The 72,089-nt window shown below is 46.6% G+C and overlaps 2 protein-coding genes across 2 annotated transcripts; both read left to right on the plus strand.

The window, feature by feature from the left end:
- The first annotated feature begins 24,457 nt into the window (after positions 1–24,457).
- LOC108926230 (chromodomain Y-like protein 2) lies at positions 24,458–38,192 on the plus strand. The gene is made up of 7 exons (XM_029253820.1): positions 24,458–24,710; positions 30,423–30,900; positions 31,107–31,324; positions 33,448–33,620; positions 34,506–34,716; positions 35,834–35,977; positions 36,276–38,192. The coding sequence occupies exons 1-7, from the start codon at positions 24,687–24,689 to the stop codon at positions 36,432–36,434; spliced, it is 1,407 nt and encodes a 468-aa protein (XP_029109653.1). The 5' UTR covers positions 24,458–24,686; the 3' UTR covers positions 36,435–38,192.
- Positions 38,193–39,948: 1,756 nt separating this feature from the next.
- Positions 39,949–45,383, plus strand: LOC108926231 (ATM interactor-like). The gene is made up of 4 exons (XM_018738820.1): positions 39,949–40,188; positions 42,291–42,416; positions 42,804–43,003; positions 43,094–45,383. The coding sequence occupies exons 1-4, from the start codon at positions 39,949–39,951 to the stop codon at positions 44,691–44,693; spliced, it is 2,166 nt and encodes a 721-aa protein (XP_018594336.1). The 3' UTR covers positions 44,694–45,383.
- Positions 45,384–72,089: the final 26,706 nt, after the last annotated feature.

Here is a 72,089-nt window from a genome sequence, read left to right on the forward strand (position 1 = left end):
AGGGGTGCACAGACAAACACGTGTTCTACTCCGCAAACGTCCTTTCACTTTCCTTCGCAGACGCAATATCTGGAGTACAACAGCAAGATCACGTTATGCGACAGGGGTTTTACCAAATTTCACAATAAACAAGGTTATTGCTATTTGAAACAATATAAGACAGGCAAGCGGTGTTATTTGTTTTTTACGATTTCACAATTTCAAATGCGGGTCTCCTGTCCAATGCAGTCAGGCTGGTCCGCACTGGTAGTTAAATGTCAACTTGTTGAGGCCGCATGTGTTGCACACGTGACATTGTGTGGACAGTCTCCTGTTGTCCGCGTAACAACCTGCCCTTGGGCCAAAGCGGGGACGTTCATCTGTCGACATCCATCAGAGGAAAGACCCAGATACCAGACGCTGTCATCTTAGACGCTTACTAACATTGTGACAACATTTCAAGATCTATTCATCCCGTGGGGCTCAGCAAATGAGTGACAAATAAAAAAATGAAAACTGCAGAACTGTACATTGGGTCCCTATAGTGGATTCAGACTCTCCCGGGTTTCCACCCATACCATGGTCCTTTTTCATGTTCCCCTGAAATGGTCTCCACTGTGACAACTCCATCTGAGAACACAGTTCTGCTTTACACGCAGAGCATTCGTCTCCGTGTACAGTGGAGTTTGTTCATTCTGCCCTCACTCTGTATAGATTATGTATTTCATTATCCTGAGATGGACCGGCACTGTATCCACAGCGATGCCTTTGCTTCTGGGATAGACCACTGCAACGCTGATTTAGATAAGTGGTACATGTGAGTGAGTGTGTGTGTAAGAAGTGTGGGCAGAAATATTTAAGCAGTTTTTAACTTTTGCCATTCTGTGCTCAGTATGTAACGACAGACTGTAGCCGACGACGCTACATGTAGCAACGATATGGACGAAAAAGGGATTTTTCAAGAGCTCAGAAAAATTCCATTTAGCATCCGTTACATGTAACAGGCTATAGAGTCAAGCGATGCAACGAACACAGTTTCTAAAAGATCCCAATAAAAGCACATTTAATGCAAAATTAACCTTGTTTACATCAAAGTTCCCCAATGTCTGCTTTTTAAATGTGACAGCCAGAGGAAAGAACAGAAAGAGGGGCTAAGCATCGATCAAGGCAGCAAAGGTATGTCTCCCCTGTCAATAGGGGTTTATGTAAATGTCGGAACTCTGCTCTTTGCTGGGAGAGGGTATCTGAAGCTGTCGAACCCAGGCTCTAGCACACACCTTGAGCTGCTTTGGCTCATGGTGGAGAACTGAAGGCCAGGAGGCCATGTGAGAGCCTTGTCCATGGAGGCCTGGCACCGCTGAGGACAAACCCCCAGGACGGCGTTCTCGACTCCCATCCATAGGGCTTGCGGCCAGTTGGCGCATCACACCACTGAAATCAAAGCCGATTTGACTCGTGTGCTACGGCGCATAGCAATTCACAAATGATACACTTAATTAATCACGTGAGAAGTCTGTGAGCTGACTGGGAGCTGCCCGCTGTGGTGCCCTCCTGGACAGCTTGGAGCGACTGACAAAGGCAGCTGTTTGGTCACATTGATCAGGGTGTTACTGGATACTGCTGCTGGAAAAAAAAAAAAAAAGAAAAACTAGCAGTTATGAGCATCATCATAAAATTGCCAAATAACGGCTGTAAAATATGATTTAGTATGGCCTTCAATGTCAAGAAACACGCCAGTAGTTGATGGGTGGATTAAATTGCCCAGCTGTGCTACTTCTCCATCAGCGTGGACACAAACGGTGTAAGTGAGTTTGGGAGTCGGGGTCTTACGGAGCCATTAAAATAACTCCATTCGGCGCAACGAAAAATGCAGAAGAGAACATAAGTCACGGAAAAGAGGTGAGTTTACAGCCTCTTTCTGACACCTGCTTGAGACGCGAAGGCCTTTCAAGTGTCACAAATGGAGCCAGTAAATCAATAATGCTGCCTTGCTCAAGCTTAAGTGTCCCAACAGCCCAGTCCCTAGCTTTCTTAATTTCTGGATGTCCAGTGCTCTGAATCCTTCCCGTGCGTAAAAATTGCAGTCCCATATTGGTGCGAGTGCCCTGAAGCGGTCTTTAGTGTTCGGACGGGGCAGTGCCCATCGTTTTGGCGTCGGCTCATTTCGCCGGTCGCTGGAGAGAGAAAAAGATGACGCCACGGGTAGAAAAATACAAGACTCTTCCAGCGCTCTTTCGCCACTCAAAACAAATCAGGTGAAAGGCAAGAACGAGCAAGAGAGCCTCAAGCCGGTGATCGGAGCCCATAAAAGAAGCAAGAAAACTTTGGTGCCCCTCGTGCAGCCACATTGCGTTGTCTGTCTACTCTGACTTAACGTTATTATGTGAGACTGCCTGGCGATGCTCTTTTCATGGCTCTCTGGGGTACACTAATTGGCTCCAAAGCTCACCCTAACAACATAACAATCCTGTGCAGCCCCCGGTCACGCTCGCCATGGAAAACCCTAAATAGCACTTTGCAAACAACACCAACTTAGTAATAAGTGGCTGGGTGGGTAATTAATGTAGTTACAAGGTGCCTCCCTTGCATTGTTATGTAAAACATTGCCCTTTTGGTGAAAATAAAACACGGAAAGCCACTACGATGTTGTGTTAAGCAGAGAGGCAGGCGCTCCTCAAAGTAATTAAAGCCTTCAGGGACTCTGTAATACGTTCCCTCTGGGAGGGCGCCGAAAGACAAGAGGAATTTTAAAGCGAATCAAGGGAAAATGAAACATTCGCACAGCCATCACTTCGGCTGTAAACTGTCAGCTTAACCTGCCCTTATTATAGTAAAAACGTGCGTCTCTCTCGGGTAGCAAGCAGCACGCCGCTGTGCGAGCATCAAAGCAGCAGCAGAAGCCGCAGGATCGGCCCCAGTTGCCATCACCAGCCAGGAGCAAGGGGCGTACGCAGAGCCGTGAAGGGAGCCCTGTCCGTAGTCGTAGAGTGGTTTGTACAACTCAGATGCTTTACGGTAGGGTGCTGTTCCTAAACCTTAAATCTGGAAATGTTTAGCTTAACCCTGGGAAAAATGTGCTTTCGTGATCCTGCCTCTTCGGGTTTATTAATGGCTGCCTGTAGGCTGCAAGGGGAGTGTGAACATTACGCCGACACCTTGTTTTCATGTCCAGGGACTTAGAGGATTTTGAAACGTGAGAACATCACACTGCAGTGAAGTGACTCCTCAGATTCTCAGCGTAGTTGCTGGAGGTGCCGCTCCTCAGGCCACGGTAGTGGAGGTCAGTCCTGGAGAAGGCCTTGGACCACGGTATTGAAAAGGAAAGAAAGCAAGAGGTTCCATCCCCTTATCTGGGCTCCTTGGTTTCCTCCAAACCCTTGCACCGAATGTTCCTTCCACCTGCGCTTTACCGGCCCTCTCAAGGTACCCCCAGCAGAAAGGTGTGCCTTGGTCCTTGAAGAGCTACAAACAGCAGCAGATCTCTATTGCTTGCGTAGATTGTCTGCCATTGATTCCTCTCAGGGGGCTTACAGCAGCTTCAATAAGGTCCATAAAAGATACCAACAGAACCCTGTAAAGAAGATGAATGGTGTTCTTTATATTCAATATAGTTCTAGTTTCAAAACTTGTTTGATTGTGTCTCCTCCTATCATGATGCAAAGAAACTATTCCTGTAGTGGGTCTGCAGTGCCAAGCTCTGAATGGAGCAAGACCAATGTAGGGACAGCCAATAGTGTAGTGAGTAGAGCTGCTGCCTTTAAACCTAAAGGCTGTAGGTTTAAAACCCCCCTCCAGCTGTAATACCCTTGAGCAAGATACTTAGTTTGAAATTACTCAACTGTAAAAATGGGTATATAACTGTAGGTATCTTAAGATCAGAAGTCACATTGGAGAAAGGTGTCAGATAAATGAAGTTCAGCTCATGCAGACGGCGGGGTGGTGGAAGCCTGTCAGGACCCCGAGAATCCCCCCAACCCTCTGCTGTCATTACAAATCAAACTGAAGTTCATATGAGTCCAGATCCAGATGTGTTGCATAACCGTTGGGGAAATATCTTGCGTAATCAGAGAAAATGATCACCTGCTGCATGACGTGATTTACTGGATGAAGTTACAGTTCAGCGGATGGAAATGGCATCGTTTCTTTTCCAACCATGTTAAACGAAATAAGAGAGTTGTGAACTCTCCAGTCAAACTGGTAGACGTGTGGCCAATAACACACTCAGAAATATATACTTATATACAGATTTGCATACATGTACACTATACTTATCAGCACAGGAATACTTACTCTGAACATGAATCAAGCTTGTATGCTTTCCGGTATGAGGTAAGACACACACACACAGCAGACTGTTAACACCTAGTAATTACATGTTGCCGCTGTGAGGACTTGTGGGACTGCGCAATAATTACATAGCAGGGACAGACTTGGCGGCGACTTCCTGCAGGCCACAACGTGGCCTTTCAAACACACCGATACAGAACCAGACACACTGAAACCGCCCAGTACTCTTCGCTCACATATTTCACTTTGCGAGAGTAAATATATGCAATGGATACAGATGGAGTTCCATGCTACGTAGATAATATCAGAAGCGTATTGACTTTAAATGCTGCGCAAGGCAGGTGTTGGTTCTGGTGTCAGGCTCACGTATCAGTTCACAGTATGAACATTCCTTCCACTTGGCACCTTCTCTTATGTTTAAGGGAAATCTCTGGGGTATGCAGCTGGTAATAGTGTGCTTTCTGTCTGTTACTGTCTTCGTTTTCCCATATGTAGAGAGAAAAGAAAGAGAACATTATCTGACACAGGTCATTATACTGGATTCAATATTTTCACCTCTAGATAGCAAGAAGTTCAACTCATCGCTCGCCTTGACTGCTTCGTAAATAACGACCTTGTTTTTTTTATACCAAAATGTTCACCTTTTCAGTGTAAAATATTGTACATATATTTTAAATATGTATATTTGTTAATATTTATTTTTTCAATGTCCTAGTATTGTCCACAACAAAGATTCAATGATTTCAGGTCAGGAGAGTGTGTTTTTTTATTAAATCTGTTTTGGCATTTTGTCCATTTCCCACATGTCTCTCCTGGGATATTCAATTAAAATTCCTGTGTGTGTGTGTGTGTGTGGGTGTGTGTGTGCATGTGAAAATCTGTAAATACACACTCAAATGTGCTGCCAAGACAAGCTGTACCCCACAGCTCCAGCCAGAACCTGTGCTGCTCTGCTGCAGGCCTGTTCCAACACAAATATTTGGCCAAGAGTACAACTAGTGATCACAAGGCAAACGTATCATCTGTGACCCAATTATTGAGGCCTAGCCCAAAAATATCACTCATTAGGGAAGAAAGGGGGTTCCGTCTTTCCCATGGCCTGACAGCGGGAGGCGATTCTTAGCGTTGGGTGAAGACCAATGGTTCGAAGACATCACAAAGCCATGGGTGTAAACTTTCCATGCTACACTTCAGTATACTGCACTGTACTGTACTGTACTGCACACTGTACACAGTACAGGCCAAGAGCTGCAGTGACTGGAAGTATAAATATGCTCGGTGCTCTGTGGTATAAGCAACTATTCAAATGTGATTTAATGTCAGTTTAGTTGCTGTGTGTTCGTGATGCCGTTGTGTTGTTCCTGACGTAGGCTTTGAGCCACATTAATTTTGGTTGTAAGAAGATGAGAAATTATTTTCTGCTTAAGGATACCAGTGGAATTCCCTTCATCTGGAAGCGATAAGCATCCCCGAATCCTCACTGTGCAAGAAATTAAAATTTCTGGCATAACCCCCTTTCTCAGTCTGAAGTGAAATTCGCACTGTCTGGGGCTCAGTTTGAAATGTTTAAGAATCAAACCATTTTCCATCTTGCAAAGTTTATGTTACACGGATATAATTTTGAGGTTTCGCTGTGAAAACAAATTATATACTTATGAAACAGAAAATAACGTTTGATAGTAAAATTGTGTGTGTGGACACAAGCACCAATATTGTTTTTCTTAAAATACGGAACATTTAAAATCCCAATAATTACTAAACGAAAACGCTACTGCAGACTAATTTCAGACTAAATCCTATATTACGCGGTAATTTTCTGTAATTTATTCCTCCCAATTTCTACAGGTATTTTTTGTGATACGATGTACATTACAAGTTTAAGGTTGCCGCACTTCATATCCTTAAAGATTCTCACAAATCCACATCGTTTTGTAAAACCATCTTATGGGACATTCGAATCTATTCCTGTCCATCCGCGAAAGCATGTTAAACTTCATGTCATGCGTGGGTGTGTTATACAAAAATGTTCAGCTTCATTTTATTTTAAAAGTGGTAGGAGTGAAAAAAATACATTTTTAAAAGATGAGAATGTACTTTAAACCTTTGTTTGATTATTGTCCTAATGAACAGAGTAACTGCAGTAATTTGCTACAAAGTCACTCCTTGTAAACAATCTGATAAACATGCACTTGCATATTATCTCTTCAATACTTTTAAAAAACCCTGTATGCAGCTACTCGTGTAGCATATACTGCTTTATATGGTGGAATGTGACAAACTGACCGTAATGAAGCATCGCGTGTCTACATCCACGTGTCTCTTTCTGTTGATGTAATTCACTCTGTACGATGTTCTCCAAGCTGAACGTCGCCTCGGAGAAAAGCGTTTGCTAAATTAATAAATGTAAAGGTAAATGTAAATTTAAATGGATCCCGACCAAGCCGAAATCCAAGTTGAAAAAAAAAATCTAATTGTGAGCTAAGAATATGATTAATTCCAAATGATGCCATTTAATTAACAGTTTCTAGTTAAATTTCACTTAATTTAATAGTACACAACAACGGGGGGTGCTTCGAGTGTGTATTATTAGTTCGACATAGGGAAAACAGCCCGGACAGAGCCGCTGTTTTAAATAGGCTTTTAAGTCAATTAGGCACAGTATTGAAACAGTCATCCCTCTCTTTCTCACCATCGATACTTTATTTTCCTCTTGGCCGCTTTAGAGCCGTTTCTCTGCTTCGGCAGAGATTTATGTTAGATAATTTCTTCCTGATTAAAATAACTAAGGACTCCAGATTTCTCATTTCCTCCACCGAAGGCAAGAGCAAAGGAGGAAGAGGGAGTTGACACAGTGTTAACTCCTGCTCAATGTCCGCCTGCTGTTGTGCTCACACAAAACTATTTTTCATAATCTAAAGAGCATTTAAATTCATATTAGAATCTTCTGGATTATGTATTTGTGGTCTGTTGCAGGCCCCCTAGAAACACTTTTCCCTATTTTTTTTTTTTTTCTACTCTCTTTCCTGTTTTCCATTAGAGCGAAGGGGTGTCTCCCCCGTTTAAAAGTCAGTAAAACACATCCACGTGCCCCAGCGCAACAGGGACATTCCTGGCAAGCCTGCGTGCTTCTCGGTTACAAGCGCGCAACCGATCCCGCGCCTCGGGAAACCTTTCGTCTTCCGCGTGTTTACCCAACAGAGGAGCAGAGAGAACATTTCTTTGGCTCCACGGACAGGATGCGTGTGCGACGATAACCGCGGCCCCTGGGGTCCCGTCTCGGTCTGCAGGTGCCGCACGAGGTCAGCTGGGTCGCGCTCCCGGCGGCAGCTCATGTTTGATATGCAGGTAGAATCTGTTATGCTGCCGGTGCTGCCCGGCTCAGACACCTCCACTTATTGCTCTAAAGCTGTTGGAAACATGTCGGCCCATAAAACACATGCGCACCTTTCCAATTATTGACTACAGGACCAATTTCTCGGCAATTTCACACTTGCGAAGGATTAATGTAAATATTAACTTTTTCCTCATTCCGGATTAAAGAGCTCACATTTTACATCAGATCATACCTCATCAGCTTTTTAAACAAACCCTCTTTGCAGAAAGATCTGCTTAATTTATTTCTTGAAAGTTCTATATTGCACGAACGGATGCGTATAACTGCGCGTGAGGCCGTGCGTGCGCGTGCGTGTGTGTGTGTGCGTGTGTGTGTTTTAAACTTCATTCTGCATGTTTAACATAGTCTTGTAATCCAAATGCCTCCATGTCAGATCCTTAATTAGGCTGGGTAAAGTTACCCTCAAGACCTTGACAGGCGGCCCATACATTCTGTTAACATGTCTCGCACGTTCGTTTATTTGTTGAAACGGTGGATTGCCCCCATTTCGCTTAAAAGCCTTTAAATGACTATCATTACAAGCGAAATATGCTAAAACCTGGATTATACCTCCTTTAGGAGTATAAGGAAGAAATAAACAGCTGTCATGGTATCTGAAATTCATTATTCAAGCCAGAGTACCCGAGTCTATATAAAATTTCTTACAGCTAGCAGAAAATACGTTGAACATGCCAAGGCGGGCTGTAAGGTTGTCAGCGCCAGCATGCTTGAAAGAGATTTCTTTTAAAATACATTTCTGGGATTTAAAAAAACTCACAATTTGCTGCAATCTATAAGCATCCTGTAATTATTCAACAACTCCTCTCTCGGCCCCAGGTCCCTGGTAATTATAGCTCTCTAATAGTGTATTCTTTCTGCTTCAGCACCTGCATTCCATTTGTTTATTTTCTCAGAGCCATGAATCTCATCGGTTGCCAAAGTGTTGTTATATTAGCGGAATAATCAAGGTTAATTATGCCCCCCTCCGACCCACGGCAGCTCTCGTGGCGTAGCCACTCGCGTCTCTCCGCGGAGACGGTAATGAGTCTGGTCCCTGTGTCAAAAATCGGCGAGTTCCTTCACAACTTGAGCAACGCGGCGTTCCTGGCACGTCACATGTGCGGTTAGATGTCCCGCCGACTGGGGCAGGGCTGAAGGGCCTCCTCTTTTGGACAGAAGGCTGACATTTTTCATCCAAGTCAGGCAGCTCCCGCTGCAGAGCGCTAGGTAGTTAGTGGGGAAGGTTCTGGCCCCGATCTCATCACGGTCGGGAGAAACAAAGGGCGCGGTAAAATTGTTACGTATTTTGTGTTTTCTCCGAGACCCTGATGTTCGAGTTTCACCAGTTAAACACGTGGTGAAAAAACCGTGCATGTTTGAGAGATTGCTGAAATATTCATACAATGAGGAACCCAGCAGTTTTCATTTAAAAGAAATTATTCTCATCCTTTTTTACTATTGTGATGAAACTGATTGAGTTAATATGGTTTGAAACTCCTTCAGAAGTTTGTAGATAAAGCTGAGAAATGCACCGAGGGCAATTTTGGGAGGTGTTTCTGAAAATCAGTGCACTATTGATGATACGATGAACATTTACATTAATGTGTGACTTCACATCTCTCTTTTATACTAATTTCACTGTGTTCAACCAAAGTATGGGGTATAAAGTTCACTGAAAAGCTAGATAATGCCTGGAGTAGCATTACACACAAAAGTTGTGTGAAATTAATCTTATTCTTATGTTGCATGACAGCTCAAGCTCTGAAGTTAAAGCGAGAAACTAACAGCTGATTTTAATATTTTGCTTCACTCAAACGTCCCCGTAAAAGTTCAGTATCGTTAAAACGTTTAGTGTATTCCATTGAAGTATTTATGGGAGTTGCTCACTGACACTATGCTGACTTTACTGACACTAAAGTGTATTTATTCATATCTTTTTTTTTACTCCTCCTGGATGTTAAACCCATGCTGTAGTGTTTAGTGTCTGGAGACATTAGATATGCCTGACTGATATACTGAAATAAATCTCAGCAGGCAGAACTTCCTAATTTGTATCGCAGCATCAATAAATTTCATAGAAGTGAAATGTCCAGATTTAATATAATGTATTATTATTGTTGTTGTTGTTGTTGTTATGTGTTGTGAAGGAGACAGTAAACCAGATTATCTTTGATTTGAAACTGAACTGTAATTTAACCTACTTGTTGATGCAGGTGCAGTATAGATTTTATGGAACTTCAAGGCCTTGTTTTCTGTCTGATAAACTCACAGAAAATGTACATTAGAGCTCCATCCAGCAGTAAAGAGCAAAGAGTGCACTTACATTTCACCTTCTTTCTTGGATCTTCTTTTTTTGAGTGCCGAGCGACGGACCTCTTCCAGCTGAAATGAGGCTCAGAGTTCCACAGCACCTCATTCGGTTTCAGTCGCTGACTATGAACAGACATTAAGACATTACATTCATGAACAACAGTTTAACATGTCATGACCCAAACAACCTTCATTAGATGAGGACTCGGTGCGCTGAGAAAATAAACGTATTTGTTTTTGCCTTTGTAGTTAATAAGAACAGTATCCTTTATGAAACTCTTTTCTGCGAAGGTTATACATGTTTTCGTAAATGTTATTTTTATACATATATTTCTTACATGATCATAATAAAGGCAAACAAATTCAATACAACAAAGCACTGGGTATAAGCTCACACACATATTGGCTAAAGCTGCATGTGGCAAACCGGAGCCTAGTCCTGCAACAGAGGGCACAAGGCTGGAGGGGACACACCCAGGACGGGACACCAGTCCATCACAAGGCACCCCAAGCAGGACTCGAATCCCAGACCCACCAAAGCGCAGGACCCGGCCAAACCTGCTGCACCACCGCACCTCCTGCTTGATAGGAGCTCTTTTTCATTAATAAAAAAATAACAGGGGTCTGAAACTAATCAGCTCATATCATCCCAGTTTGGCCACCTCTGCTCTTTGTCTTTGTCTTTTTTTGGGGATGCTTCCCAAACGAGGTTTCTCTGAGGTCATGACATGCATTTCATACTGGGCCTGTATTGACTGTGCCATGAAATCAAGGAAGTGCAAACATATTATTCTGTTTAATTATTGCCCCCGCAAACCACTGCTGAGTGCATTAATGTCTTTGATTGTATTTGTAAACCATGGTAGTCACACATTAAATACCACAAAAATAAAGCAGATGCATGAAGGCACTAACAGTTATGAACGTATTTATTGCGGTGTGAAACTGTAACACAGATGCCTTTCAAAATGCAGTAAATACGGTCTGAGCTCTGCTGCACCACACGTACTGTATTTCACTCACACTGAGAGGACCCTTTACCGGCTGCAATAATATTTGTTCCGTTATTGCGCTGAGCACGTTATTATTTCCTTTGTTAAATAACAAAAATGTAATACATTTTAGAAGGGGGTGCGGTGGCGCAGTGGGTTGGACCGGGTCCTGCTCTCCAATGGGTCTGGGGTTCAAGTCCCAGTTGGGGTGCCTTGCGACGGACTGGCGTCCCGTCCTGGGTGTGTCCCCTCCCCCTCTAGCCTTACGCCCTGTGTTGCTGGATAAGCTCTGGTTCCCCGTATGGGACAAGCGGTTCAGGAAGTGCGTGCATGTAATATATTTTACCAGGGTTAGTGGTGACAGAAGCATGTCAGGACTGAGCTCAAAGAAATAACGTGCCAAAATTCACCTAGAAAGTAATACTGAAAGGAATTTTACTTAGAATGGAATATCAAGCAAAAGTTTATGTAGAGGGATAAGGTGTGTGAGCAATTGTCAACAGTCATATATGGTTATGGGGGCGCGGTGGCGCAGATGGGTTAGCTGAGTCTTGCTCTCTGGTGGGTCTGGGGTTCAAGTCCTGCTTGGGATGCCTTGTGATGGACTGGTGTCCCGTCCTGGGTGTGTCCCCTCCCCCTCCAGCCTTTTTCCCTGTGTTGCCGGGTTAGGCTGTGGTTCGCCACAAAACTGCATGGGACAAGTGGTTTCAGCCAGTGTGTGTGTGTATTGTTACATTAATTCTTAACATTACACTCATGTAAACTTTCACTATTGTTAATGCATGTGAGTAAAAGAAACACTGCAAAATAAGTTCTGTAACAAAAGTATGAATGCAAATGACAGGGAGGAGTGAGTGATCAGTGAGCGAGTGAGTATCTCAGTCCTGCAGCGCTGAAAGATCCAGTCATTTCGTTAACATCTTTCACATAATACACCTGCGGCCCAAAAACACCAAAGATACACGTTTTGGTAGGAATGTGTGCTTGATTTGACAGAAGGAAGGCGAGTGAATGTAGATGTTTTTTTTAAAGTATTTTTTCCAGTTTTGTGTGTTTTTCCAGCTCTCATAGCCAAGTGTGAAGGAAATAAAGAATGGTGGGTGTCGTCGCAGGCTGTCTTCACGCTCAGCGCATGAAAGGGGGCTCTTGACCTGTTTGAGTGGCTCCCGCTCTTCAGCGCACGTCCCGAACGCAGCACGGGCCTGTTGTTCTTGGACCCGAGCAGAGGAACCTGCGCCAAGCTAAACGAAGGGCTCCGGCCGAGGCTCCAACAGCCACCAAACAAACATTAATGCATTAACCACTCCAACACGTTTTTCTCTTTCTTAGAGTTGTTTATTTATTGCATAGCTCCCCCACGGAGAGTGCTGCTTCTAGTGATGGATATGAGACATTCCAGAAAAAACACAAACACATCCAGCTGTTGAAGCGCTCAGATTCAGAAAACTTGATTGTGCTGGAACTGGAATAAAGAAAACAGAAACCGATCGCACCGATAAGTGAATTATTTTCATTCGGGGTACATGCACTCTTTCACCTTCCGTGAGCTCAAGAACGGCCGCATTTTCACGGGTCATTTTGACACAAACTGCAATAATCAAAAGTGGTAAACGGGACAGCTCCCGGTACGAGTTGCTAGGGCTGTGAAAAGAGCAGCGTGAAGCATTTCTCGCTAAAGTTCCATTTAGCTATGAAAATTATTAATACGTTACTGTACCGTGGAGCTATTGTCACTGCATAACGTTTTTTGCCTTAATTGCTGTTTATGCCAGTAGAAGTGTTTGACTTTCCTAAAGCGGCACAAAAGCAGTGGTCATTGATAAGATGTGCTCAAATATATTCAGTTATTACATGAGGTGCAGATAAAAGTCTGGATGTGCAAAGGGAGCATTTGTGTCCCAAGACTGTATAAATCTCTGAAAGGCAAAATTCAAGAGAATACAAAGACACACACAGCCTGAAACAACAAAGCACTTGGTAGAGGCTCACACACACATTGGCTGAAGCCACTTGTGCCAAGTAGGATCATGGCGAACCACAGCTAACCTGGCAACACAGGGCGCAAGACTGGAGGGGGAGGGGATGCACCCAGGATGGGACGCACCCAGGATGGGACGCCAGTCCATCTCAAGGCACCCCAAGCAGGACTCGAACCCCAGACCTGCTAGCAAGTGGGATCTGGCCAAGTCCACTGCACCACTTCAACCCCTTCAGGTAAATAGTTTGAGACAAACTGAAACAAACATTTTCGTGTCCACAAAGTTAAAGTAGACAACATAGTAAAATAAGGGAAAAAAAAACACAAATTACTTGGAATTACATGGGAGCAGGTTGATCCTTATTTAAAACTGGAAAATCAGAGGCCTGCTTTGATTGGAGGAATTTTTAATACGATAATCTGGATTTTTCTCATCTTCGGGGTGGACTTGAAAATTGTCAAATATTAAGTTATACGGTCAACATTAAATGAATTCAGACTCAGATGTCACGGTATTATGATCTATAACCTCATAATCAAAATGAATGGGAGCTTCTGCCACCGAGCACAATGTTCTCCTCTCTGGAAGGAGGTAAAAAGTACAACATTGCAGATTTTCCATTCAACCATATATCTGGAGCCACAGCGATGAAATGGGAATATCTGCAGCAAGACGGCGCTCTCATTGCACCCATTAATAATACAGAGGCTCTGTGTGCACTGGGAAGGCGTTGTCACCCAAAAGTAAAATGTATTGTTTGTAATTACAAGCATCCAGTGAGAAGTGTTCCGCTTGAACTGGCCGGCCAGATTCGATTACTCCATCTCCTGCGCGGTCAGCCTCCCTCCGGCCTCCCTGCACTGCCCTCGCGGTCTATATCTTTGACCCTCTGCGACCACCCCCAGGTCCCGCTTCAATTTGTCACAGTGCCCCCCGAACACTCGGTCGCCGCGTCCCCACCATCACCTACCCATCCTCGACCCCGGGGATGGCTATTTTTATCAGGCGCACACCTCTCTATTAGAAAGCTACCATCAGCCCATAATTCCGAACGCTGAAAACTACAAACAAATCAAATATATCTACAGAAGCTGTTGATTAATAACCGCAGAATATATACCTGTATATTATTACATTGTTATGAATATTAATATAGAACATATAACGCATGGGTCGTGTGTCGTGGCCATAACTACACGTTCTCGATGTTATGTACTCTGGATATTAGCATATATACAGTATATAGGGAACAATAAAGGATGAGAAAGAGATGTTTAGCACATCTAACTAAAAATATTACAGGACATTTAAGGCATATCGCCAGTCATACATTGCACGTATTTCCCACTCAGACTCACCAAGTACTCACTGTGCACAGTAGCTATAATCATTATTGAACCTGAGGGCCTTAATGTAATTTCCTTGCATGTTACACCAGGTTTCGCATGCATTGTGAACTTCATCCAGGGCTAATAAAGTTCAATAATTTCTCTAACCAACCATGTGTGGTATTCATTACAGACCCAATAAACAGATTTATCAGAAAGGGCACAAAACACGCATAATAAAATCGTGAGTCTTTTTCCTCGTCGGCGTCACTGCAGTTCCTTCAGTGGAGGATGGTCTAAGAAGAGAGTACAGACATAGTGCACCCTACCGCAGAATACGTTTGTTTATTTATTTACATTACACCATATATTTCATGCTGAACACTTGCATCTATGTTTCCATTTGCTGAAATGGTAACGGATTTACTAAGAAATGTGATTTATGTCAGCGTCTTATAGTGCGTATCTGAGATTTCAGTCCATTTATTATCGTGGCTGTTTCGTGAATGCGACACGGCAAGAGTTGTGCAAAGCGTAAAAGTGCCTGATTTGGCCAGAAACATTTATCTGTAATTCTGTGTGGATCTCAAAAAAAAAAAAGAAAAAAAAAAGAATCATTGAGAAATTCTTAGAAACAGATACTTTTTCTGGTATTTACTTATTAACCACTTAGCCAAGCTATATATCAATGTGTTTCTGAAAGCTTGTAAATCCTTCCAAGTGCAGCCCGGTATCGTTTGTCTCACACGGAGCCAAGACAAAACGCAGAAATAATATCAAATTCAGATTGTGTGTTTTGTGTGTGGAACTCGTCCAGTTCTTGACCGCACCTGGCACTGGGGAGGCTGTTTCTACTGGAATTGCACTTAAAAATGGAATTAATCGGGAGTACGCTTAACCTAAACGTACACCCCCGTGTCATTCGAGGTCTGCAGGACCATGCGTTTGAAAGACACGGCAACAAGTAAATAACCTCCATCCAGGTCAGACTTTTATTGTTCCAGAATGGACTGAAAGTCACAGATCGTGCCCTTTAGCGGAAACTAATCTTAACACGAATGCAATAATATTGCTTTCCTGGAGACTATATCGGCGATATCAGTTTCGTTTTAAATAAAGAGAATGAAATCAAACGCATGTATTTTATTTTCTAGATACGTGTGTGGAGAGATTCAAACACAGATTGCCGGAGATCACTGACATTGATTATATTTGACTCTGCCTATGTTATATACGACTCAGTATGACTCTTCCATAAGGCTGGTTGACACTGTGTCATAAAGGCATGGGTAACTGTGTGTGCACACCTTACAGGACCAGAGTATATCATGCTCATGTCATGTTTGCTGAAAAGGTGCCACTGTAAATCATACCAGTACCTGGAGAGACCAAAATGAAAGTGATGAGAATATATTCCTGTCTGAGAGAGGAGTCTCTTGTTACATGTTCCAAATGTCACTGGTACATTTAAAAAAAAAAAAAAAGAACTCAAAGGACAGTCTGAATGGATAATACCTTAGTAATGAATGGATAAATAGCTTGGTAAATAATTAAGGATAACAGAAGGTCAGCTAAGAAGGTCAATGAAGACAAGTCAGAATTGAGCTTCTGCAGAATTTGTCACCCCGGGCTTCAAATATATTTCACCTTTCCTACCAAATGCGAATGACAAACAATACTGTGGCCTTCTTGCACTGTATCGACAAAATTGTTTTATTCAACAGCATATTCAATGGCTTCAAAGTGAGTACAAGAAAAGTAAAAACTCTCAGTGGTAGGCAGGCTTTAGTCATGGAAAGGGAGCGGTGAATGAGGACAGTCGGTGCTTTCATATTGTGAATTCTTGCACATGTTCATATTTAGCACTTTTACTTTTGTAGAGGAGGGGCGCAGTGGGTTGGACTGGGTCCTGCTCTCCGGTGGGTCTGGGGTTCGAGTCCCGCTTAGGGTGCCTTGCGATGGACTGGCGTCCCGTCCTGGGTGTGTCCCCTCCCCCTCCAGCCTTACACCCTGTGTTGCCGGGTTAGGCTCCGGTTCCCTACCACCCCGCATGGGACAAGCGGTTTCAGATGGTGCGTACGTGTACTTTTGTAGACTTCGTATGTCTATTTTTTCTGGGTCAGAATGGAGTCATGGTTAAGGGAACAACAACAATCAAGATCAACATGTCAATATATAGAAGGGAACAATCAGCACAATTAACAAGGTAATTGAAAACATATTTATGGGCTATAACGTATCCATACTGCAGCAAAACTAAACGGTCGGACTGCTGTTCAATTTAAAACAAAGACGAAATGTTTCAGCAGAGGTTCGCAGCATCAGGACCAATATCACGGACGGGAAATGTTCCTACGAACGCGTACGAAGAAACCCCTCAGACAGAAGCAAATCCCTCAGTAAGGTCACGCGTGCTTTTCCGAGTGTTTTGTGCCTTCGCGTACGCGTACGTAGCGCATATTTTCACGTTCGCATGTGCACGATGATGTCTGCGCATCTGCGTGTGACTAACGACAGCGCAAGATTCCGAGATCTGAAACGCGTCTTGTCGTGATGTTTACCTTCCTGCAAAAAGTCGTACTTTGGGTTACATTCATGTCACCGAGCTGACGTTTCAAAGCAGAACGATAAGCGATTGCAGACAATTATCGCTGAAATTTATCAGATTTTCTTCAGTGTCGTTATGCCCGTTTACTGAAATGCAATAAGCAGTAATGCGATTTCGCACGATGGCCTCGCACATCTAAGAATTTACACTTGTCGGTCACATAAAATATGTCGGTTACTAGTCCACCTTATTCTCAAAAAATATGTAATTGCTGCAGTTATCAAGGATATCAAATGCTGACAGCTGATGACCTTTCTCTAATTTCGGCTTCTGTAAGCTCGTCGTTAAGGAGCTTAGGCTGAGGTGTGCTCTTCCAAAGAGCAGCTTCGCAGGAACGTACCCGTAATCTCCATGGCATCTCCAGTGCAACATTACCACCCAGTGGGCATAAACCAGAAATTCACCTCTGATGTTCACCCTGTTCTGGGAGCACTTTGTCTGAATGGATGGAAACACTTTGGAACAGCAGCCAAAAGTGTGAGCACACCTGGGCAACAACACCTGTGTGGGACAAAGTGGACAAAGGAGTGAAAACAAAGCAGAGCTGGGAAGACCTGTTGGACCATCTCCTTCTCAGAACTGTTTACCTAATGTTGTGTGAACAAAGACTAGTTTCCGGCAAGTGGCCTCACGCTTTTCACTGGTCTCGTATATATAAAATTATACTTGCAGACTAAGAAAAGTCACTGCTTTGCCTCTTTTTCTCCCTTTTTTCTATAACACAATGCAATTGTCAGCCACTAAGAGGCTGAATTCTAATTTCCTAGGGAAAAAGATCACCCTGATCAGAAAATTAGAGGGTCATGATGGCACAGTGGGCTTGGTTAGGTCCCGCCCTCTGGTAGGCCTGAGGTTCGAGTCCCGCTTGGGGTGCCTTGTGATGGACTGGCATCCCGTCCTGGGTGTGTCCCCTCACCCTCCAGCCTTGTGCCCTGTGCTGCCGGGTTAGGCCCCAGTTCACCATGACCCTGCTTGGGACAAGCGGCTTCAGTCAATGTGTGTCTGTGTGATCGGAAAACCCATTTGATTTTAACTGGTGGCAATTTGATTGGATGAAGGAGAAATAAAAATTAAATGTACCCACCACTCCCTGGATACTTGTTGAACGTGACAAATATATTTACCTTAATGTGGCAGTGATTTGAATGCACTTGAACTTCTACACATGTTGTGGGAAAACCACTTTGGAAACATTGTGCAAAGCTATGTTTAAGTAGCAGATGCTTTTGTCCAAAGCAGCATATAGTGAACTCTATGTAGTGTTATGAGCCTATACACCTTATTCACCATAGTGACTTACACTGCTAGATACAGCATTTATAATGGGTCACTCATCCATACATCAGTGGAACACACTCCTTCTGTTACTCACACACTATGGGGGAACCTGAACAGCATGTCTTTGGACTGTGGGAAGAAACCAGAGCACCCACAGACTAAGTGGGAATTGAACCCACACTCTCTCACCTCACCCATGCACAGTGAGACAGCAGCACTACTCACTGTGCATCTGCATTATGCAAAATGTTACTTTGTGGAGCTCCGTGGGTTGAGTCAGACTAATACTGATATCCACTGTTGGTCTTTGTCCAACAAGTCTTTGCGAACAGTCTTCAAGGTCAGCTCCCACATTTTGATCTTCTGTAGCCTGGCCTCCAGCTGCAGCAATCTTCTACCCTGGTGACAATGATGAGTGTATTTTACCTTGCACAGACCATCTTAAGTAACAGTTTTTACAGAAAGAGTGGAAGTGGCTATGAAGTGAGCATGTACGCGACTCTGTGCTACAAATACGGTATACTACAGTACTGACACAACTAAATGGCTCTAGCTTAGAATCCGTCTTTCTCCTGCACTATTCTTAAGCAAATTTACTCTGGCAAAACTTACCCAGCTGTATAAATGGGTAAATAATTGTATGTAGATTAGTATACAGATCTGAGCTGCAAGTTGCCTTGCAGAGGCTGTGACTCAAATTAAAAGTAAAACAGTAGAAAAGGCAGTTTATGGAAAGAAATTATAACCTCTGAAAAGTTTAAAGCCTGTTGACTGTAAATTAAAATAGAAATTCAAGCTATTGTCTCTCAAACACTAATTCATTCCATTCAGAATCAGCAAAAAATAACAATTACATACACAGTAGTGACGGCAGTGTTAGATCAAGCTAGACAGGGTTAATTCTGGAGCCGCAGTTGAACTCCCCTCAGAGTTTATGTAACACTGCCAGATTTAGAGTGTGCATCACAGGCACAGCAGCTTCCACCTTAGAGCAATGAAATATGAAACGGCTGTGCCATTACCACTGTGGGATGATATGTAGCCCATGCTGTAAACTTCCAGATGGTACAAACACATGTTTAGTTGTTTACATGTCCTTTCATGCACCGATGAACAAAATGTAGCAGAACTTACATCGCTGTTACATGGGTACAGTGCAGCAGGAAAAACGTCTGAAATGCCGATCCGAAGTTTCGTTGTGAGTCGGTAAAAGTACCATTAATTCTTATGGTGAAGAATGACAGAAAAATGATGAACAAACTCGCCAGTTGATTGATTGATTGATTGATCGATTGATTGATTGATTGATTTACAAAATTAAAAAGTATTTTGTGCAATGATAACAATAACACCACCATATTTTATCATATTTCCAACAAATATTATTTCCACCTTGTTTTTAATGTAATATTATTGGTGTTTTATTAGGTCATGATCAATCACTGCTTGTCCAGTGCAGGACTGTGGAGTTACAAAGTCTATCCAGGAAGGATAGGGCTTGAGGCAGGGTACACCCAGGACGGGACACCAGTCACATTTTCTTAAATAAGTTGCTCATGTGAGTTTATTCTTATGTTGTTTTCATTTCTGTGTGTGCATGCATACATACTGTCTGTGCATGGGAGAGGGAAATAACATTCCTGAGTGTTAATGCAAACAGGAAGTTTTTGAATGCGCAGTTTGTTTATACACATTGTTCCACAGCTTGTATTTGCTTAAGTGATTATGACATTTCCACTCACTCTACCCCTCGTGACTTGCAGTTCATAACACCACGCGTGAGTAAGTCAGTAGTACCTGATATACGCTAACCAGAACTTAACCGTGGAAAAAGCAGCAACACCCTGCGTTCATCGCAAAACTTGCTTCTGAAGTTTGGCGACGAAATGTGTTTCACGTTGTCAAAGTTGATCTACTCAACAGTTTCATTTGTAAGCAGGAAATGAGCAATCTTAATCAAAGGTCAGACTGAAAAAACGTTTGGGCTTTATTGTTTCGCGGGAAAACTGAGTCATGCCTGTGGCAGCTTAAATGATTGTGTCCTAAGGTTAGTTTTTGGAAATTGGTTGTTTGGTAATCCTCGAGTATAATGCAGGCAAAACCAGAGAGGACAGACCCATCTCGCAACATCTCAATTATTTATGATAAAAAAAATTGCTTTGGGAGTCAACCTCTCTCTTGAGCATTTCACCAACAATGTTGCAGCACAGAGGGAAGCTGGCAAAAACATCAAATCCTTTCACGCTTTGGAGAGACAACTGAAGTGCGCAGAAACAGGGTCTTAATGCAGCACGGGAACTAAGGCTTCCCATAAACATGTTTCCCACAAACGGGCAGCGGTCAGCGGCTCGCCACACAAGCAGTTACCGGAACTGTGAAATTCCCGTAGTCCTCATCTACAGAGTTTAACCACATTTTGTGTCAATAGTTTCAGATCAAGGAATAAAAAAAATGGGTTTGGAGAAACGTTGGTTCCCTAAACCATTTGCAGCCGGTGGAAACTTTTTTCACCTCATTTGCACACAGGTGCACCCAAGCTTTTTTTGCTTTCCATTCAGTAAATCAGAAATGAAATATAAATAATGCATCCAGCAGGCACTTGTTGCAAACACTATCTCTTATGTGGAAAGTCCAAAATCCAACATCGCGGTGACGCCACCCAGTACATCCCAACAGACCACGCACTTCGCTGGCAGCATCCAGATTTTTGATGAGGTTCTGAATGCAAGAACCCAAAAAAAAGTACCCATATCCCCTCCAACTGGGGCAGACAGCACGTGAGCAAGTAAATAGTGCAACTTTTCCACTAAGTTCCTTAGTTGCATTTCCTTAATGCCTACAGTCTCACCAGGATACGGGAAGAAGATTGACTGCCTTTGGCATGACTATGGGATATTCTCAATGTCATGCCTTATGGATTAGCCAATGCCCACTTGGTTTTTCAAGCATGTAAATGAGGTTCTGAGAGACATGATAAACAAGTGAGTGTTGCTTTCAATAGATAACATCTTGATCTATGCTGAGTTTGTCTTGCGACGGTTGTCACATCAAGTACAAGCGCTAAGCCGATACGCATCGCCCATCCGTTCAGGCCAGGAAGTGTCAGCTCCTTCAAACAATACTGTCTCTTTTTGGGGTATGTACTTAGTCCTCACAGGATAAAGATGGATGTTGGTAAGATGGAGATCAGGTTTTCTTGCCTCGATCCAAGGTGTTTAAGGGAGTGCACTGCGTCTTAGGGTTTTCCTAACTTCTACAAAGGGTTTCTGAAACTTTACTTTGGTAGCATCCTTCTCGTTGGCATTAACTGAAGGTGCTCCCAAATGTCTCATCTGGAACCCTGCAGTGCTCTGTGGCTTCCTTATTAGTTCACAGCTTTTCCAGTACAGTACTAAAGAGTAAACCACAAATGTTGGACTCCCGTTCTATTCTAGCACTTGGATATGAAACTCTTCGCACAAAACCAGTACTCCAGAACCACAGTGACATGGATCGTTACCACACACAGCCATGAAGGAAGAGGATATTTAAATATCTGAGGGTGTTACTTTTCTTCTTTTAGGGGTGGAAAAAAAGTTTTTGTGTTTAGATTTTATACACATGGACTTTCTTCTTGAATACAAATTAAAGGCTATGCACTACAACCCCACACTGGATCACTGCCAGAACCAGACATGTCCTCCAGACACCATCTATTAAGTCAGCTGGATCTGCTCCTGGCTGCTCACAAGCCATGATCCCACTGTTTGACCGACTTTGTCGTGGATTGCTGTAAAATGTGCGTGGCACACAGCCACGCCTGACAAGTGACACGACGCACCACACGATGACACGATGCGCCTGGCAACCTGTCTTGGTTACAGCTAACGTAGCATTCTGCAGCTGACAAACAACACTGGCATATCTGACCACCATTGGTCATGATTGTTTAACAGTATGTTACCATGACTCTCCTATTTAAGCCCCTTTATATAGCAGGAAAACGGAAATATAGAACGAGAAAACGTTTCTGTCTGTATTTTGGCCTTCCAAAAAAATATGGGCAACAGATATATATCGTCTGAAACCACTTGTCCTATATGGGGTCACGGGGAGCCGGAGCCTAACCCAGCAACACGGCGAAAGGCCGGAGGGGGAGGGGACACACCCAGGACGGGACATCAGTCTGTCGCAAAGTACACCAAGCGGGACTCGAACCCCAGACCCACCGGAGAGCAGGATCCGGTCCAACCCACTGCGATATGGGCAACAAATCTAGCAAATAAATCTTGTAACCAAATTAATAAGATTTATGTGCATGAAGCACTGGCACAGAACACACAATTTTAGAAGTGGGATAGTGTTCACAGCTGCCTGCTTTGGACTCAAAGGAGGTGTGTTTGAATCCCTCCCCCTGTTGTAATACCCTGAGCATGGTGCTTACCCTGAATTGCTCCAGTAAAAATTGTCCACCTGTATGAATTAATAAATAATTATGTCACTTAATATTGTTAGATTTTCAGGAGGAAGGTGTTAGACAAATAATTAAACGTCAGATGGAATTTACAGTTTGTTACAATGTTTTTAATATTTTCCTTTATAATTTCAGTTAAGAAAATAGGAGAAAAATAAAGCAATTAAGAATTTTCCTTCAAATAATGGCCTTTTTTTTTAAAGTAACATCTGTGTTTTTGATACGGCGTGAAAAAATGAAAAGCTTACCACATATTTAAAATGTTATTAACATCATCAAACTGCATATGCACAATACTCATTATACATCATTATTTCTGTACAATATTCACTTAATGAGCATGAGTGTGACAAACATGCTTCCCGTTGGCGTTGATAACACCGCAGAGACAATGAAAATTAGCCGTTGACCCTGCGGCTGTGCAGCTCACTGTCACCACAAAAGAAATTTCGTAGGGCCAGCAGCTTCTGAACTGTACACAGGAAAATACATCTGAAACCAAATCCTTTCTTACTGGCCCAGCCTTGTTTCATTATGACATTCATTATGAAAGTTATTATGGCAGGAATACACACAAAAAAGAAATCTAACAAATGTCCATTTCTTTCTCTGATATTCTCCTGATTTGAACAGCCTCCAGTCTTTATCCTGATTATTCTCTAAATTTATATTTATTAATTTAGCAGATACTTTTCTCCAAAGCGACGCACATCTGATAGAAAATACAATGTGTTTATTACATTAGCAGGAAGAGAGACTTAGATGCAGACGCATGATTCTTAGGTGCAGTCAGTTTGTTTCTTTCCAACATATGAACCAGTGTACATCACACGAGTAGCTGCATAAAACTTTATCTGAATATTGACGGTTGCAAATCACTTTCCTAGGATTTTTTTTTTTTTTTTTTAACGATATATATAAATATTTACGTTACATTACAGCTGTGTAAAGGTTTATCCTGATCTTTGATCTTAAAGTAATAGTGCATGAGCATTTACTCCGTACATGAAAGAGATAAAAATAACAATCCCAGTAAACAAAGCTGTTTATTAATACGCTTCTTCGTGTTTCTGCAAGACGTGTTCAGCGGACAGCTGTGATTTTGCCGAAAACACCAGAAACTGTCCCGTGTGCGTACACCTGTACTGGAAGGCCTTAAGGACTAGACTACGAGCTGTTCCCTGACCTATGCGAACATACCATAGGGCACTTGGCAGCGCGGTGTGTCCCGACTCCGTTACCCGACATACAGTACCCAACACTGCTACCCCTGACAAGGTGTCATTTGAAGGTTAATAATTATACAGAAAAATGTGCTTTTGCAGAAAAACATTAAGTACACCATGAAACAAAACGACTCGTGAAATTCGGCCTGGAACCCGAGCACGGGATACCTCTAGTCGTGGCCATAACCCTTGTGCCAGTTTCTGCTCAGATTTCTCTCTCTCGGGGGCTTAGATTAAACCAAGCAAAGGCACCAGATTTAACAATGACACTTGTTTTTATTGATATCCATGTTTATTGATAAAGAATGAAGTTTATATACGCTGTGTAACAGTCTGCGGGGGGACAAAAATATGAGCAATAGCAGTGTTGCATGATGGAGTTAAACGCAAACGTCGTTGGGGACACTTGAGTTACACTGGATATTATGTATGGCACTAAATGATTAAACTATTAATTATTATGTAGCAAAGGAACTGGCCGTGACTCGACTGGGTACAAACGTCCTCTTTAGATGCGTGTCGCCCTGAGAAAGTAAAGCGGGTTACACAGCACTGGGTTGGCACGCGACGCGGACGCGTTCGTCCACACACGCGCAGGCACACGCGCGCGCGCGCGCGCGCACACACACACACACACACACACACACACAGCGCGTGACGGCGACTGCGGACCCCGCGCGCGCGCTCCCACACCCTCCTGTTCCTGTTTGTTAGCGGAGCTCCGCAGATCCATGGCAGCCGGGTTCGATTGGCGCTGCCTGCCGCTCGGAGTAGCGCGGCCGTGGCCGTGGGCTGCCCGTCCGCTCCGCCGGGGCTTTGTCACCCTCGCACGCTGAGCGCAGCGAGCCCGAGCAGCGCGCCGCCGAGCCCAGCATGGCTTCGGGGGACCTGTACGAGGTACGAGACGCGCGCGGCGCGCCGCCGACGCGCTACGCCGGTTGAACGAACGGAGCGGCGGTGGAAATTAGGAAGTGGTGCGGCTTCGGTTCGCACACGGCGCGTCGCGAGCGGCTACGCGTGGAAGTGGAGGAGGCTCCGCGTTTTTTCTGCTCACTCTGTCGCTCCCGTACTTAGATTGCGGTGCTTATTATTATTATTATGACGATGATGACTATTTAAAGCGGGCCTGGTGCGGTGCGGTGCGGAAACTGACACGGACGGACTGGAGTGACCGGGCGCGCGGCGCGAGACTGAGCGCGTGAGTGAGCTGGAAGCGCGCGGTGACACCTGGCTGGAGCGACACACACGGGACGGGCTCCGGGGCAAAGCAAAGTGTCTTTAAACATGGCCCATGGTGCTCGTTCACGTCGAGCTCCCGCGGGCACCGCAGTGTCCAGCCCTGTCACCGTCCCCCTGACGGTCCCGGGTTCGAATCCCACTCCTGTGTGTGTAGATCAATCATATGATACTTAACCCCGAATTGATACAGTTTGATACATTGATTGAAATAGCGATCACTATTTGACTATAACGTTTTAAAAACACATTGGACACCTTTAGAAATAATAATAATAATAATGATTATATTATGTACATTTACATTATATTTTATTCATTCAGCAGACGCTTTTTTTCCGACCAAAGCGCCGCAGATCTCATAGAAAACACAACTGTCAATTGAGCAGAAGGAGAGACTTGGATACAGACGCGTGATTCTGAAGCACAGTTCAGTTGGTTACTTTCCACCACATGACATTTTTCTGTCAACATCAGCATTCCACAACACAATTATTCAGAGTAAACACCTTAATCCGTGGTCCTGCAGTAGGATTCCAACCCAGGTCGTTCAAATGTAAAGGTGGCAGCTCTGACCATCATGATTTTTAATTTAAAGTGGTTGATTTGGTAACAGGACTCTGTTCTGATGCCCTATTTCAATGTCCGTCCGGTGTTTCGTTCACCATCGGAGTGAGTGATCGCCGAGTTGCCGTGAGGGTCCGGCGAGAACTCAGAAGGTTGAGACGTTGGCGCTGAAGGGCCGTTTGACGCCAGTCCGCTGTCGGATACATCGCCGTTGTGCGGGAACGAACCGGGGGGCTCCGGTTTGTACGCACGATAACCCTGGTGACTCAGTCCTTGTGTTGGCTGGGTGACCTCATGGCCTCCACATTTCAGCTTCTCGTCCGGAGACGAGCATCACAATCCTCCGTCGTGCCAGCTTTATCTCACCCTCTAAACGGCCCTGCTTACGACACAAAGAAGGCTTGACCTGGTTCAGATGGAGCTGTTATCTTCTCGCACAGCTCTACCTTTCCTTTGACTTCAGATGGTCCTGCTGATATTTGCATGATCTGACTTCCATGCACTTTGGTTCTTCTGTAGACGTAGGATAACCGAGTCACCGGAGAGTTCCTTTACCGTCAGTGGTGTGTAACGCGCTCGGGTACGATGTTTTGAATGTATTGAAAGGTTAAATATAGACACATGACTCACGAAGCTGGAGGCTGATAGAGCGCATAACCCAGGTACTTGGGCTATTGTTTCTTTTTGATACTCCCTCTATATGAATAGAGAAGCGGACAAGTCGATACGTTTACCGTAACCACAAAAACCCATTTTCCTGTTTTGGGCTATTGAGGCAAGTCTAAATTGGCCCAGTATTCGAGTACTGTTGAGGACCGTTGCTGAGCCTTTTTGGTCTCCCCAAAACACCTGACACATTTCTACTGACCTGCATTTTCAAAGCGCCCTGGTTATGTACATATGTTTTCCATACATTTACATTTATTCATTTAGCAGGTGCTTTTCTCCAAAGTGACGTACATCTCAGGGAAAATACAATTTGTGCATTAGATTAGGAGAGACATAGTTGCAGACGTGATTCTTACCTAGTTTGTTTCCATCTGATGCACCGATGCTCATCACATGAGCTGGTGCACAAAACGCAGGGTAGACTAATCCTGATCACCTTCCTACAATTTTTTTTTTTTTTTTTAAATGCACAAACATTTACATACAATACAGGAGTAGCAGCTGTGTAAAGGCTTATCTGGGCACGATCACAAAGTTACGGTGCATAAACATTTAGACCCTACATCAACTTGAGAGATCATGGGCGAAAGGAGTCTGGAAAAGGTGAGTTTTCAGACCCTTTTTAAAACATACATTGAAGTAATGTTCCCTGGTAGGCTCTGTTCTTTCTTTGGGTACCTTTTTCATGTTTGATCCCGTAGAGTTGATGTCAACTATCAGCGACCCCCCCGGCATTCGTGTAAAGTGTCTCTAGAAACTCCTACCCTCCATTTGTGTCTCGGGTACCTGGGTGTTGCAATTTTTGAAGAGAGCTGAGCTAATAAAATTGTCCGCAAAGGTGGCACGGTTACACATCTGCCCCGATGAAATGACGCAGAAGCGAGACGCAAAAGACCAGAAGAATCGCTGCGTCAAAGAGAAAACTACATTAGTATTTTTGACACTCGGGAAATCGTGAGCTCGCTCAGGACGTTGCTCGTTCCGGTCCTTGGAGAGGAAATTTGTCAGTTCAATATAATCCTCTTTTTGTGCCGCGTGAGGCCAAAAGCACGACTTTAGCTGAGATTCGGAACAATTTGGAAATGAGTAACGTGTATGCGACAGTGATGGTATTTCAGCAGCTCTGATGAGCGCTGCAGTAAGTCATGGGACAGAGGAACACGCACACACTCGGGGAGCTCGCTGTGCTTGGCTCTCGGTTACCGCGTTACACTCCGGGATGGGACGAGAGACCTTCTCTGAGCATTCGTTGCTCCATCTCTCGGTCGACTGAGCGGGTTTGACAGCAACACCCGGTTCTCTAGCTGTCGAGTAAACGTGTCGTGGATTTTTCGGAACATCTTTGGGCCTGTTTTTGTTGGCGTCACGTGCCATCGAGTTGCTCCCGACTCTTTGATTCTAGGCGACCGCAGACTGATGGAAAACTTCCAGAATGTTCTGCCCTACACTTTTGACCTCAGGTTCGAAAGGGGTGCGACGTCTGTCTTTGCAGTTGAGTCAACCCCATCTTATCCTGAGCTGTGGATGTATTTGTTTTTTTTCCCCCCGTTAAGAGTGATAAACCCACACGACTGGAAGCGAAGTGATAGCTGATTTCACATTTTATTTTACTGATCTCTTTAAATGTGTGTGAATATTAACATTATATGGATGTTCGTTTACTGGACTCAGAACTGTCATATACTTTAGGTTATGACTGGACAAATGAGAAACTAGAAAATTTATTATAACGAAATGACAGATGAATATTATTCGCACATTCATAAAACGTTCAGATGCGAAAAGGAAAAAAAAATTAAATAAAAATTTTGGATTTTTTTTTTTTTAATGAGGGCAAATGAATTTTCTTTTAAACTTTTTACTGTTGTCGAGTACTTTATTGGAGCTTCCAAGCACCACTGATGAAACTTTATTGTGAAAAGAGTGAAGTCAAAATTTTCTGTTGTTAGTAGAGCAGTAGAATATATATATATATTTATATAATAAAAATTATTAGTGCCTGTCATTCTGATATTTCAGATATCTAAAGCACACGTGGCAACAAGTAATGATACGATTTAGGTGTTTGGTTAGAAACTTCAGAATATATACACACACACACACACAGTCTGAAACCGCTTGTCCCAAGCGGGGTCGCGGCAAGCTGGAGTCTAACCCGGCAGCAGGGGGCACAAAGCAGGAGGGGGAGGGGACACACCCCGGACGGGACGCCAGTCCATCGCAAGGCACCCCAAGCAGGACTCAAACCCCAGACCCCCAGGAGAGCAGGACCCAGCCAAACCCACTGCGCCACCGCACCCCTCCACTTCAGATTATAGTGCAGTTAAAAACTGGCAGTTTCAGATTCCTCTCTGTGTGCCGTCTGCTTTCGTGCGTTGATATCGGCGTTTATCTGCGCTCTGCAGCGCTGACGCGTGAACGTATCTCCCACCGTCATGCACCGCTCATGGAACGAAGGCTCTACTGTAATCGGTCACCAGGACCGCTGCTCACAGTCTTCCTGCTCCAGTGTACTCAGGTGGCTGTGCGATGACCGCAGCGTGTCATAAAATCGCCAGTTTCACCAAACGCACACGAGGGAAGTCAGCGGCCTCTTCTCTCGACAACATCCGGTCTGATGTTCATACCGAAGTGCTCGCACCGCTGCGATGTGGCGCTTGGCCGCACCTCGTGCTAGGCGGTAAAAGTACAGTATACGATGTGTAAGCGGACCGCAGGGCTTGCGGTCTCGCTCCTGTTGGTTACGGTAGCAGGTTCTCCTTCCAGCGTTTGCGTTCGACAGAGAACCGTCAGTGACGATTAGCGTTCCCGCTCGAAAAATGTGGCGCTCGCAGGGGCATAGCTCGCACTTGTACTGCACACGGCATCGTCGTGCATCGCACGTCCTCATCACATTCTTACCGTGTAACTTTTCTTAGGCTGATCGGTGTGGGGCTCATTAGGCTAATTGGTGTTTATGCTGGATGTCGCCCATTCGGGCGGATTGCTTATGCCCTTCACATGCGCATGTGTCCCACACACACGCGCACACATCTACAACTGCTTGTCCCGAGTAGGGTCGTGGCGAACCAGGGCCAAGCCTGGCAACACGGGGCATGGGGCCGAGGGGGAAGGGACACGCCCAGGACAGGACGCCAGTCCATCGCAAGGCACCCCAAACGGGGCTCGAACCCCAGACCCATCACACAGTGGGGCCCGACCAAACCTGCCGCGCCGCCACACCCCCCATTGTGTATTTACTGTATCTCGAAATCGTGGCGTAAACCGTCAGCTCCTCTTTCATCCTCTTTATAGTTGTTGCGAATTTTAGTAACGCCACACCACCACCACCCAGGGATTTCCCACCCCCCAAGTGACATAGATAACCTAATTAGCCGCAGTTGCTAATCCCCTCCGCGGGCCAAAGGCATGTAACGTGTTTGAGCCACACGTGTTTGCGAGCGAGCGGAGGATCCCCCTGCCTGCTCTCCCACAGGCCGCAACGACAAGCTTTCACAGTGGAGACCAAGGTCTGCTGGGATGGGAGCAACAGGGCATTCCCGCCATACTCTTCTTTGCTCATTTTTGCTAATGGGGGTAGCTGGTAGCGTAGTGGTTACAGCTGTTTCCTGTGGACCTGAAGGTTGTGGGTTCGAGTCTCAGCTCTGGGTATAGTACTCCGGAGCAAGGTACTTATCTTAAAATTGTTCCAGTAAAATTACCCACCTGTAGAAATGGGTAAATAATTGTAGGTACACTGTAGGTCACTTTGGAGAAAAGCATCAGCTAAATGAACAAATTCTCAGGTGAAAAATGGTTATTTTCTCCTATGACGTGCTAGCCTGTTTCTCAGAATATACACATCAGATTAGTCACGTGAGGCCAGCTTGAACGGAGTCAGAGCGCTGGACGGCTCGTTCCATGCCGTAAAATCCCTTGGGTTAAGTCCGCTTTGGGGATTGTTTATTAGATCACAACTGGCAGGCGGCTTAAATGCGAATGCTAGGGTGCGGAGTTCCGTAACGGTGCGATCCACCAGAAGTGTATGAGACGCCCGTTTTCCACCTTACCGCAAAGGTCAGCAGCGTCTCAGATCATTCGGACCGTACTCATTGCGTGTCCCCCCGTCCCTTGTTCGTTGTTTCTTTGCCTCCCCAGGTTGAGCGAATAGTAGCCAAACGGAGGAACAAAAGAGGGAGGCTGGAGTACCTGATCCGTTGGAAGGGCTACGGCCCAAGCGAGGACACGTGGGAGCCGCGCCGCCACCTCCTCCACTGCGAGGAGTTCATACACCAATTCAATAGGTCCCGGCACCACGGCGACAGGCATCCCGCGCCAGGCAAACACGGCAGCCACCAGGGAGCAGAGCGGGTCGACCCGGACCGCAAGAGAAATGCCGGCTTGCGGAAGCAGAAGCGGGCCAGCGGTAGCAAGCCGTCCGGCTCCAGAGCCAAGAACGCTGCCGGCGGGCTCCAGCTGGCATCTATGGAGACGCATGCCAGGTGGCAGAACGGTGACGTGACCCGGCCAGACTGCGAGGCGGCCGATGGAGTACCTCCGACCACGGTCGGCAGCACCGCAGACCCTCGGCCGGCAGCTGAAGATGTTCGAGAGATACCGCCGAAGCAAGAACCGGGTGGGTCTTTACAGTGACAATTCTGCAGGTTACAGGTAACGAAGTAAATGCGGCTTCGAAATAAACCGGCCGTGGAACTTTGCGTTGGCATTTCCTCATTTATTTGGCACTTTTATACAGAGTTAACCTGCTTCCCCTGGTTTGCCCGCTGAAGGGGGGGTTACTGTGTTTCTCCTCGGTCCCTCTTCCGTCCCGGGTAAAAACAGGGTGCGCTCTGGCCAACGGGGGCAGCGATGCGCAAAGTTCATCGAAGCGGAAGGCGGAGGAGGAGAGGAGCTTCGTTTTCGACAAGAGGCTGAGGTACAGCGTTCGCCATCCCGAGGGCAACGGTCGATTTCGGGACATCGTGGTCAGAAAGGAGGAAGGCTTCACCCACATACTGCTGTCGACCCAAACATCGGACAATAACGCTCTGACTCCGGAGGTGAGAGCGTCCGTTGGGTGTTGTTCTTCAAACGCGCACAGTTACGACCTGCTGCCATCGTCTCGCCGCGTCTGCCGTTCTCAGCAGAGTGATTCAACGGCTCTTTCACACGGGAGCGGTTGTGGTTTCAGCAGTGACGCTCTGTCGAGATCTGTTTGGAAAAACCTTGTTGACATCCAGATGCGATCGATTCCATGAGTAATTTCTTAGCGTTGAAGAGAGGCAAAAAAAAAGCTGTAGTTTTTTTGTTTTTTTTTTTTTTTTAAAGTTTCCGTCTCGTTTTCCCTCGCTGATTCTCCTGATTACTGTGCAGCTGCGGTGTCACCACACACTTGCTGCTACATTCCCTCCGCTGCTGGCAAGTGCTGTTGAGATCTTCTCCTAGACACCTGTGAAAACAGCATCATGCACCAGTCGATGGCTTTGTTGGGTTCAACAACTTTCCCCAAATGACTGTTGGTTTCACTTTAGATCAGTCTGTCTAGGCTGTAACGACACTTTTAATATATAGGCTTTAAATCTCTTTAATTCTGGTCTACAGATGCATATTGTGGGGGGGTGCGGTGGCGCTGTGGGTTGGACCGGGTCCTGCTCTCCGGTGGGTCTGGGGTTCGAGTCTCGCTTGGGGTGCCTTGCGATGGACTGGTGTCCCATCCTGGGTGTGTCCCCTCCCCCTCCAGCCCCTCGTCCTGTGTTGCCGGGCTAGGCTCCAGCTTGCCGTGACCCTGCTCAGGACAAGCGGTTTCAGACTGTGTGTGTGTGAGATTCATATTGTTGCCATATATTTACAAGAAGCAAGTAACACGTTGTGTGTATTGGAACAAAACAGTCACAGCCATCAGCTTTTACCGTGATTTCAAAGGGCTTATTAATCTCCGTAATGGTTTTTCGTTCCGGGAATGATATCATAATGATTTCTCGGAGAAGAGGCCAGCCATAAAGTTAGACATGCACTGTATATCTGAACAAGCGCAGAGCCATAACCTTTTGCACCTTGCTGTTTGTTGTTGTACAGTCGGATACTGTTCACGCCGCTCTGCGTCAATCCATGTGTCTTGGTTACGGAAATGAGGCGTCTGTATCGTGCATTTTAAATTTCTACATCTCTGTCCCAGGGTGTAATTTTTACACACTTGCTGCACTTTGCTGCCGCGGTCTTGCTAACTGCGGATTCTCTTTCATCTGCATATGAATGTTATTAACTGAAAGTCAAATGCGTTCCCGCTCAAATCATTTATGCAAATGTTTAATATTTCGGACGCAGGGAAGCAAACGCAGCGCGAAACACCAAGTCTCTTTTGATTTTAGTTTAGGAAAAGCAAGGTTATGGGTCTGATGGCAAATTTAAATCACTGCCAATGTACACATGGTCTGGGAGCAGATTAGGGCCCTTCGGTTTTCCGTTCCAGGACGTTACAGACCAGAGTGCGACACACCTGGCCGGAGCACGGCTAGAGACCGTGATTACAGGTGTCGTCTGTGAGTGACAGCAAAGCTTAGTGTGAATTCAGTCAAGCCCCATGCGCTCAGTCAGGGAAACTGGTGCAGGAGACAAAGCATTACATGACGTTATAGAAGTCTTCCCATGTATTTTGGAGTCGGTGTTAAAAATACACTGTATATGTACTGGCTCCTTTTAAAAATGCTTTAGTTACAGATTTTCAAAGATACATTTTACATTATTTTTCCATAAAAATGCATATTTTCCTTTTTATTGGTTTCATAAACAGCACAGGGTCACAACAGCATACAGACAGACAGTATATCGAGAAAATGCAAATATGTCTTCATACATAGAGCAAAGGTCTGGGAGGTCAAAAGGTTACAATATGTTATGGTTAATATGCTTTTCTTTTTTTGTTTTTCTTCTATTTTCTAAAATCACATCTGAAGCAGGGCAAACGCAATCTTGTGTTTTCCTGCCAAGCCAGTAGACAGCAGTAAGGTGGTTTAAGGCAACCGTGGGAATATGTTGGGGTTGGGTTATGGTTAGGGTTGCGGTTCGGTTGAGGTTGGGGTTGCGTTGGGTTGCTTGCCGCACACAGCATGTCACATCCAGGTCAATCTGAGGATTTCTTGGTGCAGTGACCCCCCTCCTGAGCTCGCTGCTCTCTACTCCTCAGATCATGAAGGAGGTGAGCAGGGCGCTGGGCAACGCGGCTGCGGACGACAGCAAGCTGCTGCTGCTCAGCGCCGTGGGCAGCGTGTTCTGCAGCGGACTGGACCACTCGTACCTCATAGGGAGGCTGACCACAGACCGCAGGAAGGAGAGCGTGAGGATCGCAGAGTCCATTCGGTAAGGAACCAGCGTAGCGGAGCATCAGATGGGACAGAAGCCGTGGGGGTTCCACGAGTGGTTCACTGCCAGCGTGTGGTGTTCAGCCAGCATAAGCAATAAAAATTTAAAAGGCACAAAATGTTTTTTTTAAGGCTTTAATGTAAAAATTGCAAGTTTTCCTCGTTCTTCCTCCAGAAATTCGAACCTGAAGAGAAATGAACAAGATATAATAAATACACTTGATGGAACTACAGCACTCATTAAATCTCACTGCATTAATAACCGAGCTTTACGGTGCACGTGACGATAAAAGTGGAATGAAATAGATACCGAATAACATCAGGCCGTGTTGGTTTGTAGAAAATGGTTCAAGTTATGAAGATGGACAGCGTGCTGCCAGCTTAGTTCATGTCACCCGGAGACTGAACATTTTGACAGATTTGACTGACATTTTAACACTCGGTCCGAACACTTACGTTGCACCGGAGCGGTGACAGCATCTCCGGATCCTCGGCTCTTTTCTCAAACGCCGCATCAGATGTAGAGGCGGCGACGCTGTGACAGACGCACAGCGCAATGAAAAGGGAGAAACGGACAAGCGCTTGTGATGTATATCCAACTAAATAGGTTTTGCGCTCACATTATTTGTTATTTATTCACGCAACCGACACTTTTCTTCAAAGCGATGTAACAATGTTAGTAGCTCACCGTGCACTGATTTACCGATTTCTACAGCAGGGTGATTTTTACTGTATCAGTTCAGGGTAGGTACTTCAATCAAGGGTTCTACAGCTGGCAGTGGGATTCGAACCTGTGTCCTTTGCAGTCAGCGGTGTTTTCCCTCCGTTTACTCCGGCCAGCTACTCACTCACGTCATCACACTCTGCTTGTCTGCAACGGCAGGGACTTCGTGAAGGCGTTCATTCAGTTCAAGAAGCCCATCGTGGTGGCCGTCAACGGACCGGCTCTGGGCCTGGGGGCCTCCATCCTGCCCCTGTGCGACATCGTGTGGGCCAGTGAGAAGGCCTGGTTCCAGACCCCTTACGCCACCTTCTGCCTCACCCCCACCGGCTGTTCGTCCTACACCTTTCCTCAGATCTTGGGTGTTGCTCTGGTGAGTCACTGCGTCGCTGCCTCGTCGCATTAGCGCTGATTATCCATCCTGCCGTGTTAATTTTATTATTAAACACAGAACAGTAGTCATAGTGCAACATTGCTGTGTCTTTTTATTCTAGAAGTGACACTTGTTGTTTATGCTTCATAAGTTCTGATCTTTGCAGTCAGCCTGTGTCTCAAATAAGGTCTCTGCGTTTACAGGGTATTCACCCATAGACACACAATGGTGTTATTATTCAACTATTACAAATATGTCATATTTATATTTCGCACCGGCGGAGTTTCGGTTTCGGGTGACAAACCTATTGAAATTGACACAAAGAGGTCACCACAGCACTGCGGCACGCCAGGCACGCTGGGCTCAGGGAGCGATCGGCACGAGTCCCACAAACCCAAAGCAAACTCACACGCACCGAAACACACATTGGCTGAGGCCGCTTGTCCTGAGCAGGGTTGTGGCGAACCGGAGCCTAACCCGGCAACACGGCGTAGGGCAGGAGGGGGAGGGGACCCAGGGGACCCACCTAGGATGGTACGCCAGTCTGCCGCAGGGCACCCCAAGCAAGACTTGAATCCCAGACCCACCAGAGAATGGGACCCGGCCAAACCCGCTGCGCCACCGCGCCACCACGCCCCCCCCACCCCCGCAAAGCAAACTGTGAAACAAAATGAACCATAAACTGGGAGCATCGGGCAGCATCTGCAGCCACGCGAGCCCGAACTCCGCAGCGCCACGCTCCCATCCGCTACGGCCGCACCTGACCCTCATCCGTCAGGTGCCAGTAGTCCCGGATGGGGGCGCGGCCACACTTCTGCATCCCACAAGCGCTTTCTCGCGCGCGACTCATTTGGAAAAATGGGCTTCGCTGCAGTGTTACACCAAGCTCCTCGCAGAAAAGGCAAGTTCAAAGGCAAGCGGAGGGAGAAGTGACACGGTGTGAACCGCAGGGGATGGTTTTTAATCGCAGGATGCCTGCAGGGTGGGAAGGGGCAGTGGAGCATGCAAAAGGATGGCAACGCACCGCTCTTAGTCATAGCGCATCACCTCGTGAGCCACTGGAGGTTCTGTTCTGTTCTGACTCACTGAGAGCTACTGACGTGTGATGCTCGCGCAGGCCAACGACTTGCTCTTCTGCGGGAGGAAGCTAACGGCGCAGGAGGCCTGCAGCAGGGGCTTGGTGTCCCAGGTCTTCTGGCCGAACACCTTCGCCCAGGAGCTGATGCTGCGCGTGAAGGAAATGGCCACGACCAATGCAGCGGTAGGGTGTGCTGAAAGACTCGGGCTGGTGACCACCTCTGCCGTGGCTCTAGCGTGGCCGTCACGAGGAGCATTAGGGTCCGTTGCATTATATAAATAAAAGTAACGGCCAAATTTACAACAGAAGAGCGCAGCCCGAAAAAAGCTGCTTGTTGAAATGCCTAGAGAGGCCACGCTGTTGCACACTTGGGTGAGGTGGCTCCAGTAAAGTACCCAGCAAAATTATTATTATTATTATTATTATTATTATTATTATTATTATATAACATAATAGCATATGGTTTTTGTCTGTTTTGCAGGTTTTGGAAGAGTCCAAGCTCCTGGTGCGCAGCTTTCTCACCTCTGTGCTGGAAGAGGTTAATGAGAGGGAGTGCCAGATGCTGAAGCAGTTATGGAGCACCACCAAAGGCCTGGACTCCCTCTTCACCTACCTGCAGGACAAGATGTGCCCCCTGTGAGCCGGGCACCGGCCCCTTAAACCACACCTTGTTTCCCATCAGAATCCTGTGTTTGTGTCACCTGTGGGACCTGCGGTTTGGAGCCCTCGTCCGGAGCCTCCGAGCTCTCGGCGCGTGCGTCTCGTCTCTTCGCGCCCTGGCACCGCTGCAGGTGCCCCACGGCAACCGACTCTTTTGTGACCGGTTGGTCGGCCAGGATGCAGATGAGAGAACCGAGTGGCGACAGGGCGTAGTTTCCATGGAGATCTGTGGAAAGGGTGATGTCATCATCCTGGAGGGTCCATCATCAACACCACTTGCTGAGATCTGTCTCTTTCCCTCTCTCTGCATCACAGCAGTCCTTCCACCAAGACCTTTCACATAATACTCTGGAATATTTATTTAATCGTACATGTGTCCAAGCTGTACAACATTACTGAATTTCTCATATTTTCTGATTATACCTTAATTTGTTTCTGTCACTCTATGACGTATTGTATTGTACAGTGGAGGGCTTAATGTTTTACCAGCACATTCCTTTTTAGGGACAAAGTTGATGCTTAGATGAGCGGTTTGAGATTAATTTGTTTATTAAATGTTTATGATGTTTCACGATTTAAAGAAGCGCAAAGTACTGGTCCACTGGGTAGTGTTAGCACCCCGAGGGTTCGGATCCATCCGCGGGTCTTTGTGTTAGAGTGACGTGTGTCAAGTGAACTGGGAACTCCGCTCTATCTGCAGTGTATCCCTGTGTGTCTTCGTGTCTTTGTGTCTCTGCTCTGCAACACCCCATGGGGTACCCTATCTTTTGCCCTCGGCTTCTGAGGCTGGACAGTTCGGTGTGTGTGTGTGCGTGTGAGAGAGATAGACACACACACACACACAACCTGCAAAGCTGAGTAAAATTGAATTTTAGAAATTAGGCAGAGAAGAAAAGGGAAATGAGGGGCAATGTATGACCTGCTGCATGTAAACACTGAGAGCTGCGTCCCAGTCCTGCTGTGTCTTGTCCTCCGTCACGCAGATCACAGTGCTTCAGGAGTATGTTAAGAGGACATCCACTGGCAGTCCTCTATGGACAGAAGTGTATAGAATAATTTTTGTGGTTATACATTGTTTATTTTATTATGTATAAAATGAACAGTTATATATCTTACATGTATAAGATGGAAATGCTATCTGAAAATTACACTGATTTAAAGCCCTAGAATAAATGAGCGTGAAGTCATGAATTGAGCCATAATGACTGGGAGGAAGGAGTAACGTGGTACTGAGCAGGACAGCACAAGGTTGCATATGTTCAGTCTGTTCATGAAATGTTGACCTGTAGACTGTCCTTCATTAGCCTGTGAACTACGAGACGGGTGTATCATGTCGGAGCATGGTGGCTCCTGGGGAAGCACAGTCTGTGCTCACCTTGTTAATGAACTCAGTCTTTTTGTCCCAACTGTGAAAAAGGTATTTTTTTGTGACCCCCCCGTTTTTTTCTTAATTTGCACTGTATAGTTTTCAGTTGCACTCATCTACATACAGAATTATATAAACTGAGTATAAAAAGACGTTATGGCTCTGCAAAGTAACTGAAATGTTTTGTCATTTAATTTGTTGCTTTTGATTTGCCAGAAGGTTTTTGAGTCATGCAAGTGATTTAGCAGGATGTTTCCCTCCTTTGTAATTAGCAGACTCATTTTATTTATATGCTTTTGTAATTTATTCAGTGGAGTTTTGAACATGGCAATTCTAATTGTAATGATAGGCTTAATAGTACTGAAACAGATTCTTTGTGTCAATGTATATTTTTGTAAATTATTTTATTGCCTCAAAGTATTTTGTCACTTTACTGCACTTTTTTGTCTTGTACAGTTTTGTGTAAATATTTGGGCACCAGAAATGAATTACATTTGTTAATTATATGGATATTTGTATATGTTGCTATATTTATATATTGATGAGCAACATACAGTACACAATATTTGTTGGCTTGTGGATGATTTTTGAAATGACTTTTGATAACTTCACAACTGCTGCAGTCTGTATACATACTATAAAAAAAACTACTATTTTGTGTGTGTGTAATTACACATTAGTATGCATTTACTTAAATATACTGTACATTTTTCATTAAACATACTCTGTAGTTTGCTATATATAGTAAGCAATACACTGTGTACATTATTTTTGTGTGATTTAATGCTGTCATGTTACATATAAAATGGTTTAGTTGTTCAGTGCAGGAATCCCTTGCAGACTGTTATAAGGCCTCATTAACATGCCTTTATAACCCAAAGGTGGCGGGTTCGAGTCCCGTTACCCCATACTATGGTAGCACCCTCGAGCATGAAATTTATCCAAAATTACGACGGTAGTGTTACACAGCTTTAAAATGGGTCAAATACCATATGCAGCTTTGTATAAAAACATCTGCTATGCCATAAATAATTAATAATTCATATGAAAGTTATCCTAGAACTGAATTCGTTTTAAAGCAGGAGATATTAAACTTAGTCGTGGCTACTTAACAATGCTGCTTTGTACTGCTGTCTTTTAAAGGTGTAGCTCATTTCAAGGCAGCTGAAAAAATGAAAACGTGATACTTGTAATAATAATACTAATGATCGTTGTTATTATTTCTTTCTTCACTACCGAGGCTGGTAGCCACAAGGGGGCAGAAAACATGAGAATCCTTGTCGTCCCCCCTTAAGTTTATACTGACACTGAGATCTAATTGCAAGTACTCCACTTTAATGTGAGAAACACATAAAAGCTCAGTAACGTCCAGAGAAAATGTAATAACACTCGCGCCCTAATTACGTTAAAGTAGGTTATAAGCGGGAGTTTTCGTTGGCGCATGCGCAGTTGCCGCGTAGTAGTACTTCGCGCAGGTAACGCGCCCGGCTATTCGCTCCTTTCCCCCAATTTCTTCACTTACTCACTCAGTCAGTGTATACAAGTAACTTATGCTAGACCTGTTTCATCCGCTAAAATTCGCCTTTCACTGACCAGAGTTCCTTAATTTACGTCCTTTTCCGCTGTCTTTGGCCGTTCGGTTTAACTAGTCTACTGGAAATGATGTTACCACATCGTTGTAGCCTTAGACACATCTCGGTGGAAAACTGACTACACTACAGTAAGTGTTGGACAGTAATAGTATCTTTCTTGTAATGTCAATACTAGTAAATAGTGTGTGATAGTAAATACGCTGAACGCTTGACGTAGCCAAATATGGGCTTTGCTGGAGGCGGGGCGTGTGGAAGTGGGCGGGGCGTGGGCGGGGCTTTCTCTCTTTCTCTCTCTCTCTCTCTCTCTCTCTCTGAATTTAAGTTTTGAATTTTAGTGTGCTATTAGTGCTTTACTGTGTTACTGGCATGAGAAATTTTTTACACCTGTATTGCCAAAGCACCTTTTTTTCTGTTTTTCTTTGCCCCCCTTTCCTTCATCTATGTGTGTGTCTCTTTGCCTGTCCTCTCTCACTGCATGTGTGGATGCCCTCCCCCCACCCCCCACCCCATTGGAGTGCTTGGATGACAGCAGAAACATGGCATTGTCTGCACCAGGAGCACGAGGAGCTCATCGGTCCTGCAGGAGCACGGTGTCAGCCGTACGGCACGAGGGCGGCGGAGAGCGCCCCTCGCAGGCTGGGCAGATGGTGACCCCCTCCATCGCAGAGCTGAGCAGCGTGCGCACCAACATCCTGTGCACGGTGGAGGGGTGCGCCAAGGTACTGCCCAACAGCCCAGCCCTCAGGATGCATCTGGTCAAGTCACATGGCCTCAAGGTGAGTGCATACAGGCACACACACACACACACACACACACACACACACACACACACACACACACACACACACACATACATGTTACACAGGGGATGTTCTTCTCATGCACAGAGGTGGGGGAACAACTGGGGAGTTTTTATTCATCCGATGCTCTAACTCATGCTACTGTTCTGCATACTGATAAAACTGCCTTTGTACAGTATATCATGAAAGATATTTAACTGTAATAAGGAGCCGGAAGCAAAGACTTTGGTTAAGGACATTGCATGCATGTCACTGTTCAGTCATTGTTCAATTATATTGATCGGTTAACAATAACAGCTCACACCAAGTAGATGAATGTGTCAAAGCTAGTGTGTATACTTTTCTTCAAAGCAACCTAGTGTGAGGTTTCCAAACTAACCTGCTTGCAGTGATTTTTTTTAAAAATTCATACAGCAGGGTAATTTTTACTGTATCACTTCAGGATAAGTACCTTAAGCAAGGGTATTTCAGCAGGAGGTGGGATTCGAACCCAGCTGTTAACACTATGCCACCTTTTTTTTTTAAATTTTCCCTAGAAATTAATTTATATGTAAGTTACTTCTGTGAGTCGGTGTGTCAATCACAGGCATATAAATGTGGTATTTCTAAAGCACAAAGTTAATACTGTAGCCACATCTGGGGAACATTTTCCTTAGAGAAATGCAGTGCAGGTCCCCTTTCCCTGCTCACCATGGTAAACAGTGTTTTCTTTCTTACTGGCCAGGCTGGGGGTGGGAGTGGGGGGTTGGCAGCAATTCCTCCTTTACTGTAATGAATGCTGAAATAGTGCTGCTTTGTCCCGGACAGACTGTCCCCTTTGACTTTGAAAAGAAGGGGAAAAAGAGCCCGGCTGTGAATATTCAGTGTCTCAGAATATTGTTTTCGCTGCCTTGGCCTCTCCTTCAACATTGAGCCACATTGTTTGAGGGCTTTACACCATTATTGGCATGACAGAGATACAGAAGTGCTCCTCTGTGGACTGCGAGATGTAGAAAGTCAGCGATGACATCTGGACAGAAGCCACCGGGGTTTTGATGGATGAGACGGTCAGTGCAATGACAGGGGAGCATGCAGTGTTTCTGCGTTGTTAAGCGATACAGAGGAGAGCACTGACGCTGTGCTTTGTGCCACGGATGAGATTTGTATCTCTGGATGCCGCTGTCACGACGTTACATAGTCAATCCTGAAGAATATGTCTCTGGGGACTGTGCGCGAGGACAGCAGGTGGCGCTGTGGTTAGAGTTCTCCCCTTGCAAAACAAAGGGTTTCAGTACCCTAGCTACTCCAGTAAAAAAACTAACCTGGTGTTTGAATGGGTGAATTACTAAATGAAGTTTATTATACAAACCACACATTGTAAGTATATTTGAATAAATGAATAAATAATAAGCTGAAGGCTGCTTGCTAAGTGCCACGGCTTTGTTAGGACACTGTCCCTTTCAGTTCTCGTTTTACTGATGTGATCGAAATACCAGGTCTGTCAGAAAGCTCCGTGCGGCAGAACATCGTTCTGAAGAACCTGTGATACCAAAGTAAATCGCACAGGTGACATTAGAACTGGTTTATTTACTGCAGTTTTGTGTGTGATTGTCCACGGTCTTTCGTTCCAAATGTCACGTCCGCATTGGACAACACAGATTAAATGATCTTTAGGCATATAACTGCTGATCTTGAGGTTTGTTTTTCTCTTTTTTTCCTGTCTGCTGCTTCTGATTACCTTTGTGAGTGATTTAACAAGTCGCTTTTGACCGTTTTCTTAAAACGTAAGCAAAGCACTATGTTACCTGGGTGTATCCCCAGTCAGTTTGTGTGTGTGTGTGTGTGAATAGAGAAACTGCATGCAAAAAAATTCCTCCTGGACTGTTTCAGTGTCAGAAGTGAGGAGTCTTTCCAAATAATGCACTGGAGGAATGTGAATGGAAGGCGGAACGTGAGTGTGTGAGGGGTCCAGCAGACAGCAGACAGCACCCTGCAGTTCGCAGTTCCACTCAAACACTTATCCTGCAACAGGGACGTGGCGGGTCCTGATGTGGGCCGAGAGAAACCTTCATCCTTCGCTGTCCTTCTGCTTGTCTTAGGAAGGGCTTGTTAACGCCACACTCGGCAAGGATGGGGGAGCATCCCGGAAACGTTACTGTTGTCCGGTGGAGGGCTGTCCAAGAGGATCAGACCGACCTTTCTCCCAGTTCTCCTTAGTGAAACAGGTATTCCTCAGTCACGCGCTCTGTTTTGCCGTTGCGCTCGTCTGCGGTGCCTCCGAAGCGATTGGAGTTTTCCGGTACCAACAGTAGCTGCTGTTTGGTTATTTCTCAGAAGCTCTCTGGAATTCTGATTAATGCTAATTATGTTGTGTTTTTTTCCCCACTTAAAACAACAAGCACACATTAATGACTCATTTGGGAAACGGTCTCCGGCTGAGATCCGGAAGCCTTTACCCTCGTTTCTGACTCATCATTACTGGCGAAAATCGACTCGTACGAGACCTCCAATTTCTTACGTAAAATTAGTGAGTTAATTGGAAGTAATAGTCATTTGCCCTTTATTTAGTATGATTGTCGTGTTTGACCGTTGTGCCTCGTTTGCTCTGGCAGCACTTCATGAAGATGCACGTGGAGAAGAAACACAGATGTACCAAGTGCGGCAACTGCTACAGCACCGAAGGCGACTTGAAGAGACATAGTAATGACTGTGGGAAGGTGTACCGCTGCGACTGTGGTTGTCCGTATGCCAGCAGAGCAGCGCTGCTGTCTCACAGTTACAGGACAGGCCACGAGGTCCCTGTGGAGCTCAGGTACTGCATGCCGCGCACACTTCACTTTGTTCGGCAAACCAAAGAACGGCCGCACGGCCTCCAGCAGACATGGTGTGTTTTGGTTTACAGATGCTTACCTGTGAAGAAAAGAAAAATGGAAGGATCACCTAGCGGTTCACATATTGCACCCAGAAAGGAAAATTATTCGATGAATGTGGAGAAGGACTGTTGTGAAAAGACTGTTTCAGGGGATGAGTTGAGGAGCTCCGATTTGGGGAGGTGGAATCAGACATCTAGTCTAACGAAGAACCTTCACAAGTTGCTGCTTCCAAAGCCAGACTTCGCCTTGATAAACATCCCTATGATGCAGTTTGCACAAGTGCCAGTTCTCTTCGCTCTCCCAGAAAACCGGATCCCGCAGCCCACGGTGACAGGCCCGAACCATCATGGCTCTTTAGCTTTTGGGGTTCAACTTTTCCCTCAACCCATGGGGACTGTGCCAGCTGTACTGGGCATGAAGACCAAAGATGCTGGAGACATCACGTCCTCCAAGTCAGATCTTCATTCTCTCAGTTTCAATCTACAGGTGAGCGTAGAGGGCAGCGCTCCCAACTCATCCTTTACATGTGACGTGGGACCAAGGAGTAGAAGTACCACTGGCAACTCCCAGATGGGTATGTTTGTCTTTGAGGGTCTCTGGCCCACATCGTCAAGTGAGCTCTCGGTGTCGTCCTCTTCCCACACGGATATTGGCATCAGCACACCGGTTCTCCTGCCCATCGGTGTAAACAGCCAGACTTTCTTCTCTGAGTCTAAAACCGTGTGTTCGACTGCTGTGCAGACAGACGCGTCATGCCACTGGTACTTCTCCTCCTGCAGTGTCAGCAGGGAAACCAAGACAGATGTCAGTGTTGGTGTCTCTGAAGGGGAAACAGAAATGGACACGTTTTTAGGTAAGGATTTCCTCAGCGTCTCAACACAAACCAGCTTTGAGGAGAAACTGCTGGAGCCGGTCCCAGTAGAAGACGTCCCCAGCAACAGTGGTCTCAACTGCAGCAAGTCTTTGGAGATGATGGGCTTCAGAGCCCAGAATGGTGGGATCCACCCAAGCTTGCTGGCTGACAGTGAGGCTCAGAGCATGACGGTATTCAGTGAGTTGGAAAACATCCTGTGTGAGAACGTCGCAGGTAGCGCACTCGAAACGCACAGCATCCTCCCAGATGCCCCGGTGAGTTCTGATGCAGGAAGGAACACGGCAATAGAGTTTGACATTGAGGAGTTCTTCAGTTGTGCCACTATTCAGACTCACACAGACACAAATGACCTGTGCCCCCTGATTTTGGACATCCCTTTAGAATCACTCAACACTGAAACACAGACCGACGGTCTTTTCCCGGAGAGTCCGTCACAGACCTTGAGCAGCAAGGCTCATTCAGATCCCCTTGGCCTGGAGACGTTTGACACGCAGACACAAACAGACCTAAATTTTCTTTTAGACATTAATAATCACTCAAGTCTCTTTCTCAAAGAGACCGGTTTCTCTGTGAGTACAGAGACCTTTGACAGTGAGACGCAGACTGATGCTGCTCTCTCCTCTCAACCCAGAGCTCCCGTGAGCCCCTTCCACCTCAGTAACACACACATGCAGACTGCAGCCAGCTCCGCTGATGGTCCACCAGCTCCTCTGGACTGTCCTCACCAGCTCCACTGCTTCCTCACCAGCAGTTAGATGAAAACGATGTCGGATAACCTGGCTTGGATCACCATGCAACCTCAGATGTGAGGACATCTTCTCTCTTCCACACTTTTCTGAAAGAATGAATCCACATGTGGGAATCAACTCTAAGAGGTTGATTCTCCACAAAAATATAATTATCCGTGTGATATTCTTATTGTTGTTGATTTACAGATGGAGATATTTTGTCAGCCAGTATTTTGGTATATCCACCGGCATTCATGGTACCATCTATAAATGTCATCTCCCCAACATCTTTTGTACTCGCGCATCCCCATATCATCACACTGCCAAGGACTATGCATTCACTGTGGTAGTCCTGGCCAGGTTCGCACTAAACATCCTGGGCCACATCTGAGCGGAGCAAATTTACGTTGGTCTCATCTGACCAAAGAATGTTTTCCCAATATTCATCAGGCTTCTTCTCATGTTCTTTAGCAAAGTTTAATTTTGCAGTTTTGTGCTGAAGATCAAGCCTGGGTTTTTTTTTCTTGGACCCCATCCACAGAGGTTGGCGTTATGCAATGTCCTTCGCACCGTCTGAGCTGTCACAGAATCTCTGATTTCCATTGAAAACCCCTGTGCCAAGTCTGAAGCACTTGTCTGTTTTTCAGAGCTAGATTGTGCAAGTAGCGCACTGTCCGTGGCGTCATTTTAGGAGGACAGCCGCTGCGGCTCTGATTAGTGGTGCTGTGGCTCATTCTATACCTCCTGATGACTGTTGCAGCTCTGTTCAGACTGGTTTTTAGTTGGTCACTGATCTTCCTGTACGCTTTTCCATTTTTGCGAAGCCACACACACATTGACTGAAACCACTTGTCCGAAGCAGGGTCGCAGCAAACCAGAGCCTAACCCAGCAACACGGGGCGCAAGGCTGGAGGGGACACACCGAGGACGGGACACCAGTCCATCGCAAGGCACTCCGAGCGGGACTCGAACCCCAGACCCACCAGAGAGCAAGACCCGGCCAAACCAGCTGCGCCACAGCGCCCTCTATGTGAAGTGTCATAATCAGTTTTTTCAATTCCTCCGACAATTCTTTTCCGTGGGGAGCCATGACGCAGACATGCAGGTAGACATCCCATAGGTTCAAAACTGAGAAAGTTCTGGTGTGCACAGGAGAGGAAGATTGAGTCTGTCGTCAAAAATAAAGGTGGACATACAAAGTATTGAAAAAGTGAGATTTAAATCTCAGTAATGAAAGGTGTACTGACTTTTGTTGCATTGAGTTCCTAGTGTGGGGCTTGTATTTTTAATATAGTAAATCTAAACTGTTAGTTTTTGTTTTTACATAAGAGCAAAATACCCTACTTGTCAAGTTAAAATAATGCAATTATTGAGAGGTGATACAATTCTGAATCATTTGACATTTAAGGGGTATTGCACAGGGGTGTACTCACTTCAGTTGTATACTGTATTTGTGCCCAAGTACCCTGGGAGTACTTGGTCACTGTGAGCACAGTTACTTGCTGTGCCCAGTGTGTGTTTTGTATAGCATCTAATCCATTTCATCCAGTGACATATATCTTCTTATTACTGACTTTGTACAGATATTTTTGCCTGTGTCATTAGAAAAACAGCCATTATTTGGGCTCACGGTGGGAGAAACCGTACTATGGAATCTTGTTGCTGAACACTAGTGTAACGCAACCACTAAAGGTTGTTTATGCCAGCACTATGGTGATAATGGTTAACAGAGGGATCCCGTGTCATCAGCTCCTGTGCCGCCTGTTGCAGATTTTCGATTAAAATGCCAAAGCACTTGATATGCATTGGCATATGTTCCGTGGTTATGAGGCACATTCCAAAACTTGTTTGCTGTTGGAAATGTTCCACGCTGTGTTCTGCAAAGGCTGTTAATATTTTGGAGAAATGATCTAGTGATACAGATCCTGCCCTTTCAACTAAAGCCATTTGGGCCCAAATGATCTTTGGATGGGTATCTTTATAGCGGGGATTCTTAACCTGAGGTTAAGGTTTCGAACCTCTGCTGTTCAGGTACTGTTTATGTAAAGCAACAGCAAAGGCACTGAACGATTGGGAAATTGTTACTCAAGGGTGTCAAAGTGCTCATGTAGACCTTTACGGAAAGGATCATCTGTATGGCCTGAAAGGTGACTTTGTTCCAACTTGTGCTGCGGGGAAAAATGTGTGCTGTACTTGTGGAAGTGCTGTTCCTTCACCACTGTTGCAGTGTGCAGAGCAGCACTCCTAACAAGTCATCTTTTCCCATGATGAAGAAGTACGTGTGGAGTGGCAGTGCCAAGAGCCATGGCCTTTTCTTATTGCTTTGCTTTAGGATTACAGGGTAAGACATGAGACGTGAAAAGGCATACTAAAACGGGGTAATAAGCAAAGGAACAACGTGTAAAATTACTTTCAGTAATTATGGTCTGTGTTTTGCCAAAGGGAGAGTGGATTCTTGCTGTTATGCTTGACTAAATAAGCGTTTTCTTGAAAATGGGCGGAATGGTGGCACAGCGAGTAGCGCTGCTGTCTCACAGTACCTGGGTGGGGTGAGGGGGTGTGGGTTTGATCCCTGCTCAGTCTGTGTAGAGTTTGCATGGTCTCCCTGTGTCTGTGTGGGTTTCCTCTGGGTGCTCTGGTTTCCTCCCACAGTCCAAAGACATGCTGTTCAGGTTCCCCATAGTGTGTGAGTGACAGAGAGAGTGTGTTCCACTCATGTATGGATGAGGGATCCAGTGTAAGTAGTGTATCTAGCAGTGTAAGTCACCACAGTGAATAAGGTGTGTGGGCTCATAACACTACACAGAGTTCATTGGAAGTTGCTTTGGAAAAAGGTGTCTACTAAACTATTATTCCCCCTCTTATCATTACACAGTGGGTCCCTTATGAGAAGAATAATTTTTTTTTTGAAGGTTCGCTTTACTGCTGTTTAGAGGGAGATCCAGACTGTGGTAATGTATGCATATTTTAATAGTAATTTAAAGTAACAAGACAGAAAACCTAACGTGCTAGGCTGTTGTTTTATAAAAAAAAATCCATGTCACACACACATATAATTGAGTGAAATGCTTTTCAGAAAATTATTATATTTTCCATTATGCTGACATATTTCAGGAAACTGAATGTTTAAATGACGGGGGGTGCGGTGGCGCAGTGGGTTGGACCACAGTCCTGCTGTCCGGTAGGTCTGGGGTTCGAGTCCCGCTTGGGGTACCTTGCGACGGACTGGCGTCCCCTCCCCCTCTGGCCTTATGCCCTGTGTTGCCGGGTAGGCTCCGGTTCCCCGTGACCCCATATGGGACAAGCGGCTCTGAAAATGTGTGTGTGTGTGTGTGTGTGTGTGTGTGTGTGTGTGTGAATGTTTAAATGTTGAAAAATTCTTGATGCCAGCAACGATGTCCAGAACTGTAGTACGAAGACATTGTGTTAAATTTAAAAGTTATCTCTCGTCGATGGAAAATCACTCGATCTCACATGATCCTTGTGGGGGTACATTGCTCTTCTTTTTTTTTTTTTTTGCTATATTTACACTGCTTCCAGAGCAAGTATAATTATAAATCCTTCTTTTCATAGCAGATGCATTACTGCCCTTAAAGTGGTATCTTCTGAGGTTCTTTGCTTTACGTCGATGTTACTTTTTCTAAATTACTGTGGAATTTATCATCGTATTCCATGACAGGAACGCTGACAAATGCTCAGCAAAACATGAACAATGTCCCTCCAGTGGCAGGATATGTTTACTTTCCTGTAGAAAATAAGGAAGGGGCTCATTTGTGCTGAGAACACCTCCCTGCAGCGTTGCCGTCTTTCCTTTACTGTTTGTCTGGCACGGCTGTGCGGAGAGGCGCCACCAGAAGGTGACGTGATGTGATGCGAAGTGTGTCTGATGTTTCTCCATACCTCTTGGTTCGCTTTTGCTATCAAACTTGTGCAATTTATGCATCTAGTAAATAGAATCTTAGAGCAGCAGGTGGCAGAGTGGTTCTAACCTTCAACACAGAAGGTCCTGAGTCTGAATCGCACTCTCATACCCTTCCAGGTACTTACTTACCTCAATTGCTACGGTAAAAATGACCTGTTAATGGGTACATATTGTAAGTGGTTGTTTAGTGCAGAAAAAACTCAACGCATAATGAAATAAAGAAGAATAAACAGCTTGGGTCCTCAGATCCCCCGTGAATGTAAGATTTAGAGCAAAGATGGGAGGGAACACTGGAGATCACTCATATGGGACAGCTGGTAACATACATAGTGGTTAGAGCTTCTACCTTTGGACCCAAAGGTGGCAGGTTTGATCCCCACCTCTGGCTGTAGTAACCCTGAGCAAGGTACTTACCCTAAATTGCTCCAGTAACATTACCCAGCTGTGTAAATGATTGCAAGCATGTAATAATTGTGACTTTAAGATTGTGAGTTTCTTTGGAGAAAGGCATCAGCTGAAATGAATAAATGTGAACGTATGTTGCGCAAACGTGTCTATCCTGAGAAATGAAAGCTTTTTGGGAAAGCACCAGTTTGCTCCCCCATCTTTGCTCTAAGTAGTTTAGTAGGACCAACCTAACATTGTAAGGCAGCCAAATGAATAAATATGGCAGATTTTTTCCTCTTATGTACTGAATAGAATGTCTCCTGAGCAAAACCCTGAGTATCGGACCAATTATACTTGGTATTATGTGAGGGACTGGAGAGGACAAACAAATATTATGAAGTGTTTGCTGTGGTGATTCTGTTGTCATGGAAACTAAAATGACCTTTGGGTCATTTGTGGCCCCTGTCCCTCGTCTCCCTTTCTGGACAACGGGCAATTCCGCGTGCGCGAGATGTGGGCTCCGTAACCCTACGGAGCGATGCCTGAGGGATATTTGAAAACCAAGGCCCCCGCGGTCAGTGACGGGAAACGACCGATTTCACGGAGAGTTAATCTCAGCAGCTTTGCGGGGTTACGTCATTTATTGCGTTTGAACAAATACTGCAAAATGGTCCGTTTGTTGTGAGCCCACTGACCGGCTGTTAATGCTTCGCTCAGGCAGCATCTTTATCCAAAACAACTTGTGGATTTGCAGCGGGATGTTTTTGTAGGAGGGGGCGCGGTGGCGCAGTGGCGCAGTGGGTTGGACCGGGTCCTGCTCTCTGGTGGGTCTGGGGTTCGAGTCCCGCTTGGGGTGCCTTGTGACGGACTGGCGTCCCATCCTGGGTGTGTCCCCTCCCCCTCCGGCCTTGCGCCCTGAGTTGCCGGGTAGGCTCCGGTTCCCCGTGACCCTGTATGGGACAAGCGGCTCTGAAAATGTGTGTGTGTGTGTGTGTGTGTGTGTGTGTGTGTGTGTGTGTGTGTGTGTGTGTGTGTGTGTGTGTGTGTGTTTTTGTAGGAGCCGCTCAGGTTAAATACTAGAAGAGTATGACAGCTGGCTCCTTCCTGGGATCTGAGCTGGAAACCAGCACCCCCAGCTGCCTGCATCTGATTCTCAAACGGGATGAAAGCCCTTTATGATGGACGGCGATTGTAGGTGTTAAACACTGAAGGCCGTGAAGATGGCTATGGGCAAGTAGCTTGAGGAACTCTTGCTGATGCCAACCTTTCGCTTTCATTTCTGTCTGAAGCGAGCAATGTGTGTTTCTGTAACCCCCCCCGGTGTGACGTGCTTCCTCTCCTGCGGAAGGGCGACAACCTTAAATGACAAGTTGACATTGACAGCGCGTCTTCCGCTCTGCTCTTCCTTTTATACGTTTTGCCCAGCTTTTTTATGTATGTTTCCTTTACTGGGGACTTTGTCGAAGCTCATTACCATACGAAGATAACTATAATCGGTGTAATACTTTAAAGCATTCAGCAGTCTGATGAAAATAATCCATATGCAGACATTCGTGCCAGGGATACGTGATGGCTTTCGTTGCTCCGTGGTTATTGTTCGGTGCGACAGCCTAAAAAAGCTCTTATTCCAATTAAACGAGTCATGGGAACCGTGCACGGGTCGCTAGTTAAGCGCCACGGCGTAAATAGCAGGACTTTCACGCTGACAAGATAATCTCCTTGCAATTTTCTGCTTCCCCACTAACACTGCAGTCGCTGCGGTTTCACGCGTGGCGCTCCGTCGCCGGGCAATTTTATTTTTGGCCGATGCTTGTATATGTCAGCTTTTTTCCCCAACGCGCTGCTCTTATGATAACACTGATTTCTGAGGATGTGAATGGGAGCAGCTTTACTGCGCTCACACTGCCAGTTCAGACCTGCTTCCTCCTTTTTCCCCCCATCCAGGGGTTCGGTGAACGGTTCTCACGCCACCCAAACTCTCTACACTCTATTTTCCCACAGAAAGAAAGTGTCTTATGAATTGAAATGGTCCTGTAATTGACACAGGACAAGGTGGTCTTCCTCAACCAAAGGTGATGCACTAAAGCGTGTTTGGATAGGAAGGAGCGCTGTGGTTTGGGACCGATTACTCTCTGGCTGAGTCCGACCCACTGTGTCAAAAACTACTGGCGTTTTCTTGGAAGGAAAGACCTTCTAATATATCGCAAGTTTCTGCAACTTTTGGGTTTGTTGCATCATAATGTCAAAAATAACTAAAGCTGTCCTTTTATACATTATAATTCAAGGTACCCTCCGTCTGGCTCTCGACGTGCTTAGACCCCCGTTTCCTTGCCTTTACAGTATCTGATCATGTCCACAGTACTACATGTGGAAGTATATGATGTCCATGTAGTACTTTTTTGCCAAACACTCAAAGCTCAATGCTCTATAATCTTTTCACATGTTCGGCAGTCTTCCAGCAATCCCTCTCTTGCTCAACTGGAACACTTTCATTCTGTACAGCTGGGCTGAAGCACAGGTTACGCCTCCACCTGTGTTGGTTTGCAAAACGTTGAAACGTAAATCCATAAAATAATGCACACATTTGTGCCGTTTGTTTGGAATCGGAGGCCGAATCTGTGAAGGGATACTTCCTCCGGCGGGACATCTCTACGCGCATCATACAGTTGGCTTTGGAAGCGGTGACCCTCTTTTCCGGGCACGGGCGCACGGTTTGTGGTGTGATGAGGGTGCGAGAGGAACGTGCGGCGGTAAAGACAACGCGGCACACTTCGAGATCAAAGTGGACATCTGAGCGCAACTGGGTCAAAGGCAACTTGTGTCTCCGTGATGACATCCTAAGGGCTGAGGGTCATTCATTCTTGCTGAAGCACCTTTCTTTTCCCCAGGCCCATCATCCCCAGGCAGAAGGGGCAGCGATGATCCACCGGCTGTCCGCTAAATCGAGTCCGTCTCTTATCTCGGAAATGATTTGCTGTGTACTTTGTGCGTATCGCTGAAGATGGAGGAGGTTTACGTTCAAGCGACCTTTAACCTCGGCAGATACCTGCAGGCGTGTGTGGAGCTGCCTCTGGGTTGTGGGCACACAGGCTGAGCAGTAACCCTCACGCAGCAGGCGCACCACGCTCTCCCACGGTGGTTCTCATCGATTTCTCACATCGTGTTATGTAACATTACAAGCGCCGCCTTCTCGTGGAATTCCTGCACTGCCGTATATAAGAAGAACGGAGCTGATGGCACATGCAGCACAAACTCGACATGCGAGCAACCACCTAGGGCCTGGTTTCGCCAGCGATAGTGTCGCGTTTCCTCTAGAGCTTCACGACCACACGTACACTTTTTCCCCCAGGTTAAGGTATGTGCCAACTAGCGACGAGAGGGATTCACACATTTCTACACTGTTTCCCGTTTTGCCTCCAGTCACATGGCACAGGGTGGACACATGGGCTTTTGTCCTTTCTGCGAGAATCACGGCTCGGTTACTCATACTTTATTTACTTTCCTCTCTCTCTAATTCCTCTTCATATGGTGTACGGTTGTTTTCTTCACCGCGGTGACTTGCACTGCTAGATACAGTATTTACAATGGGTCACTCATCCATGCGTCAGTGGAGCACACTCTCTCTGTGTCACTCACACACTAGGGGGGAACCTGAACAGCATGTCTTTGGACTGTGGGAGGAAACCAGAGCACCCAAAGACTCACACTGCTAGATACACTACTTACAATGGGTCACTCATCCGTACTTCAGTGGAACACACTCTCTCTGTCACTCACACGCTATGGAGGAACCTGAACAGCATGTCTTTGGAGTGTGGGAGGAAACCAGAGCACCCGGAGGGAACCCACGCAGAAACGGGGAGAACATGCAAACTCCACACATACTGAAAGGGGGTCGAACCCACATCCTCTTGCCCCACCCAGGCGCTGTGAGACGGCAGCGCTACTCGCTGTGCCGCCCCTTTTTAAGCAGTATGATGCAAATAGCTGTTTATCTGTGTGTCTCCATGCATGTTTGTGGGTCCAGACTGCTGTGCTATTTTGCACGTGTTCCTCGGGAACATCCGTCTGCGGGACGGCCCACGGAGAGCTCGGCTCCTGATGTTGTTTTCACGTAGTCTCGCGGTTTCGGCATTGTTTTCGATAACCTGCAGCGCGGCAGAAGTCGACAGCACAAAGGAAGAGCACAGAAATACCACGACTGCTGCTGGGGCTACAGTCACTTATCTGTGAACACAGGATGCTGCTCGTGTGCAGAGTGACAGGAGATACAGTAACCCTGGTGTTGTGGCTGTGCCTCACTTATGCTCTCCTATGTCTTGTGTTCGTCAGTTTAAACCGTAGGAGAACCGCCAGCGATCTCATTCAACGTCTTCCTCGGAGGTTTCGCAGAACGCGACCTTTAATCCCGGCTCCTGCGAGGTTCTGGAATTTTCCCTTGGCGACCGTCGTGTAAACAGCGACGGCCCGTCTGCACAGCAACGCGGAGTCGGTGCCTCGCTGATCTGGAGCCGTAATACTTCTCGTAAAGTACCGTTCGTAGAATCTTTATGGATCGTTTTTTAAAGGTGTCACAGTTCTGCTGCCAGCGCACTGTATCTCGTGATTTACGAGCGGAAGGAGCTGCGCGGCGCTCGCGAAAGCGCCAGGGCCGCCCACCTCGCCGTGTTCCAGCTTTCAATCCGCCCTCAAACCGAGCAGAGCGCTGCGTGTGAAACGCACAGATTGTGCACTTATTATAAATGAAGAGCACCTGAGCATTTACGTTTATCTGACACTTTTCTCCAAAGCAACTTACGGTTGTTTACCCATTTATACAGCTGGGTAATTTTACTGGAGCAATTTAGGGTAAGGACCAAGGGTACTACAGATGAAGGTGAGTGTAAAACCTGCAACCTTTGGGTCCACAGGCAGCAGCTCGAACCACTATGCTTCTGGCTGCCCCGCAAGATAAGCACACGTGACAAGTGTGTGGTCCCCCCAGTATTTTACCGCATTTCATCTTCCTTACTGATAACGGTCCACATAATAATATTGTTCTTATTATCGATATTGTTCCGGGGGTCTGCCTTTGCGACCGTTTCCGTAGGAATGGAGCAGCCTGAGCAGAGTCAGCTACCTGGCTGTTGGTCTTGCTGATCACCCCAAGCGGGACTTGAACCCCAGACCCACCAGAGCACAGGACCTGGTGCAACCTGGTGCAACCCACTCCTCCACCACCACGCCCCCTACCCTGAATTATTCTAAAAGAAAATTACCCACCTGTATACAGTCAGTGAGTTTAAGTGGCTTTAACGCATCAAGTCGCTTTGGAGAAAGGTGGCAGATAAGTGAATGTGAGATATATGAGCAGTCGGTCTCTCTGTCTGTGCTGTTCTCATGCAAATGACATAGAGTAATGACAGTATTCTGGATTCTCTCCTTTCGGTCAAATCAAGAGCTGGTTCTATAGTGCTGAGTACACACACACACAGTTTCTGAACCGCTTGTCCCATATGGGGTTGCAACGAGCCAGAGCCTAACCTGGCAACACAGGGCATAAGGCTGGAGGGGGAGGGGACGCACCCAGGACGGGACACCAGTCCGTCACAAGGCACCCGAAGTGGGACCCGAACCCCAGACCCACCCGAAAGCGGGACCCGGTCCAACCCACTGCACCACCGCACCCTCCCGTGCTGAGTACTGTCACATTATTATTATTATTATTATTATTATTATTATTATTATTATTATTATTAGCAGCATCATTATCATTGTTATGTTTTTGTACATCTCAGTGTTTTACTATGGTAATTTGAGGTGAGCATTCCGCTGAAAGGTGCCCCAGCTCGGAGTTGGACTTTTCAAGAGCCCCTGCTGGCCCCTCGAGGCACTTCCATTCCTAGGCAGTGGTGCGAGATGCCGTCGGGTGGAGACTCCGCAGTGCCGTGATGTGTCTCGAACCGCAGTCAGGAGTCTTTCCACTGTACCTGTGAAAATTGTGAAGGCAAGAGAGTTACTAAAAATTGTACATGTAATTGAGGTATTTCTGCCCAGTTGAGTGCCGGTGTGACAGGTAGCACGGCCAACACGTTTTTCACGGGGCTTGTGCTCCGATCACGTGTTGTGCTCTGTCGCATTCAGACGGCGCCGTTATTTTGTTCCCTGATGTCCGGTGTAGAAGAGCTCCGAGGTCGGCCTTTGGCGTCACGCAGCAGGAGAAGCCTGCTTCCCAACACGGCTCCCCGGTGCTTCCCGTGCGTTAGTGGTGGAATCTGGCATCTCTGCATCTTGTCATTTAACATGAAGGCTTTCGTGCGGAGATCGATGTACGAAGGACATTTACAACGTAGGATATATAATCAGAGGGTGCGGTGGCGCAGTGGGTTGGACCGGGTCCTGTTCTCTGGTGGGTCTGGGGTGCAAGTCCCAGTTGGGGTGCCTTGCGGCAGACTGGCGTCCCGTCCTGGGTGTGTCCCGTCCCCTTCCGGCCTTGTGCCCTGAGTTGCCGGGTTGGGCTCCGTGACCCCGTATGGGACAAGCGGTTCAAACAACGATGATGTGATATATATATAATCATACACATCAACCACAATCGGAAGCAATGATCCTTGTGAGAAATGGATCTGTTGGGATGTGTGTGTGTGTGTGTGTGTGTGTGTGTGTGTGTGTGTGTGTGTGTGTTGGTGAATGAAGGTGTGCTGTTACACTGCTGAGTGGTGCTGCCCTTTACTGCTGGGTGAGTGAAAATAAATGTTAACTACAAGTCACTTAGCATAATAAATAGGGTGTGAATCCTGGATGTGCCTTCATGTGTTTTCGCTTGCCGATAGTCTTCTGTCGGGTAAATGCGGCTCAGGGCAGCTGTAGGCAGAGCAGGGGACGCACAGCTGGATGCCCGCTGGCCGACGCTGCACGGAAGCAGAACCTCTGACTCCTCGAACTGCCTTCTCGCCTCTTTCTCTGCTGGGTGAACATGCCCGAGGCGCCCAGCCATTCGCTCCAGAGTGCCGAAATAACCCGCGCGGTAAAACCTTCGGCTTGCGGCTCGTTCCCCGCAGTCGCACGGAGAGCAGAGCGAAAGATGAATTTCCACCGGAGAAAATACCGAGCTCAGAAAGTCAGCTGCTGGGTCAGAGGAGATCCTTAAATTTGCGTATTAAATTTATTTATTCAACTGACACTGTTCTCCAAAGCAACGTATAGTGTTGGGCAACTTACAATTTTTACCCATTTATACAGCTGGGTGATTTTACTGGAGTAACTTAGGGTAAGTACCTTGCTCAAGGGTACTACAGCCAGAGGTGGGATTTGAACCTGCAACCTTTGGGTCCAAGGCAGCTGTAGCTGGCAGCAGCTACCAGCTCTCTTCTATGCAGGTACCTGTGAGCTGTTCAGCCATGCCACGCAATGCATTGTGGGTATTCAGCTTCATCGCTTCTCCCAGCTTTGAGCATCTGTGTCAAGAACACACATCTGACCCGCTGCCCATCCACGTGGAGTCGCACCCAGCAATGTCCCGTTCCCCACCAAGTCAGACAATTGTACATTTGTATCGTTTGTAAATCAGATCCAAACGAGGATGTACGGAAAATATCCCTCTGAAACGCAAACATTCGTAGACCGTACTGAACTTACTCTGTAATTCTGTGACTGCAGAGCAAGCGCTTTAAAAATCGTTTCACGGAGCTTTCGGCGCTGGTCACGTCCTGCTGTTGTGCTAATAATGAAATAATAATGCGCTGCCAGGGCTTTGGTGGAGCTGCCGCGCCCTCGCAGAACGCCGTCGCACCGCTTCTCACACTGAGGGCACACAGCATTGCGGATAAAGTGGAACCTTCCACCAGCCATGACCCCAGCTGGCAGGCCATGTGCGTGCAAATAATCTGCTTTTTTATTTTTCCGATTATTTGCCTTGAATCAGCTAAGATCGTTGCCTAAGGTAGATATTTAGTCAAATTAGTCAAAGTATAGTGATTTACCCATATGCACAGCAGGGTATTCTCGCTGCGTTAATTTAGAGGGAATACCTCAATCAGGGGTGTTATGGTGTGAGTGGGGATTCAACCTGGTAACACACCTCAGAACAGCACTGCTGTACCTGCCTGCCTCCCCCCCGTGGCTTCAGAGGGAGGTGCACTTGTTTCCTTTACCACTAGAGGGCAGGAGGCTCACATTAGCTATTCTCAGATTTTGGTGCACAATCCATGCACTTTCCATACGCGCTTGTTCTGAGCAGGGCCGCGGTGGACCGGAGCCTATCCCGGAAGCATTGGACACAAAGCCGAGTGGGGGTACACCCTGGACGGGACGCCAGTCCATTGCAGGGTAGCCACGCACACTCACCTATTCGCACACCGTGGAAAATTTAGAGTCCCCGATTCACCTGAGCTGCTTTTCTTTGGTCTGTGGGAGGAAACCAGAGCACCCACGGGAAACCCATGAAGACACAAAGAGAATATACAAACTCGACGCAAACTGAGCAGGAATCACACCCATGATTTCTCTCACCAACCAGGTGCTGTGAGGCAGCGGCATTCATCAATGCACGACCGTGCCGCCCCAGTCTTCATCATAATAGAACTTATTTATGCTTTACACTTTATGAACACATTCCACATAACTGCTTGAATGACACCATTTTCATGTTGAACTGTAGCATTATTGTTCAATTTCCCAAAATGCGCCGCACCTCCTTTATATGTCAGCAGATGGCGTAGTAGTGAGGGCTGTCACTGTGCATTGTGGAGCATCCTGGCTCATATGCCCTCCGGTCGTAGCACCTTGACCCTGAATTAATACAGTAAGAGCAGCAGAGTGTAAAAATGGGTCAATCGTAGTGAGCGGCATGTTTTTGTACGAACATAACACTAGAAGTCCTCTCAGTGTGTGACATCAGTGGAAAAGGGTAAAAATAATATTTTTTCTTTACTTATTTTTTCTGTTAATTGGCCTCCCCAACAGCAGATGTGTTCCACCCTTTACTGTCCTTTTAGACACAATCCGCTCCACATGGAATTACCATTTGACCCATCCATCTCTGTGGAGCAAGGTATCAAGTAGCTGTTATCTGTTTTTTCATAGACGCTGCTTTTATTATCCCAGTGTTATCATAGTTCCCGTTGGCTTTTTGATTTATGAATAGGTATTATTTTTGTGATTATGGCTATTGGCATATTTATTGTAGATGAGATGATTGACAGGGGGGCACGGTGGCGCAGTGGGTTGGACCGGGTCCTACTCTCCAGTGGGTCTGGGGTTCGAGTCCTGCTTGGGGTGTCTTGCGATAGACTGGCATCCCGTCCTGGGTGTGTCCCCTCCCCCTCTGGCCTTACGCCCCGTGTTGCCGGATTAGGCTCCGGCTCCCCGCGACCCCGTATGGGACAAGCAGTTCAGAAAGTGTGTGTGTGTGTGTGTGTGTGTGTGTGAGATGATTGCCTGTGTGGTCTAAATAGTCTGGAATCTGAATCTACTGTTTCTAAGGTTTTTGTCACAACATTGCATTTCCCATTTCTTACCACGTTTAAACATAAACTGTACAATGAACCCATTGTAATACAAACCCTGCTGTGGGTGTGTGCTGGACGGGGTGTCTGCTTAACCGCACATTATTCTCTCGTATCTGCACACAAAGAGCTGCTTTCTTACAGCAGTTCGCTGAGAACCGTTAAGGTTGTTAAAGTGGCCGGAGGGGTTAGAGGTTAGAAGGTGTAACCTGTACACCAAAAAGTGTTGGTGTCACACAGTGCCTAGAAGCTGCTACTGGACATGGGTTCAATCCCCACTCTGTCTGTGCATGTTCTCCCGATATTCACGTGGATTTCCTCCAGATGCTCTGGTTTCCTCCCACAGTCCAAAGAAGTGTTTCAAGTAAGCTGGCTACTTTAAACTGCCCTTAGTATGTATGTGTCTGTGTGTTTTTAGAAGTTTCTCTCAGAAGATACATTGAGCGTGGAATCCTCGTTGGGTTCATAATTCTGGGGAAGGTGTCGTCTTAAAGAGAAATGACCATAACCTTCATTTAACTGTAACGGTTTGTGTTTAAGAAGGAAAAACCTTTCAGAACTCTCCAAACCATTCATCCGTCTATGATCACTATTTGCTTTTCCAATGCAGGGCCATGGTGGCCCAGAGCTTATTCCAGAAGTGTAAAATGTGAGGTACACACACCATGGGCAGTCTGGAGTCAGCAATGCATCTGAGGACTGGGGGAGGAAACCAGAGCATTTAGGGAACACGGAAGCAACATGCAAATTGTACACAGGCTAAGCTGGATTTGAACCCAGGTCCAAGCACACAGCCTTGGCAGGTCAGGTACCAGTGTTATCTGCCATGCCATCATGCTGGGCCCCCTGCTGCTCTCCCACAGGCGCCCCCCCCCCTCTGCCATGGCAGCACCTGCCAGCAACACCACACCATGTGCCAAAGTGCCTGGCTGCGGAAAGGACTCCAGCACGTACACACCCTCCACTCTGGAGGAGTCCACGGCGTGAGACTTTCGGTTCTTCCGATACGGGTCGTTTTTGAATTGAGCAGGAAACAGCCTTCCTGCTGTACTGCCAGGTTTACCATGAGTTACCATGGCAACTCAATGGTGCGCAACTCAGTTGTGAGAAATCGGTGTGACACTTTCAGAGGTTGTGCACCTCACTGGATGCTACACATCAGCCTAGAACCTACTTGTCACCCACTTTTTGTTTGTCTACGTGGCTGTCGGCACAGTGCCCTGCTTTTCAGTCAGAAGACAGTTCTGTCCCATCCAGTTCTCCTCCCTCCCATAGACCACCAACCACACATGCAAATCATTAAAGAGAACTTTTTGGAGCTAGATTTTCTACACGATGCTTTCAGGGGTCTCCAACGTGACCCCCAACTTGTGCATGTGTGTGTATGCTCTCTTTCCAGCAAGTTCAGCAGAACAGCTGAACATCTCACACACCTGCTCTGAGCCACTGGGGGTAATGAGGAGATGGGTTGGGCTCCATGCTGGCTTTATTATATATTATTATTAATTATTACTATTATTATTAAAGACAGGGGTGTGGTGGCCCAGCGGCACAGTGAGTTTGACTGGGTCCTGCTCCCTGGTCGGTCTGGGGTTCGAGTCCTGCTTGGAGTGCCTTGTGGTGGACTGGCGTCCCGTCCTGTGTGCGTCCCCTCCCCCTCCAGCCTTATGCCCTGTGTTGCCGGGTTAGGCTCTGGCTCGCCGCGACCCCGCTTATGAGAAGCAGTTTCAGAGTGTGTGTGATTATGAAAGACCTTGAAAAAAATTTGAGAAAAATCAGAAGACCCTGAAAATACACTCATGTCATTACAGAGCGGATGTGAAATAGTATTCAGATAAAACACTAAAATACTGCAGTGGGACTGTGAGAAATACACAGAATATTTTCGTTAACCTTTGAGTTGTGTGTGTTACAGCTGAAAATACAAGTTTTGAAATGACATTGTTTTCGCCAACTTTGGATCTTTGTCCATATTTTTACCTTTCTCCAAGTGTACTGTCTACATGAGGACACCTCACCAAAGGTGACATGACAGATGATGGCGTAATGGTTGAAGTTCCAGTAGAAGTACATAGGTTCTCACCTCCTACTACAGTAGCCTTGATCAAGGTACTTACCCTGAACCGACACGGTACAATGACCCAGCTGTATAAATGAGTAAATCAGTGTAAGTATCACTGCTGGAAGTCACTTTGGAGAAAAGCATGAGATAAATGAATGATTGTAAATACGTATGTGACAACGGGGGGGGGGGTACCCGTGGCTCAGAAATTTCTTTCTTATTTTATCCCTATTTTTCACTGGATTCGGGACGCACGGTTAGTTCAGTTCTTTTGTCCAGTATCTTCATAACCTTCAGAATGCTGTTCCCGTAAACATGAGGGGTGCATGTTAATTAGTGCGTTTTGGCCGCCGCTGTGGCTGAACGTGGAAGCGGATCTGTAAATTATACCTGGCTTCGGTCCCCGTCTGAAGAGCGGGAAGTCTTTGACTCTCGTGTTGAAGCCGCGCGAATTTAATCTCTTTATAATGGAAACATGCTGGACTCACGTTCCACTTGAAGGGTATCATTATCCGCGCTGCTTTCCATTCTGAACTCTCCTGTTCTCCCACCCGCCTTTTTTTTCTGGCGTTTCTCGACCATTGTGGCCGTGTGGCGAAACATGCCCAGAAGTCTGCATGGAAAGCAGCAGGCCATGCTTTACGTCTACATTTATATTACATTTTACAGTTGCATGTGCCTGTTTACATTTTTCATTTAGAAATGTCAGTTTTATCAGAAATACACACACACACACACACACGAGGTCACGGGGAACCAGAGCCTAACTCGGCAACACAGGGCATAAGGCTGGAGGGGGAGGGGACACACCCAGGATGGGACGCCAGTCCATCGCAAGGCACCCCAAGCGGGACTCGAACCCCAGACCCACCGGAGAGCAGGACCAGGTCCAACCCACTACCCCCCCAATTTGTCAGAAGTACTCTAACAATTTTAATTGCTCTTCATCGTTTGTTCCTTATGAAGGCGTTCAGTTAAGGTGTGTGCTGGACAGCTTTTTTTCACTCTTCATGTTATGAAATGACATATTTATTGGAGGCCTTTTGACACTATGTTTAATGATAGGATATGGCAGACACAGGAACGGTCTATGAACAGGTTGCTCCGTCCGCTGCGTTGAACAGCACTCTGATACCCACTGTGTTGGAAAGCTTTCCAGATATTGTGTTGTTGATGAATGGGGGTGCGGTGGCGCAGTGGGTTGGACCACAGTCTTGCTCTCTAGTGTGTCTGGGGTTCAAGTCCTGCTTGGGGTGCCTTGCGGTGGACTGGCGTCCCGTCCTGGGTGTGTCCCCTCTGGCCTTACGCCCTGTGTTGCTGGGTAGGCTCTGGTTCCCCGTGACCCCGTATGGGACAAGTGGTTCTGAAAGTGTGTGTGTGTGTGTGTGTGTGTGTGTGTGTGTGTTGTTGATGCAGCTTGTTTGAGGGCTGCAACTCAAGCAGACTCTACTGTGGGAAGGAATGATTGAAATTAATTAATTAATTAATTTAAATAAAGCACCACTGGGGGGGTGCGGTGGCGCAGTGGGTTTGGCCGGGTCCTGTTCTCCGGCTGGTCTGGGGTTGGGGTGCCGTGCGATAGACTGGCGTCCCGTCCTGGGTGTGTCCCCTCCCCCTCCAGCCTTATGCCCTGTGTTGCCGGGTTAGGCTCCGGCTCCCTGCGACCCCATATGGGACAAGCGGTTTCAGACGATGTGTAAAGCACCATTATGACCTGTCATTGAATAATGAGTATTGAAATCGCAGGACTGTCTCTCCAAAAACATCTATTAGTTAGAATAAGCCTGCAGTCCGTCTGGCTCAAAGAGACCACACGGATCTCCAGAGAGGCATCTTGCATCGTTGACTAATCAGAACAAAGCTCTAAAACTTGATGGGGCTGCAATTCCAAATGCCTCGCTGGATTTCTGCTTGACGCGTGCGCTCGGAGCTGAAAGTACACAGCGTGTTCAGGGCAAATTGGCTGACAGAAGAACTATAAAAGAACACGTTCTGTACAAGAACACACCGGGAACTGTTACCTTAACCTTTTTCCTTTCCTTTTTTTCTAACTGGAAATAAGAACTCATTTGAACGAAGCACTTGGTTTGAAATATCACACACATCATCTGAAGCCACTTGTCCCTTATGGGGTCGCGGGGAGCTTGAGCCTAACCCGGCAACAGAGGGCGAAAGGCCGGAGGGGGAGGGGACACACCCAGGGTGGGACACCACTCCATCGCAAGGCACCCCAAGCGAGACACGAACCCTGAACCCCAGACCCACCGGAGAGCAGGACCCGGTTCAACCCACTGTGCAACTCTGCCACCGCACCACTTTGCCACCACGCTACTGCGCCCCCTGGTTTGAAATATGTTTCATTAAAAATCAGAACGATGTATATTTACGCTCATGTTGTGACCCAGAGAATGGCACGAAACACACAGCAGTTGGAGGTGCCCTGCTCTCATACCTTCGAGCCCCTGAACCAAGATTGCTGCATTGTCATACTCTACGTACGTGAGATGGGGGAGGATAGAGGACGGCCCTCTGGGCTCGATAGGGGCCGGTGGGGTTCCTTTCCGAAGGTGCCCCGTCTCAGGCTTTCCCACAGCGCTGCCCGGCCACAGAGGGCCAATGAAACCTCCAGGCTCCAGCGGGTCGCCGCTGCACACCAATTTGTACGTTTCCAGATCCTGGGCCAGGAAGCCTGTATTTCCCAAACCCCTCGAGAGCCATGAAACCTCCGAAAGGCTCCCTTCTGTCCGTGCATTTGCGCAGCGATTCTATGGGAAAAGAAAAGAATTTAGCATTTTTGTGTCTTTGTTATTATTTTCTGTGGGTTATTCTGAGCGAGACAGCAGCCGTCTCCAACGCTGCAGCCGCGTCTCCTGCCCAAGGTTTTGAAGTGGGATTTGTCCGAAATGTGAAGAGCGCGCCAGATAGTGGCCACAAGACATAGACCCTGGTGTTCTGTTTTTGCTCCAGAAATGTTCGGTGAAACATAACTTTCCATTACTTTGTTTACAGTTATGATTCTTAGAATCATAAACTTGTGTAAAATAGAATCCTTTTTTTCTGGAAGATGGATTGCTAACTTTTTTTTCCATTTTCTCTTTGGACATGGGGTGCAAGCAAATGTGATCTGAAAATAGGCTGAATCACAGAGCAAAACTCGCACAAGCCAGGTGTCATTTCTGTAAAATGCAGTAAACGTGGTTAAAACGTATCTTGTCTTTGCTTTGAGAATATATGTAAGTCAGTTATAATGTGCACTATGCGATATGTTGTGCAGAAACCAATCTGCAGAAATACGGTAAATCTTGGTAAATTACATCCTTTGCTACTTCTTTAAAGTTGTTGAAATTCTGAAATAATTACCAGTTAGATTCAAGCTGGCTCTCAGGCCTCATTGTGATTCTTATTTCGAAGTCTAAACTTTGAACCTTTCACGGATTAGTATGCAAAAGATAAAAAAGGGTGGGAAGGCACAAAATAAACCAAAGTGATGACGGTAATAATTTAATCGAAACTTTGAGGAAGTTAGAGTGTGAAAGAACAGATCATTTAGATGCATAAGCCTCAGGCACTTTTGTATTACGATCAAGGTTATTGAACTCGGAGCAGGATGGCAGAGTAAATTCCTGAAGCTGCCACTCAAAACCGACGTACTCGTCTAATGAGCCCATCACTCATTTTGACTGACACTTCATCTACCTGGAAATAGAAATTGCCAAGAGTTGGGGCAGAAAAGCATTTAGAAAAGATGGCGAGATCTAAGAAAGATGAAGAGTTTTGCTGAGTTAATTTGATCGTTTCCTCACATTGAGGGTTATTAGAAAATTTTCCATGAAACACTGCAGTAAAACTCGTGCAGCGTTCTGCTTGGGCACCTTTGCCTCCGCATATCAGATGGGGAATAAATAAACGCTTCGTTGGTTTCCGGACCCCGAATCTGCAGTGGATGAAGCCGGAGGACCCCGACTCTGTCGGTTTCTGCACCGGTTCCACCACCTTCCTCTTTTACACCACATTCGTCATTAAAACTCAGTGCTGCACATGTGTAGGTGGCATGGTGGCACAGTGAGTAGCGCTGCTCTCTCACAGAGCCTGGGTGGTGTGAGAGGACGTGTGTTCAATTCCCACTCGATCTGTGTGGAGTTTGCCCCATTTCTGTGTGGCTTTCCTCTGGGTGCTCTGGTTTCCTCCCATGGCCCAAAGACCTGCTGTTCGGGTTCACCCAGAGTGTGTGTGTTCCACTGATGTAGGGATGAGTGACCCAGTGTAAGTCACCTTGGTCAATAAGGTGTGTGGGCTGATAACCCTACATAGAGTTCATTGGAAGAAGCTTTGGAGAAAAGTGTCTGCTAAATAAATTAATGTAAATGTCTTTATTACTCTGCACCATCACTTTTCCCAGGGTGAAAGGTGCTCTTCATCATTTACAACGCGGTAAATATCTTCAGCTTCTTCTGAGCTGCAACTGGTTACATTTCCCTGTATTAACTAAAAGTTAAAAATAGCACAATATAACGCCTTTGGGTGAAAATCAGTGCACATGAACAGTCCAGTCAGCGGGTGCTGTCAGAGGTCAGTGTAAAAGCAGGTATGTGGACCATCCTTTAACCACTCATCCATCCACACTTCCTGCTACCGCAGAATTGAAAGAGTTCCGTATACCTCACATCTGTTGAAGAAATCAATCAAAAAGACCCATTTCCTCTTTGTTCATGACACGCTTGCTGCTCTGTTTGGGTCGCTGCTGCATATGGAGCTGGAGCTCTTAGCCTCTGTGTCTGGCCACCAACCAGGAGATCTCCAGAGACAAGGCTGTTGGACGCCTGGACACTGCTTAGCGCGGAGACAGAAGGAGAGGGACAGAAGGAGGAACAGGCAGTCTCTCTCTCTCTCTCTCTCTCTCTCTCTCTCTCTCTCTCTCACACACACACACACACACACACACACACACACACATACCGCTAGACAAATAAGCAAGGACCATAGCGCCGACCAAGAGCCACATAATGGAATCCAAACAACATGAGGAAGTTCACTGCAGACCAGATTCCTCCTTTATCAAGGCTCAGCACGTTTTTTAGATTTTTTTATGTCATGTCGTATTGTAATTAGGTAATTCTGAAGACGCTGAACAAATTTGCACCAACAAGTGCGTACCGTCTGTTCTAAAAGCTCCACTGAACTATGAAAACATGGAATTAAACAGAATGTACGTTTTACGTTAAAGCATTTTTAGTAAAAAAGAATAATGTGTCTTGTTTGATTTTACCTGCACTGAGCCGAGTGTAAAAAAAGTACCAGGTAGTGAAGACTGTCCCCTTTTGGCAACATGTGCGGGAGAGAAGAATCTTGCATTTTAAGGGAAAATACACTTTAGGAAAACCGTCTTCTGCAAGTGATCTTGACCCAAGTGCCTTATTTCCTTTTCATGTTTCTCGCTCTTCTTTGAAAGTGCTCCAACTTGCGTCAGCGTCCAATTACTTTCACGGCAGACGCTCCAGCATATTCCCACTGACTACTTATGGGAGAACGCTGCGGTACCTCAGCATCTCGACCGTAAATGAATTCCCGATTTGGTGTCGAAACCGGAGGGGATGTGTAATGTCTCCCAGATGCGAGGAGCTATTGTCCCGCTCTAGATGCCGTCACTGTCTGGAACAAGTCCAGGAAGCTGAATGCTGAACCTTGGCCTCCATAGCTGTTACTGTACATCTACAGGTCTTATTGATTATAATCGTCATTGTAAGACACAAGCAAGCTTTATGCTGCAATATGTTCGGACAGAAAATCTTTTAGATTAATGACAGGGAAGTATTTGTATACTGGTGGTGGCGCACATCCTTATGAAAGATGCATCACTGTAATGTGTTTTCTCATTGCACTGTCTTATGGACAAGAAGAATAAACAGTTTTCGATTCCATGTTGACGGGAGCTGATGACTCTGTGCCATAGTGGATGAGACCAGCATATCTGAATCTGAAAATCAATGAATCCATTTATTGGCTTCTAGTGACTGCACTAATATTATAAATAGCTGTATAAGTTATTACTACTACTACTACAACTAATAATAATAATAATAAATAGCTGTATATGTTTGCTTAAGTCTTTTTTCTATGTAGAATGCCCAGGAGGTGGGCAGCCACTGGCACTTGGACCCCCAGAGGTTTTTTTTTTTTCTCCTCTGCCTTTGGGTTGGGAGTTTTTGTTTTCTTTTCCTCAATAGCAGGTTGGCTTACTCATAGCTTTAATAACTGTATAAGTATTGCTGTAATCTAATGTATAGCCATCTATTTATATTATCCCTCTGAACTTTACTCACTGTGTCTGTCACTGTGTGACAAGAGCTGTTTATAAAAATGAACTGAATTGAATTTTGAAGGCTTAAACATAAAGCTATGAGAGCATAGTGCATCTTTTCATTGTGTTTCAGATGTACAAACGAACAAAACACTGTGTGGCCAAAAGAAGTATACAAAATTTAAACTGGAGCCACTAAAAGGAACTGGTGTAAGTGGACCGCTTGGACACAACAGAGGGTTACTGGCTCCACCTGTGTCTCAGTCTCATGATGGCAGCTCTTCACTGGGCCTGACACTCCAAGTCCAGCCCCTCAGCCTCCCCACACACATTTCATCCCCTCCATCCATACCATGGCATCGCCAGCCTTTAACATCCCACCAGCTCCGACTATGGTAAACTGGAGGGGAAAAAATGTAAAAAATGAAAAATAGACAGCAGCAATATACCGAGTATCGCTCAAGACGCGGCCCTGGACAAGAGATTACTTTCGATCACTTGCACACACGCACAGTGGAAAGAAAACCTCAAGCTGCTTTCAGCATCACAAACAGTGATTTGGTTTCCAGCCCAGATGGTTGCCGGTAGGGGGTTTAGGCTGGAAGTTTCTTTGAAGAAAATTGAACTTAATGCACATATGGAAGACATGTTTTGTAAGGGACACCGTGAATACCAAGAGCCTCGTTTGATTTTCTGATCAGCCACCGTGCGGTTCTGACACCGCAGGGCGCTATTGGGGGGACTCACAAGTATGAAGCATGGCTCATTCGCAGCTTGTTTTTTTCCTCATGGGTATACAGTATGGGACATCATGTGTGTTTTACCATCAACTACAGCAGTTTGGCGCAGTGTTTTTTATCCTCAGTTGCAAAGCTGCAAGTCTCGCCATTCTCTTCCCTCATGTCCTGCTTCTGCAATACTGGAGGACTGTTAATACAGGTTAAAATTGTGAAACAACACAAAAACAATGAATGGCCAGTGTAGTTAAGCGACAAACCCATAAACATTTAATCATTAGGAAGATTAGTTAAGGAACGTGGCCATCGACATTAGGCCACTCAGTGATGAACACACCCCTTCACTAAGACAGAAAATCAATAAAACTAATAACTTGTATTCTGTAATATATTGCATACACAGATTGTAATTTCATTCATGATTTATGCTGCTTCTGTCCTGCGAGACTTGTGTTTCCAAGCGGTGCTGACATCAGTGTGCATGCGCTGCCAAATGGACTTTCTGAAATGTGCTGCGCTTCTGTGTTCCTCACGCTGCTCCGTTCACGGTGGCGTCACGAAGGCCTGTCCCGGAGTACAATGATGGAAGGAGCAGCACTCACCACGTTCATCCTTTTCATCGCTTCACCGCTGTTCGTGTAGCTGAGGTGTCAACAGTGCCACTCGAAAGCTCTCTGTAAACAATCACAGCTGATCACTTTGCACCTCGTTGTGGTCCCTCACTTGTGTGCTGTACTCCCATATGTCCTTCAGTCTGGAGAGCAGCGGTGGTTCAGGGTGCCACTGAGTGACCTCCCGTACAGAAAGCTCTCTACCTGTATAATTTGCCCGCAGAATTAATGGCAAGTGTTCAGACATGTACGCACTAGGGTGCTGGTTGAAAGTAAGTGAACCCTGTAGGGATGGCCTTTATTCTTGTTTAAAATATTGAAACAATCATAACATCTAAATCATAAGTCTTAAACTAATGATTGATTTACACACCTGATTCCATTTACCTACATTTAACATGCATTTAACCAATGCAACTTGGGGTTCACTTATTATTGCACCTGCACTACTTCCGTGCTTCTGCTGCACGCGTGATTTCCTCTAATCCAACATATGGAATTGGTCATTACACACCTATTATATCAGACTGCTTCTCATTAGGGGTGCGGTGGCGCAGTGGGTTGGACCACAGTCCTGCTGTCTGGTGGGTCTGGGGTTCGAGTCCCGCTTGGGGTACCTTGCGACGGACTGGCGTCCCGTCCTGGGTGTGTCCCCTCCCCCTCCGGCCTTACGCCCTGTGTTGCCGGGTAGGCTCCGGTTCCCCGTGACCCCATATGGGACAAGCGGCTCTGAAGATGTGTGTGTGTGTGTGCTTCTCATTAAATAATGTGGTTTTTCTAGTTTTTGTGGTAAAACGATGGTACACAAGGCCTTCGCTTACTTTCAAGCAGCACTGTATATTTCGTTCTCTACAAATATAAAAGTTTTTGAGGATTTGTATGTATCTAGAAGGTTTTTTTTTTTTTCCAAAAAAATATTTTCTGCTTAAGGGGGTGCGGTGGCGCAGTGGGTTGGACTGGGTCCTGCTCTCCAGTGGGTCTGGGGTTTGTGTCCCGCTTGGGGTGCCTTGCGGCGGACTGGTGTCCCGTCCTGGATGTGTCCCCTCCCCCTCCGGCCTTATGCCCTGTGTTGCCGGGTAGGCTCCGGTTCCCTGCAACCCCGTATGGGACAAGCGGTTCAGAAAGTGTGTGTGTATTTTGTGCTCATTTCATGTTGAATTATTGTATGAGAACTTGAGTCCTAAAGTTTACACCATTATGATTAGGATTACACACTCTTTCTTAGTCTGAACTTAATATGTTAAAAGCTCTGTGTGTTAGATGTCAGTATGAAGGATAAAGTCTGTTTAAGGCATACTAAAAATAAATACCACGTGTTTTCACCATACTCCAGTGCCATTTGCTTGCCCTTTGCTATAATGTCCAGGCACTGAAACAGTTACAGTGCGCCTGCGCAGACGGAAAATCACGGCACATCTCCGAGTGACACGCTACAGGTATGACTCCGGTCCGGAGCGTCACCTCAGAAAGCACACCTGGCTTGAGCATATATTATAATATTATATAAGAAATAGAAATGTATGAGAGACTTCCGGAATGATTTGAAGTCAGATAACGTCCACGTTTGTTTCTGAAATGACTAATAATAAATAAGAGATTAAGTTCTGCAAAAAAAAAAAAAAAAAACGCAGATGTGTGTGACGCTGCCATGGGAATCGCCCTCCGCTGCATCCTGATCGAATACCACTTTGACACACTTTCGTTTGGTCGTGCAGGTGATGGAGGGGAGCGGAGATGGCGCTGTCCACATCCGCGCGCGGGATGATGGATGAGCTGTGAGCGATGCGCGCTCGTTCCGCTCTCCTTCCTCTCTCCACGACGAAGCGATCATCGGTACATCATCGGGCAGAGGTGCGAGGCGCCGCGCGATCGCACCGATTTCGCCTTTTCCTTTCAGTTGCTTTTCTGGCCACTTTGGACCCGCCGCGGGGCTGCGCATATTATAGTTCACTCCCTCGTGCACTTTCACTTACTTCCGTTCACTTTTAGTTTCCTTGGACTCTGAGAGGAGCGCGGACGCGCCGGCGTTTCCCTCATCGGTGATGCCGTGGATCCGCGCTCGGCTGTCGGCACCGCTTCCTATTAGCGCTGAATAACCGCGCTGCGCGGGAACAGGCACCGGAGGAGTCCCGCTTATGGCTGCGCTTCGTCCCGCCGACCGGGGCAGGGGTGCGGGGCGCGCGGCGCTGCGGCGCGTGCACTGCTTCGTGTGCGGGGCCGCCGTGACACCTGGCAAGGAGCGCAGCCTGCAGGTGCGTCCGCGTGGGGACGGCGGCGCGCCATGCTTCCCCTTCCTGCAGCGCTCGCACCCGGCGCCCGGGGCGCAGGAGCCGGGCGCCGACGGGAGCGCGCGCGTGTGCGCCGTGTGCCACCTCTTCCTGGGCGCGCAGTGGGACGCCTTCGAGCGCGCGGGCACGCCGCTGGACAAGCGTGTGTACTGGCTCAAGAGACCGCACGAGTGCGAGGCCGAACGGACCCCCCGCGAGCGGCAGCTGTCCTGCCGCAGCCCGGACGAGACTGGCGCGTGCGCAGCGCACGAGGACACGCCTGTTGTTGTGCGCAGCAGACACACCTGCAGCGAGAGCATCGCGGAAAGCGAAGGAATCAAGGTGTGGATGGGTGGCCGTTCCAAGAGGCCTTTCCGTGGCGGTCCATCGCGGGAGTCCCACGGGCGTTGGCATCCCGGGCGCGTGTCTCTGGATCGTTTCCAGCTGTGCACCGGTAGCCCTTCTCTTGACACACCCGAGTCGCACAACGGAGTCACCGTGAGCAACAAGAAGAGGCGATGTCCAGTGAGGGTCACGCAGCCGCGTGTGGCACCACGGCGTCACAGGGCAGTGGGTGCTGAGGATGTGCTTTCCAGACTCTCGCCTTCAGGAGCTTTCAGGGTTCCCAACTTGTACCTTGATGCCCGAGTGGAAAGTAAACTGTACAGGTCAGATGGAAGCGGTCAGGCTGGCAGCGATGAGATAAATGTAGCAGCTGACCCTCAGAGTGGGTATGGTGACAATAGTGATGGTGGTGAAGATGATGATGATGATGGTAGCAGGTGCAAGCAATATGGTGAGGGGCCGAACAGGGACCAGACTGAATCCACAGGTGTGGTGTCGAAGCCCGAGTGCGTCGGCTCTGTGGACGGGCACGTTTGCTACATCTGCGAAAGTGAACTGCCTCGGGGGGGTCACTTCAAAGTGTGGCTGCAGAAGCGGGAGCGACATGCAAACCACCCTTTCTTCCCCTTCCTCTGGCTGCACACCCCACCTCCGAGAGCAGTGCCCCTGAGTCTGGAGGGGTGTGCCCTGGTGTGTGCACGCTGTCACGACTCACTGGCGCATCAGTGGGGGACCTTCGAGCTGGCGGGCATACCTGTGCTTCAGCGACTGTACACGGTGCCCCTGGGGGTCACCAGGGAAGCCTGCTACCTGTGCGGTCGGGGGTGCGCTGAGGCTGTCAGGGTGGCCTTCTTGCCTGCCAGAAGAGGCAAGACTAGCCGTTCCATGTACTTCCCCTTCATTGGATTTCTGCCATGCCCCCCGGGGGCCAAGGCGCCGCACGACCGACAGGTGAGCTGCTGCACACTCTGCTTCAGAATCCTGGAGGACATCTGGGCAACCTACTGCCTGAACCAGAGCGAAGAGCTTATCACCTCTGCCACAGCCTTCCTCAGGAGGTACCACCAGGCACTGGGAGAGGGAGAGGGGCCCACCAGTACAAGTGCCTCTGTCTGCTACCTGTGTGGGGCAGAGTCAGGGACAGGAGGAGACTTCCAGTTGCGTGTTAACCCCCCTGTGTGCTGCGGGAAAAGCGAACCTTTTTTCCCCTTCCTCGGCACCAAGACGCCTGCTCCACGTGCCAAACCTGTTGACTCCACAGGCTTGGTGTCCACCTGCGTGCTCTGCTATCATGACCTGTGTGCCCAGT

The sequence above is a fragment of the Scleropages formosus genome, chromosome 7 (assembly GCF_900964775.1).
Source record: "Scleropages formosus chromosome 7, fSclFor1.1, whole genome shotgun sequence".
Lineage (NCBI taxonomy): Eukaryota > Metazoa > Chordata > Actinopteri > Osteoglossiformes > Osteoglossidae > Scleropages > Scleropages formosus.

Coding starts and splice junctions, on each gene's coding strand:
- LOC108926230 (XM_029253820.1), top strand. CDS start 24,687: ATGGCTTCGGGGGACCTGTACGAG. Junction 30,901..31,106: donor ACCGCCGAAGCAAGAACCGG/GTGGGTCTTTAC, acceptor GGGTAAAAACAG/GGTGCGCTCTGGCCAACGGG. Junction 34,717..35,833: donor AGATCTTGGGTGTTGCTCTG/GTGAGTCACTGC, acceptor ATGCTCGCGCAG/GCCAACGACTTGCTCTTCTG.
- LOC108926231 (XM_018738820.1), top strand. CDS start 39,949: ATGGCATTGTCTGCACCAGGAGCACGAGGAGCTCATCGGTCCTGCAGG. Junction 40,189..42,290: donor TCAAGTCACATGGCCTCAAG/GTGAGTGCATAC, acceptor TGCTTGTCTTAG/GAAGGGCTTGTTAACGCCAC. Junction 43,004..43,093: donor GAGGTCCCTGTGGAGCTCAG/GTACTGCATGCC, acceptor TTTGGTTTACAG/ATGCTTACCTGTGAAGAAAA.